Source organism: Lygodium microphyllum, chromosome 4, assembly GCF_053477565.2.
Source record: "Lygodium microphyllum isolate KBCC chromosome 4, Lygodium_microphyllum_v1.1.10, whole genome shotgun sequence".
Lineage (NCBI taxonomy): Eukaryota > Viridiplantae > Streptophyta > Polypodiopsida > Schizaeales > Lygodiaceae > Lygodium > Lygodium microphyllum.
Genome location: NC_141138.1, coordinates 110,498,532 through 110,570,620, shown reverse-complemented (window position 1 = coordinate 110,570,620; position 72,089 = coordinate 110,498,532). Strand labels below are relative to the sequence as shown.

The 72,089-nt window shown below is 40.0% G+C and overlaps 1 protein-coding gene across 1 annotated transcript; it reads right to left on the bottom strand.

Annotated features, from left to right (window-relative positions):
* Positions 1–53,032: 53,032 nt before the first annotated feature.
* On the bottom strand, positions 53,033–55,587 carry LOC148037472 (wall-associated receptor kinase-like 20). The gene is made up of 3 exons (XM_087676432.1): positions 54,660–55,587; positions 54,478–54,537; positions 53,033–54,386 (listed from the first exon to the last, which is right to left on the bottom strand). The coding sequence occupies exons 1-3, from the start codon at positions 55,477–55,479 to the stop codon at positions 53,305–53,307; spliced, it is 1,962 nt and encodes a 653-aa protein (XP_087532558.1). The 5' UTR covers positions 55,480–55,587; the 3' UTR covers positions 53,033–53,304.
* Positions 55,588–72,089: the final 16,502 nt, after the last annotated feature.

Here is a 72,089-nt window from a genome sequence, read left to right as displayed (position 1 = left end):
TTGACTATGCCCTTCTTGGATGATGTTCCAATCAAAGGGTGTGCAGTGGATGAAAAGAATGAAGAGATGGATGCTCATGGATGTAGACAATTTGTTGCAGATCATATTGTGGATTGTGAGAGGATTTTGACACGTCTAGAAGAGGTGCATTTAACTCTTTCTGGACAAAAGTCTATCTTTGGAGTTGAGGAGGTTTTGATTGTTGGGCATATGTGTGGGCCTTATGGGCGAAGGCCCTCACTAGTAAAAATAGATGGAATTGATAGAATGTGAAATGTATGCACGAATGTATCATAGGTGCATAGATTCTTGGGTGCATGTGTATTCTATTTGATATGGATTCCTCAATTTGCACATGTAGCCGATGTTCTTTATCAGCTTCTACGGAAAGGTCAAAATTTTCATCGGGAAGGAAGCATCAGAAAGCAATGAAGAAATTGAAGCAACTCTTAAAATCTGCTCCTACGTTGAGAAAGGCTGACTATTCACATGGAAAGCCTATCATTATTACTGTTGATACAAGCCCAATCGGGATTGGATGGGAAATTGGGCAAGATGATGAGGAAGGGGAAAGGTATGCAATACGCTTTGGTGCAAAAGTATTGACTAAACGACAAAGAAGATATCCACAAGTAAAAAGAGAATTATGGGGAGTTGTGACAGTCCTTAAATGTGATAAGGAGTATTTTATGGGTGCTCAAATGTGATAAGGAGTATTTTATGGGTGCTCATGTAGTCATTGAGACTGATTGTTTGCCAGTATTGGGTATGATTACTAGTTGTGCTACCTTGGATATTGCTATGCTTTGGTGGATTGCATACATCAAATCTTTGAACCCTGAATTTCAGCATATTGCATGAAGAGATAACCCAGTGGCAGACATGTTATCTCGAGCACGCTATGATAATGAAGATGGGATGATGGATGAGGAGGAAGAAGATGAATTTCTTATGGCTAAAAATGAGGTTGCAAGAGTGAATTTAGTAATGCAAAGTGTTGCTACAACATTAACAGAAGCTTGGACAACAAAGAGAAAACACTTTAGATGTTTTGCATCTTGTGCAGAAGTGTTTCTGGAAGACAAATATGCAGGGGAATGGCTGAGAATTGGTCAATATCTCAGTACATTAACAAAGAGAGATGAATGGTCAGATGAGGAGTTTAAGAAGATCAAGAGGAAAGCCTATGGATTTTTCTTAAAAGATGGATACTTATGGAAACATGCTAAAAAGAAACAGGGTATGCCATTGCGAGTTTTGGGTGATAGAGCTTCACAAGTAAAAGTAATGCAAGAATTTCATGAAATTTTGTGAGCTGGTCATAGAGATGTTTAGGGTACTTTTACAAAGATCAAAGAAAGATATTGGTGGCAAGGTATGTATAAGGATGTTGCTCACTTTGTGGAAACATGTACGACATGTCAAATGTATTCAACTGTGAGACATTGGGATGGATTGCAATCCACATATCCATTGTCTCTTCATTTTAAGTGGGTGGTGGATTTGGTCACAATGCCTACAAGTCTTTGGCAAATGAGGTATCTTGTCCTTGCTCATGAAGACTTGACTAATCAAGTGGAAGGGAGAGCTCTACGTACTAAGACGAAAAATGCCGTATGTACTTTTCTCTTAGAAGAGATCTTTTGTCGATATGGCTGTGTGGGAAAAATTACAGCAAATAGGGGCGAGTTGGATATAGATGAAGCTCATGATTTCTTTGCACGGTTGGGGATAAAGCTTGCTTTAACTTCAGCCTATAATCCTGAAGGAAATGGCAAAAGTGAAAGAGGTCATCCACCTATTGTGAAGGCATTGGCAAAAGCATGTGGAGAGAAGATAAAAGAGTGGCCACGCTTGCTCCCTTATGCTTTGTGGGCTGACAAAACAACTCATAGTGCTGTTACAGGATATATGCCTGCAAAATTGATGTATGGTCAAAAACCTATCATGCTGATAGAAGAGATGACTGTCACATGGAGTGTGTTACCTTGGGAGGAGGAGTTGTTGGCCTTACGCATTAGATAGTTGGAAAGAAAGTCAGAAGACATAGAGGCATCAACTACAAAGAGGAGTTGTTGGCCTTATGCATTAGATAGTTGGAAAGAAAGTCAGAAGACATAGAGGCAGCAACTAAAAAGTAAGGGCAGCAAGGATACAGAACAAGAAACGATTTGACAAAAGACATAGACTGAGACCAAGAACCATACAAGATGGGGATTGGGTATTGGTTTATGATAGCAGTTTAGATAACCAGTATAGTGCCATGCGTAAAGTTTCCAAGAGATGGTTTGGACCCTATGTGGTAAGACAGGTGTTTGATAATGCTACTTATGCATTAAATGAGCTAGATAGGACAGCCATAAAAATTCGGGTAGCAGGGAAAATAATCAAATTATTCAAAAGGCGGGAATCTACTGCTTATGAGTTGCCAGAATTGGTAGAAAATAGTAACCATGATACAGGGGCTAGCCAGGAAGATATGGAAGATGAAGAAGTAAAGGATATGGTTGTAGAGGATGAGGAGGACTCAGAATCCAGTGACAACTAGAATTTTGGCACATACCGGAGGATGTGAAAGTTCAGAGGGGGTGGATGTTATGATGTTATGAGGACATAGTGTGAAAATGTATGGAATGCATCATCATCCGACTTCTCTATTGATCTAGAGAGTCAATGTGATTTGAGCCATTAGTACTAGTGCAAGCTGCATGAATTATCCGAAAATACTAAATTTTTGGATAATATTAGTCTATTTTTTATATTATTTATTGTAAAAATTAAAAAAAGTTAGAAAAAGCTTCTAGATTAGGATGGCATGCAAAAAGCTAATTGCTTTTTCAACCAGTTAGGGGATTTTCACAAGAAGGACAGATTGACGAAATCGCGCGCATCGCGATCGTTGTAAATAAGTTGAAAATTGCAGATTGAACTGAAAGAAGGAGTGATCTGGGAGATCCGTGACCAGGTGTCCTATGTCTTGGGGTTTTACCCCCCTTTCGGAGCCAACAGAGCCATCAGATTTGGGTTCCGGGCAGCAGAGAAAGAGCTGATTTTTTAAATCCACGTTTTTGGTGTACGAAGGAACTCTAGGAGAACTAATGCCTGGAGATTTCTTCTGAGTAGAGCAAAGATTCCGGGTTCTTTCAATACATATTGTTTCAATTCATTGTGATTTGTTTTTGTTGTGTTTACCACTTGGGTATTCTCTATCTTCTCTTTCATCCCCTATCTCTACTTCCTTCTACTTCTGATCCCCGGTGGATTCGACCTTTTGACAAAAACCCCTCCGACAACGGAATGCAAAACTTCGGATGTTGCAGTGGTTGCAAAATTTTAGTGCTTTTTTAGACAGTCGGATTGAAGAGATAGAGCTTCCAACCGTTTAGGATGTCGAGTCAATCAAGTAAGAATTTTCGGATATGGAAACCAGTGTCAGACGAACAAGCCAGACATTGCAAGGTTAAAATGGCCAAAGTTTAGGAAGTTTTGGGCATGGCCCTTTGGGCAGCCAATGTTCCCCCTAACTTTGAAAAATCATGATTGGGGGGGGGACACGTTTTGAAACAGCGCAGCTACAACTGCCATCCCCTTTGCGTTGAATTTTGGAGAGGAGGCCATGGCAAGCTACAAGCAAGCCACCAATCAAAGCACAACAAAACAATGATCTTCCTGTTTTTTTTGCTTCTTATCACGAGCTTCAAATCGCACAATGGCTACCTAATATGGAAGATGAAAATATAGTCTTTCTCTCTCCTCCCTCCTCTCTCCTCTTGAGGGTTGTTCATATGCATGAATTTATGGAAGAAAGGGAAGGAGTTGGATGCGAGATGCTAACGTAATAATTGTATCGGAGTGAATTAGATCATAGATAAAAGTTGTAGAGAGTGTCAGTGGCCATAAATGAGGATCAACAGCCTCCCAACCATTAATTACATGCCTCCAAAATCGTGTTTCTATGCGTAAGCACTCATTTTATTCATTTTATGAAATATGTTTGAAAAATTTATTTGTAAATGGATATTAAAGATGTTTGATGAAATTATTTGTAAATGGATTCCTTTGATTGATAATGCTCAACTTTATCAAAAAATTTGAAAAAAAAACCAAAAAATTTAGATGTTTAATAATTTACATCAAAACACGTAGAACTCGCAATTATGTAGTTTTCATAAAAATGATAAATTTTGGGGGTTTTATTATGATTTTGGAGTTCATATGGAATATAAATGAATATAAAATCAATATTCAATAATTGTGATCAGTCCCAACTCATCAATAAAAAATATCCTAATTTTTATATAAATAAATAAAGAAAAACTATGGAAAAATGGAGAACATTAGTTATTCTGCGCTAAAAAATTAAGAAAAAATATGCTTTATGTTTGTGAATGTATGGCATGGCTAGAGCCTGAGGGATAAGCCTTAGTTCAGATGTGTCTTCATGTTAAAGTCTATTTTTACTACTTTTTACAAGAAAAATACATGAAAAAACCCACTCTTTACACCTATCAACAAAGCACAACCTAAACAGTAGGGGAAAAGAGGGGTTTTGATGCTGATTAGTTGCTATTAACATTTGAAATTTTGATCTATTTGTTTGTACATACCATATAGGACATTTATAAATTAAGTTTAAAAGGGTTAAGTAGCACAAGGATGCTCGAGGCCTGACTCTTAGCAACAAAGCATGACGTGTCAGCTGAAATTATTAAAACAAATGTTTGTCACACTTCACAATGCTGATTTATAAATCATAAATTGTTTGAGCACGATGGGATTCATAGTTGCATTGTGCATATCACTTGGGAACTCCTGGATGCATTGCAATTGGTTTCATACACTTATGACCTATGTTGAGTTGTGAGATATCTAAGCTATAGGTTAAGGCGTTTGGGTTCCTTGGAAAATTCTCAAGTGAGGAAATATATTATCTCCTAGATATTTTATATATGAGTGGAGTTTGTGCCACATGTGTTATTTGTGTTAGTAGTGCATCGAGGGGCCAATCCTCGGGGTGTAGGAGAGTTGTAGTGGGGCCATGGCATTCAATCGAAGGGGTGCCTCCTTTTGTTTGTGATTACGAGGTGTTTGACACCAATCTATGTGTAGGGACTCCCTCTGAGGAGTGTGGAGTTTAATCATTGCACTACAACTCAAAACAAATGCAAGATTCATGATAGCAGTTAGGGCAATGTCTCCCTTATATGTTCCTAGCCGTTGCAAGGCCAAGGGGTTGTGGATTTTGAGTATAGAGAGGCCTAGCTAGTGCTTATAGCCAATTTCAGGCCCGTTTTAGGTCTGGATAGGTGGTGCATTTTTGGAGAGCCGTTAATAAGTGGTGGTTTTTGAATCTCGATCAATTAGGACTAATTCATTAATGTATGCCAAAAATGAGTGAGATAGACTCACGAGACTGTCAAGCCAAGCTTCAAAAGCAAGAAAGAGCTAAATGAGCTAGACGGCATGCCAAAATAAATAGAATATATTCTTCACAAAGGAGTGGTCCAATATCTTTAGAAGGGCGAGGTCTTAGTAACCCTAGCTCGATACATAGTCTGTTAGGGGGAGGATGTCACTAAATTGATTGATTATTACACATTCTCTATTTAGTAAATTTATGCCAATAAATTAATGACCCACTTTTCTTTAAATTTTGATGATGATCTAGCATGACCATGAGACCATTTAGAGACCAGTATTCCTAGTGCATCACTTAATGGGGTGATCAGAGCATTGTGATAGGGATATCTGGTACAAGAAGTACAAGTTATGAAGGGGGAAGGAAGTGTCTGCCAAGTGTAAGAGTGTACACAAGAACCAAGAGTTACACATAAATTAAGATGGATTGAGTTCTAAGAAGAGGAAGTGCATTAGCATTGTGTATATGTATTTATGTGTGCATCCGAGGACGCCTGAGAACGTTTACTTTTGTGTAATAAGCATTGTATTCATTTGGGATCATCCTCTCCCTTACAAGTCAATGTTTAAGGTCTTTTCTCTCTTAATGAATTAAGAAGAGAAATAATTCTTTTACTAAGAAAAACAAGAGAGGTAATTCTCTCACTAAGAAAGACAAGAGACATGATCCTTTGGAAGTGAGGAGAGAAGTGATTTTCTCTTTCTAAGGTCTAAGATGGCACAAGATTTTGTGGAAAGTCAATCTTAAGGTTGAGGCCCATGGCAATCTAATGAACTCTCCTTATCTATGGCTCAAGGTGGTTGCATGGATCATGAGTTAAGAGTAAAGTTTAAAAAGCTACTTTTCTTAAAATAGACATGGTGAATCCATTTTTAAAATATCTCTCGACAAAAATTAGATCTCTAGAAACGGCCACTTAGCGTTATCAGAAATGGCAAAATCTACAACTTTCATGTTGGACATTTTTCCATTCGAGCAACGCACAGAGAGATATTCCAAAATTGGTGCTATAGAGTAGGTCCTAGAACAGCCACCTCTTGCATGAAGATCAACCTTTCCAATCTTGAAACTCAAGTCTCTCTCCAAGAATAAAAGCTCTTGGAGCCTATAAAAAGGGAGGCTCTCCTTGGGTGTGGAGGGGAGGTAAAGGAAGCATCACTTTGCATGCATCCAAGAGGAGAAGAGAAGGAGCAAGTGTTGTGGAAGATCTGTTGAAATCAAGCTCCAAGAGGAGAAGAGAAGATGGAAGTGCTACGCAAGCTCTGCTGAAATCAAGCTCCAAGAGGAGATCCCTACACATATTGTGTAGGAGAGAAGGAGAGACTTAAGAAGGATCAAAAGGTGCTAACTTCCAAGTTATGCAAGTGTTAGCCAGTTGTATACCATGCAAGGAACCATGATCTTATTCCCAAGATCTACAAGTTAAGAATTAGTTTATGTGTAACAAAGGAGCTTGCTCCTTGTTAATAATATAACTCCACAAGAGGGGGACTGGCCTATCTTCCATTCCCTAGTGTGTTGTCAATCTCTCTCTCTCTCTCTCTCTCTCTCTCTCTCTCTCTCTCTCTCTCTCTCTCTCTCTCTCTCTCTCTCTCTCTCTCTCTCTCTCTCTCTCTCTCTCTACATATTTCTTTTCTCTCATCTGTTCTCTCTCTGTGCCAGCATAATATTCACCATATATCTTTTAAGTATATAAGAAGTTCAAGCGTGTATCTCAGATCTTATAACAGTGGTATTAGAGCAAGTCTCTTTGCTTTTCTCAAAGTAAAGGCAATCCTTGCAAGAAGAAGGTAAAGATGGAAATTGATGAAGTTCCTACAAGTGAGCAATTACACGCTCAATTGACAGAGTATCATAGCTTGTTGGAGATTCTCAAAGTACGTCAATTGATTGATAGCTTAAGGCAAGGAAAGAAGCTACTTATGAAGGAGTGAATGCTCCAAAAGATGGTGATACTGGAGGAAACACCATTGCACCAATTGATGGTGAAGGTGCAAAGCGTCCAATTGCTGAGAAGCTTCCTAGAAGGAAGAAGGACTTTCGGGTCAAGAAGAGTAAAAAGACCTCACCTTATGTGAGGCGGATAAGGGGGAAGTCATCTCCCTTAGCAACAACCAACTACCCCCCTGATTACTCAAGTTCCTCCTCCTCCTCCTCATCTTTTAGTTCCTACTCTCTTGGTTCTAAGTCTTGTGCAATCCGCAAGCGTACAAAGAGGGACCATAAGAGGAGCAAGCTTAAGAAGACTAAGAATTTCAAGTCTGGGGATAAGGACATAAAGTTTGACTCTTATTATGGTAAGAGAGATCTTGATAAGGCATTATCCTTTGTCAGGCAATTTGAAGTTGTTTTTTTTTATTTGGTAATTTCTCAAAAAAGTCCAAGCTCAGGCATGTAGGCATGCACTTGAAAGACACCGCTAGCAATTGGTGGTTGACTCTCATTTTGGAGGGAAGGAAACCTACGACTTGGGAAAACTTCAAAAAGAAGTTTTATGCTCAATTATTGCCTCTTGATTTTGAGAATGATGTCAAGAAGGAGAGGGATTGGCTACGCCAGAACAAGCATGAGAAGGTCACTAGTTATGTGGATATGTTTTGGTCTACTCTTCTCAAGGTTACTCCTTTCATGGTGATCAATGATGAAGAGAAGAAAAGAAAGTTTGAAGCTGGCCTACTCCCTCATTTACACATAACCATGAAGGTGTATCCACATGAAACCTTATCTCGCATGATGGCGTCTGCCATCATAGCTGAAAGTTTGCATACACCTAGTACATCTCAAAAGTTGGAGATGAGTTCTTATAGAGCTAGACAAGAGTAGCTCTATGAACAACCAAGAGTCAGGACTAATTGAAGAAGACCTACCTCTACCCATGACCAATATTCAAAGCCAGATGGTAACAAGAAGAAGTGTAAGTATCTCTCACCCTCCGAGATACAAAAGTACAAAGAGAAGAAATGTGCTTTCTTTGTGGTGAGTTAGGGCATATGAAGCCTGATGTCCTCACAAAAGGCAGGAAGTAAATGTGATTAAAGGTCCTCCTCTTCCATCATGAAATTCTATTCCAGATGTGCAAGCTAACACTCATTCAAATGAGAAGAAGAGACAACTCTTAAAGGTTTGGGGGACACTCAACAATCAACAAGTTTTGATACTCTTTGATCCAGGGTCCATAGATAATTTTGTGTTAGTAGATACTGCTGAAAGGCTACAAATTCCACCGGATCAATTGGGAACACCAATTGGATCACGTTTTGCATTTGAAGGACTTACAACCAATTCTACTCCTATCTAGGGGAAGTTGAATCTTAGAATTGGGGATTTTACCATGACCAAGAATCTTTTCTACTTGCACCCATTGGTAAGTGTGATGTCATCTTAGGTATGCCTTGGCATTACAAGATTGGACCTCTTTTTGATTTTGTTAAGAAGACCCTTGCATTTCAATTCAAGGGTCAGAACATAGTATGCATTGCTGATGTTGGAGATTGGTCTGTGCCAATGGTTAGTCATGTTAGCACTTCTAAAGAAATGAAGAAAGCTATTTTTGCATACATGATTTTTGTGAGAGAGTCAAAAGAAGCTAATGATTCAAGGGCACTTGATGCCTCTAATGAACACACAATACCAACTAATGCTTCTAAGTCTCAAACTTTAAAAGAACCCCTCTCTTTATTTGATCAAGCTAGACATGATTTGGTTAAATAATATGAAGATTGTTTTGGTGATTCACTCCCAGGAGAGTTACCTCCTAAGTGCCCGAAAGATCACACAATTGATCTTATCGCAGGCAGTTCACCAACTAACCAACCGCCTTACCGAGTAAGTGCAAGTCAGCAAGAGGAGATCCTAAAACAAGTAAATGAACTGTTGGAAAAAGGGTTAGTTCAACCTAGCTCTTCTCCATACTGCTCTCCGGTCTTACTTGTTCAAAAGAAAGAAGGTTCTTTCCATATGTGCATAGACTACAGATCTTTGAACAAGATTACAATCAAGAATCATTTTCCTTTCCCAAGAATAGATTATATCTTGGATAAGTTGCAAGGGGCTAGTATCTTTAGTTGCATTGATATGAAGAGCAACTATCACCAGATATGTATAGCACCTGAAGATGTTCATAAGACAACTTTTCATACAATGTTTGGACTATACGAGTTCTTAGTTATGCCATTTGGTTTGACTAATGCACCCATCACATTCAATCAAATGTTGGAGAGAATTTTCAGACCTCACTCAAAGTTCACAGGTGTCTTCTTTGATGACATTCTAATATTTTCACAGGTGTCTTCTTTTATAACATTCTAATATTTTCAGTCTGCTGAGGAGCATCGAAAACATCAAGAATTTTCAGACCTCACTCAAAGCTCACAGTTGTCTTCTTTGATGACATTCTAATATTTTCACTGTTTGCTAAAGAGCATCGAAAACATCTAGCTATTGTTTTTCAAGAGGTTTACAAGCATAGACTATAGGTCAATGCTAAAAAGAGTGAAATTTTCCTTTCGAAAATTCATTACTTGGGCCATATTGTTTCTCACAATCTGGTGAGAATGGATCTTGAGAAGATTCGAGCCATTGTTGAATAGCCTACACCTACTTTTGTACATGAAGTTAGAAGTTTCTTTGGCCTATATTCATACTACAAGAGGTTCATACGAGGTTTTGTGTATGTTGCATCTCCTCTACATGATCTTATTAAGAAGCAAATGCCTTTTTGATGGGGATCAAGGCAACTACAAGCCTTTGAAAGAATTAAGTTTCTTGCGACTCAAGAACCAGTTCTCATAGTTCTGGATCTTCAAAAACCTTTTGAAGTTCACTACGATGCTTTTGGGGATTGCATTGGAGCTGTGCTTAACCAAGAGCATCATGTAGTAGCATTTGAGAGCCGACACCTCAAGGATCATGAGCTACATGCTCTAGTATATGAGAAAGAGCTTATGGAGATGGTACATGCTCTTCAAGTATGGAAACACTATTTACTTGGTGCAAATTTTGTTATTAAAATAGATCGCCAAAGTCTAAGATACTTCCTCACTTAGAAGAAGCTCTCAAAGAAACAAATGCGTTATACAAATTTCTTATCTATGTTTCATTTTCAAATCCTTCACACATTTGGAACTAAGAATGTGATAGCAAATGCTCTATCATGGCAACCTTGAGTGAATGCAATCACAACTATTTACCATAACGAGTTCATGGATTTACCCAAAATATATGCAATTGATTCGGACTTCTCAACCATATGGGATCAGCTTAACTCAGGTTAGTCGATTACACCTTACTCGATTCGAGATGGTATTTGTATCATCATCAAGTAATTTTTGTAGCATTACCATTGTGACACAAGGTAATGGATGAAGCACATGCATCTCCATATATTGGACATAGGGGTATTTTACCCACTACTCAAGCATTGGAAAGATATTTCTTTTGCCCCACTCTTAGAGCTAACATTGAAAGATATGTCCATGAGTGTGCAAGATATGCCAAAAAGTAAAGTATGACAAGCATAAACCACCTGGTCTACTAAATCCATTACCTATTCCCAATGAGCCTTGGGAAAGTATAGCCATGGACTTTATCATGGAACTTCCTCGCACACAAGCAGGCAATGATGCAATCTAGACAATTATTGATAGGTTCAGTAAACAAGCACACTTTATATTTGTGAGAAAGACAATCAAAGCCGGTCATATGGCTAAGATATTCATTGCTCATATTTTTAAGCATCATGGCATGCCTAAGTCCATTATAAGTGATCAAGATCCTCGCATGACCAGCCTCTTTTGGCAAGCTCTCTTTGAGAACCTCAAGACTTGGTTAAAGTTTTCATCCTCTTATCATCCTCAAATAGATGGGCAAAGTGAAAGTGCTAATTCTACTATTCTCGACCTTTTGAAATCCTATGTCTTTGAAAATCAAAGAGAATGGGAAAAGTAGTTGCCTTTAGTAGAGTTTGCATATAATAACACAGTGCACTCTAGTAATGGTAAGGCACAGATCACAGATAAGATAAACTATGTGACTTTTTGTTTGGATCTACCAAGTCATTAGAACATTCATAATGCCTTCCATATAATTTTGCTACATCCCTATATTGGAGAACCTCCAATGGAACCAATCAAAGAAGATTTACATGACATAGAAGAAACAGAAGAGTTCCTTGTGATGACTGAAAGAATTTTACACCATCAGGACAATACTCTAAGGTCAGGTAAGGTATTATGAAAGTATCTGGTTAAGTTTAAGAATTATCCCCCATTGGACACTCAGTTTATGACTGAGAGAGAACTACAAGACTTTCTAGATCTTCTTAAGGACTATGTATCCCCTCTACGGTTGAGGTCAATTGTTTGGAAGCCAGAGGGATGTCACTAAATTGATTGGTTATTACACATTCTCTATTTAGTAAATTTATGTCAATAAATTAATGACACACTTTTCTTTAAATGTTGATGATGATCTAGCATAGCCATGAAACCATTTAGAGACCAGTATTCCTAGTGCATCACTTAATGGGGTGATTAGAGCAATGCAACGGGGATATTTGTACAGGCAGTACAAGTTATGAAGGGGAAAGGAAGTGTCTGCCAAGTGTAAGAGTGTACACATAAATGAAGATGGATTGAGTTCTAAGAAGAGAAAGTGCATTAGCATTGTGTATATGTATTTACATGTGCATCCTGGGATGCATCGAGGGGCCAATCCTTGAGGTGTAGGAGAGCTACAGTGGGGCCACGGCATTTAGCCGAAGGGGTGCCTCCTTATGTTTGTGATTATGAGGTGTTTGACACGGATCTATATGTAGGGACTCCCTTTGAGGAGTGTGGGGTTTAATTGTTAGACTACAACTCAAAACAAATGCAAGATTCATGATAGCAATTAGGGTAGTGTCTCCCTTATACGCTCTTGACCGCAAGGCCGAGGGCTCGTGATTTTTGAGTATAGAGAGGTACGAATAGTGCTTATAGACAGTGTCGGTCCCATTTTAGGTCGCGACAGGTGGTGCATTTGTCGAGAGCTACTAATACGTAGCAGTTTCCAAATCTTAGCCAATTGGGACCAATTCATTAGTGCATGCAAAAAATGAACAAGATAGACTCACAAGACCATCAAGCCAAGCTTCAAAAGCAAGAAAGAGCTGAACGAGCTAGATGGTGGGCTAAAATAATTAGAAGATATTCTCTACGAAGGAGTGGTCCAATATCTTTACAAGGGTGGAGTCTTAGTTACCCTAGCTCGATGCATATTCCATTAGGGGGAGGAAGCTCTAGTACTTCCCCCCTTTCAATCAGTTTGTCTACTTTGAGTGGAGTGATAGTTATGATTGTGCAAACTCCTTTAGTGAATCCAGTTGTTACCATGGCGGTGCAATCCATTGCGATTCCTACTGGAACGGTGGATTTTATAGCCCTAGGGTTTCCTCTACCCATTTTTAATGGGTTAGTAGAGGAAGACGTGGAACTTCACATCAATAATGGTTAATTGTCAAATTCAAGATGAGGGACACTTGATGATGTTATTCAACATGACTTTGAAAGGATGAGCTGCAATGTGCTATCATAGCCTAGAGGCTGGAACCATAACCATGATCGACTTATTCTTTGCGGACTTTTGAAGAGAGTTTGCCCCTAAAAGAGGAGGCCAGTATTGGCTACATGTCCTTAATCTTACACATCAAGAACCTCAGGAGAATATCCGTGGGTATGCCAAGAAATTGAAGGAGATATTCCACAAGTTGCAAACCTATATTCCTATTCCAGGTATTGCTAAGGTGCAATACTTTTTTATTGGGCTAGACTTTAACATTCAAGTGTGCAGTTGAGTAGTGTCACTTTTGCCAACATTGATACAGCTATTATATGAGCAGAAGAGATAAAATCGTGATTACAAGCGGCTTATGCCTCTAGATCAAACTAGAATTCGAGTTTAGGGTTTGGAAATACTTTACACTGACGAATGGAGGTCAAGGGATGCCCATGAGTCCTCCTAATGGGAGAGGAAGCATTAATTCAAAATGTGCCCATGTTGCCAGCTCCTCCTACTGACCATGCCTATAGTTAGTCAAATGGCTCCATCGACTGTTGAAAGCCCAACGATAAAGCCTACCATTGTTCCAAGGAATCAATAGCCAATCCCTAATCAAGTGGTTAGGACAATAGAACGACATGTAGATGATTGTGGCTATGAGTCAAGTGCCTCAAATGTCCTTGGCAAAGTCAAGGATATAATGAAGCACTATACTGACATGCTTAGCAAACAATATAGACAAATAGTTGTTGATGTTAATTTCCTTAAGCAACAACAGAATTTGATAGGGAGTTGATGCCTTGAAGAGGGTGGCCCCTCAAGATTCAGCTGTAAGTGGTGTGGCGGTCAACATTTCCCTAGGAATTGTCCAAATGTTAAATGTGACATATGTGGAAAGTCTGACCATTTAGCTAGTACCTATTGGAGTAAGATTAGCTCTCTCCAGCAAGGAAGTAAATAGCTAGGTCCAGTTAATTATCGAGCACAAGAGAATAATCTCCAACAAGATGAAGGATCGAAACAAATATTACAAAGAGGGAAAGCTATGGTAGAGGAGCTACCTAGTGGCAGTGGAGTTAGCCTTATAGTTGTTTGCATTAATAGCATTAAAGCTTCTAATATATGGATTATTACAAGAGGTCAAAAGGTTAAAGAAGCCAACAAAGCCAAGGCAAAACCTGTCAAAAATATGATAAGGGGATGCAAGTCCCAAATCCCAATAAGGAAGGCAGACCTCTCAAGGACATAGATGGTAAAGCTGATCCCAAGAAGGATATGGAGTGACCAAAGAAGAAGGAAAAAGCCAAGAAAAAACACTAAGACCAGTTCAAAGACCAAAGGAGAGAATGGTCTGGTGAGAAAAGCAAGCTCTTGCTAGTTCATACGATTCCTTTGAAGCAAGGTAGCTGGCATGTGCGACATAAAGTAAGGCATATGCCTTTCGAATTAAGAGATAGGCTATTCGAAGAATTGACAAAGCTACAAAAGGCTGACATGATATTTCTAATTCAACACACGGAACAATGTTCACCAATTGTTATTAGGAAGAAGAAAAACAATAAGATTCGGCTTTGCATAGATTTCAAAGAGCCTAATAAGTAGACGGTTCAGGATTACTACCCATTACCTTTCATTGATCACATTTTGGATCAGTTATTGGGTAGGGAAATCTATTCGTTTATAGATTGCTTTGCTAGATATAACTAGATGGATATTGCAAAGGAAGACAAATTGAAAACGACATCTATTACTGTCTTCGATACCTTTGTGTATCATGTGATGTCCTTTGGTCTATGCAATGTGCCTAGGTCTTGGCATTATCATATTTGCATTATTAGCTAAACTAGAAATTGAAATTGAGAGGATTGGGGCCTTATCATATTTGCATTATTAGCTAAACTAGAAATGTAGATCTCAAAACTCTTGATGGGGAAGGGATCCACCACTATAATGAGAGCCGCATAAGAAAATACTACCCCTAAACATCCTTAACATGAGAAACATACAATGCCCAACTAATTAACAAAGACTCCAAACAAAACAAGATAACCCTTACAACAAAAATGCAACATGAACCCACAACAAAATCTTCAAGTTCAAGTCATCATGATTATAATTTGGATATTGGATATACCACTAATATATTTATCCCTTGAATACACTACATCAAGAGAAGTAGTCAATGTTTTCATCACAAAGGCCAAACTATAACATCTTGCCTTGTAGGTTCTTGCATCAATTCAAGCAACCCTCATCAATACCACCTTATGCAAAACTAAATCCATATTGAGGATCATCCTACTCTGTATGAGGCAAGTGTAAGTTCATATTAACCACCGAAATAGAGAGCATTCCAATGCTTTTCTATGTTCTCCCCAATTGAGAAGATGTGGGACGAGAAATCTCGTTGGGATGCTTATTCAAGTAAAAAACAAAATGCCAAGTTGATTTTGTTGATCAAAGTATCCACCTAAATTTTTGGTGCTAGAATAATCTCGACCTTCAAAAGGGGGAATTGCTTGATAAACAACCATATTCAACCAAACCCATGTAGTCAAAATCTACTAAAAGAGCTTTCACTAGCCCAAGATAAATTGCTCATTCTAAGTTCAAAAATTACACAACATATACAAGAACTTACTCTGAGCATTGGATGAATCATCGATAGATTAAATGTGAGCCTCACATCAATCTCACATGGGAACCCAAGACCCTATTGACTATGTAGGGCTATTATGAGGGTGATCACTACATATGGATTTTGAAATGGAATCATCATGCTTGCCAAAGCCAATCGGTAAAACCCCATAAAATTCAACCTAAGAAGATTCCTAGGGGCCGCATGCCACCAAAACTATGTTTCCATGAACTATTTGGGTATACAAGCCCAAGAATATCCAAGGCATAGCTATGAACATCCCTTTATTACCTTTATTACCCCAAAGGAATGCACTTCAAATGCAAAGCTCTCAAGGAAGATTCATCTACAAACCCTACACAAGATGTGGCAAATGAAAGAATCATGAAACATACACACAACATGAAAACAACAAAACTACAACCAAAAGTGAACCAATCATTACCATTGTAGACCCCTAACAATAAGTCCATTAAACTACAAACACCTACCAAATTGAAACCCTCCTCAACTCATCAATCAATTTATGAAATTGCCATAGAATTAGCTAGCAAGATCAATCTTTTGCTTCCACATTGTTTTGCCCATCTCAATAGCATGTTCAAAATGCTCTCTATCGATCAAGACATCACTAATGATCAAACGATAGAACTTGCCTCGCATTGGAAATTTACATGGGAGGATAGTAAACACATTTTAGCAAAAGTGGATCAATTCAAAAGAACATTCTAGCAATGCTTTCCAAAAAAATGTGACAAAGATCCTACTAAAGTGGCCAAGGTTCAATAAGTGAAAAACCCATTCCTCACAAGTTGGTATAATCATCGTCACGACATTGCCCATAATAGCATTTGATTCATCACCTCGACATTGCACATAATGGCAGTTGATTAATGATCAAAATGGAATAGTGACGTGTTTATAAAGACCCCATAGCATCACCCAACCCATTACAATGGAGTTTCACATTGAGCAATTCTCATTGCTCACAATTCGACTTAGCCCTCTAAATTGGAGCAACACCCCTTATTTGATACATTCCTTCTATAAGAGGAACTTCATATGGCAAATCAAATTGACTACCAAACTTGTTACAAACATAGTGACATATCTTTTAAACTCCCATGCCACCCATTTGACTTAGACACATTTGCCGATCTCCCCAACATTTTTGAACGGTGGCTACTACAAACCATAATCTCAACAACCGCTCCTTAATGGGTTACACCTTGTGCAAACAAATAATGTCCATCATTCAAAAATAATTTGGCATGAACAAAACAAACAAATACACACAACAAACCTAGCTAGGAATCATCATTAAGAAGAAGGAAGAACCATTGAACTATATGCTACATTGCATTCCATTGAATTGTGTACTAAGTTTCATTTAAATTTTTTTAAAAACATGTTGATCATATATTCAAAGATTTTAAATCTAAAAGCATTACTTGTGTTCTCATAACTTTTGTTGTTGAAATAATAAGGGTTTGTCTATGGTCCCAACAACAGAGCTTGTGAGCACAAAACTTTTAAACTATTAAGGGACTATTCAAACATAATATTAACTTATGTTTTAAACTAACATCTTTATAAATTTGATATGTGTGTATAAGTGTGCCAATGCACCTCTCTCTCTCTCTCTCTCTCTCTCTCTCTCTCTCTCTCTCTCTCTCTCTCTCTCTCTCTCTCTCTCTCTCTCTCTCTCTCTCTCTCTCTCTCTCTCTCTCTCTCTCTCTCTCTCTCTCTCTCTCTCTCTCTCTTTGACACATGGGTGTGCATGTGCATGTGTTGTATTTTTAAAAAAAAGCATGTATGCGCGTACAAAAAATTCACTAGAAAGTGTAAGAGTAGCCAAGTAGTCTATTGACTAATTTTGGAGGGGAGGTGCCTTTCTCTCTCCCTCTCCCCCTTGGTGAACATTTGGGCATATATATCTTATCAAGATTTGAAAATACATGTATAAACATTTAAAAAATTCAAAATTTATGGAGGTGCTACCTCTTCTTAGTGGATGTTTGGATGCATACATCTTTTTCCAAAAATTAAAATGTGTGCATACATATTCAAATAATTCCAAATAAAGTGTATGGACATATGATAAATGTAAAATAATGAAAAATCATAATATTGTAGGTCTATGATAGTGCAAAGTACTTATATTCTATTAGTCAAAATTTCAAAAACTATACAATTTCTAAGATGTATGCAACCATGCACTTTCTATTGGTGATTATCCTCTTAGCTCAGCTTCAAATCTCCCTACCACCTAATTTGAAATAGCAGTTAGTAAAAGGAATCTCCATTAACATTATGATTTATTGATGTATCATGCTCAAAGACTAATCATCGTCCATCTACAATGATTGGGGATTGCGGTCTACACAAAAATGACAATAACCTCCATAGTTGCAAATGTGTCTTTGTCCAAGCACAACTATTCACCCTTGAGCATCCTCTATCTATGATACTTGAATATCAAATATACATTTTGTCATGTAACAAAGTACCTATATTTGGAAAGGAAACTTAGCTAAGCATGGAAAAAATGAGAATGTATTTGAATTATCCATTTGAATGACCCATGCATGATATCTCCTCCTAAAAGATGTGGATCTATGCACCATATAATAATCTCAACCTCTCTTCAATCACACCATCAAAACAAAGAAAGATAATTGATATCAGTGGTCCACAACTCATACAAGATATAGACAGGAATCTCATATCTCCTAGCTAATTATTGCACCACAACTCACTTGGCTAACTTGTTGTACCATTCTTTCATGATAATCAAGTGGTTGAGAAGTTGAAACTCTAAGAATTGCCATGCTTTGTGGTATTTTAAACATGAGCAATGTTACAACAACTCCCTCCTCTAATGTAGTTTTATATTGACGAGGCATATAAGGTATAAAGAGACTTGATTAGCCATCAGTTTATGAATAATCAAGTGTCTTCACCATCCTTTCTAGCTTTCATGGCTTCCTCTCCTTCTTTCTCTCTCTTCTTATCTTTCTCTAGTATTTCTCTCTCCTCTTCTCTCTATTTCTCTCTCCTCTCTGTAGTCTTGTCTCTCTTCTCTTCTCCCTTTCCAATACTCTTCATTACACAATTAACCAATTTCAATGTGGTAGCACTTGAGAGCACCTTAAATCTCTCATTAATTTGCCATTTGCAGCAATCTAAAGGGTATACTTATATACACATTAGAAAATTAGTCATGAGAGATATCATCAAATTCCTCATCCTCAACGCATATGCATTCCAAAGAAAAGTGATTTATGTTGCACATTTTAAAAAAAACTAGCTCTAATTATGAAAATGACTCTCATTATGAAGATAATTATTATTAATAATGGGGTATTATATGCTAGTTCATGGAAGAAAGACTTGGGAGACCCTCCCAAGACTAGGTTATTAAAACTATGTTTATAGTATAGAACAACAAAAAGAACTAGCCTACTGGATAGTCACTTGGCAGTTAAGTGCACTTGGGTGACGACATTGTTGAGATGGGTGACCTCTCAGGAAGGTTTACCTACAATATAGTGGGAGCTTCTCGCCCGCAATCGACGGTGCCAACGAATTCTTCGTAGCCCATTGCCAAGTATGCCAAGGCCAAGATGCCAATGTCTATGCCTTCGTCATAAGCCTTAGAGTGACGGCCACTCGATGACGCGCCATGCGGTGCTCACCCATAGATTCGTAAATTTTTATCTTGGTGCTACAAAAATGGAGCTCCCTATCTGATGTCATCAATGATGTCATTAGAAGCGCTAAAAGAGAGTGTTCTCTCTTTGTCATCGATGATGTCATCGAAAAATGCTAAAAAGCAAGGGTCCTCTCTTTTAACCCCCTACAAAACTATAAATTGAGGGCTTGGGGATGACCAAGAAGAGTGACAAGAGTAATCTTGACGAGGACGAGACATTGATCGAGAAGGAGGAGACTCTATTCCTCGAGATAAAGAGACATCATTCCATTCAACCCAAGGAAGGGGATACGTTGAAGGTCTCTCATCCTCTTCTACTCTAATCTGAGAAGAGAAGACATTGAAGAACTTTATCCTATTCTATCAATCTGGTTAGAAGGTATACCTCTAATCTCGTCTCTATTCCATCTACTAGAGAGAGAGAAGTATTGCTCTCCATGAGGCAAGAAGAACCATCCATGAGGCCTACATCATTGAATCCTACAATAACCATCTTCATCATTGAGAGTCTTACACCCTTGCCAACCGGTATTACTATCATGTTCTTCTTCTTCTACGAATCACATTTCCGTCATGGCCCCAAAGAAAAAGAATTCAAAAGCAAAAATTGTGAATGACCCTACTAACGTGGAAGCAACAATTGGAGTTGCGAGCATGGGAGTCACTAACGGAGTCACAGGTGCGGATAACAACCCTTTACCAATTTCGATACCACATGTTCTTTTTTCTAAAAATTTATATCCGAATTCAGTAGAAATAAGATACTGCAATCTTAGAGTATTCACTTAGTAAACTATTAGAATATCTTATATGCTAGAAACTGTTAGGGAAACTACGAAATTCTAGAACTCAAGATAAATCATGAGGAATTTTTCAAGATAGATTTATTAAGAATGAACCTCGAAGAAATTAGTCAAGGATATAGTTTAATCTAGAAGATTTGATAGAAGAAATTAGTCAAGGAAAATCTAGAAACTCCGATGGCGAGCGGTCTCCCAGCAGGGATCGCATTAAGTAGGAGGTGGTTAGATGCTAGGGGGGCTCTGGCTAGTAAATCCTTTACTCACCTAGGAACTACTTTGTCCCCTGTATGGCCCAAGTTCTACTTGGGACACCTAAAAACACTAGCTATAGGTGGATTTGATCTTGGTGATGTGTAGATGCACCGAATGAGGCAGCATGTGAAATTGTAAATTTTCTCCTATATGGGTGGGAAAACACACATTATGGAACATAATCGATGAATTTGTTTTATTCTGATTGTATGTCTATGAGTAAATTATGCAAACGAACAACTGTGCATAAAAGGATTCTTTTTAATTATTAATGAAGTTGTTTTTATATGTATCACGTAATGTGGTAGGTAATTAGATAACTAAGAACTTCCATGGAGGGAAGCGGGTGGATGCATTCCCGATGAATTCAATCCTATGGTAGGAAAGCAGACCCGTGAGTAAAGCAGCGTACGGCAACGACTCTAATGAGGCGTAAAAAATGTCGTTTAATTGGAGCACCTTTTCCAATTGGACCCGATGGAATGTGGGCGTGGATAGAAAAAATAAATTTTCACTGGTAAATAAAAATAACTAGCACCCATTTGAAACCGTGGTCTCAGTTAGCCGAGAGGTTTCCCCAAAAACAAAATGGTCTCAGTTAGCCGAGAGGTTTCCCCAAAAATAAACGCTAGGAAGAAACTCTACGAAGGGTCGATTTGCTAACTTACCTAGGGTTGGGTCTTATAATGAAACAATAAAATTATATTAGGGGAAAGGTAAAATGATTGTGCCAGAGCACTGTGACGAATTTCATAAATCCTTAGTCTGCTACTAGAAAAAAGTGTTGTACTCCATGAACCAAGGGTAATGGCAGTCGCTCCTTCCGAACAAGAAGCCTCTCAAAGGACACCTCTAGATGTGAGCTGGTTGTTGCTAGATGACTGCTAGGTCAATTAGGAACCTTCAAGTCGGTCCTCCGTGGATAATTATAGGACGCTTCCCCTGCAGGGTAGACCTAGGATTAACTAGCCATACAAAATCTGATAATTCTGGTTAGAGTACAGATGGTGACGGTTGGAAGGTAAACTATGGGCAACTACTAAAACGTTACTCGTTACATAATCAAGGTGGGTATGTTACAATATTGTAAAGACTTATTATTTGCACAGTTTCATCGTACACTTACTGTGGGTGTGACATGTATTTGTTTAAGAGTGAATATTTATTGCACCAATATCTTTATCAAATAAGGTGAAGAATCAACATTCCTCTATCTTAGAGCTAAAGTTCTATCCTTCTAGTGTTTTGAAGCATCTCCAATTGCAAATAATTTCACCTTGAAAACCCCCTTTATACTAGGATGTATGTATATCCAAGATGAAGAATGTTATGTATCAATGATCCATTTCCTTTGGTTATCTTTCCTATTATGCAGTTACATTGAGAGAATGCTAATTGTTCTCTCTAACATTATGACCTAGGAAATGTATGGAAATGATATGCATTTTATATTGATGGTAATCACAAATATGCCATAGAAATTTACTATGGTATCAAGAGGCATTAGCCCTTTTGTAATTAGACCCAAATATCATAATCAACACACACACACACATATATACATTTATGCAAATGCAGATTGAATTTGAAACTGCCACATTGATCATCATGTTAACACAAAATAGAATGGAATGAATAGGATATAAATATAAAAAGGATAACTTCATAAAATGAGAATGTATTATATTGAATAGAGTCTTTTTTTACTCAATATATTGTGTGAATACATGGGTAATACATAGTAGTATTTATAGGACATAGCCAAATGGCATGCGAATCTAAATGGACACTTTTTGATCTCAAGGACTTTACTATATCTAGGCTCTCTATATCACATGTATTCAAGGCCTACTTATAAATACCCTTATCTGTGAATTTTTTCTAAGTAAAACACACCCTTTTCTATTCAATTTGTAAATAACTTCTTTATATGATGTTACTCTAAAGTGTAAATAACTTCTTTATATGTACTTGTGTTGAACCCAGGTGACACATATATATGTCTATGGTGCACTCTCAAAGCTTTTGATTGACACCTAAGATATTCAATGAATCTATATATTATGTGACATATTGAAAAAATGACATAGGAGTTACATAAATGGCAACCCAATAGCATGCAAATACAAATAGGCACAATATATTGACACTTTAGAGTATTTTTAAACATCAACTTCTAATACACCCAGTCCATTTGGCATAAAGGAAGAACTCACCACATCAAAATGGATGGAGAGATACATGGTTTACCTAAGCCTTATATTGCACCTACATTTTAATAAAACATAGAAATTCAATAAAATACCAAAAAAACTAATCAATCATATGAATTATGGCAATGCAAATGAGGGAAATATGCATATAAGGTGATTCACAGGAGACAAGATGGAATCGCTGCCTGACCTACTTGAAATTTGTATACTTTTTGTTTTTTGTTTCACACATGTATTCACACATTCACATATATGCAAACACATTCACACATGTATTCACACATTCACATATATGCAAACACATTCACACATGTATGCACATATACACACGTGTCTGAGAGAAAAACTAGATACAGAAAGAGAGGGGATGAAGATTGGAAAAATCAATGTGTGTGTGTGTGTGTGTGTGTGTGTGTGTGTGTGTGTGTGTGTGTGTGTGTGTGTGTGTGTGTGTGTGTGTGTGTGTGTGTGTGTGTGTGTGTGTGTGTGTGTGTGTGTGTGTGTGTGTGTGTGTGTGTGTGTGTGTGTGTGTGTGTGTGTGTGTGTGTGTGTGTGTGTGTGTGTGTGTGTGTGTGTGTGTGTGTGTGTGTGTGTAAGAGAGAAGAGATTAAATTAAAAAAGACAAGAGAATGGATATAAACTTATAATACATATATTTACATACATGCAAACACATACATCCACACACAAACACATACATATACACATATACACATGCACACATAAGCATGTAACATGTACATATATGATGTGAAAAAAGATGAAAGACAGGAAACTCAGAAGGAAAAAAGAACGGACATGAGAGAAAAATGATGAGAGAGAGAGAGAGAGAGAGAGAGAGAGAGATGCAGAGACAAAGAACACATGCTTATGAGACTACAAAAATGAAAATACACATATTAAGCACACGCCTACATATGTACAAGCACATGCGCATATATAGAAACATGTAGAAAGAGGAAGAGAAAAAGAGAGAACATAAAAAAACAAAAGGTAAAAACAAAAAGAAATATGCACACATATACAAAGAAGACGAAGAGAGAGGAGGGCCATGGGAGCAAAAAAGAAAGGAGTGGAGAGAGAGAGAGAGAGAGAGAGAGAGAGAGAGAGAGAGAGAGAGAGAGAGAGAGAGAGAGAGAGAGAGAGAGAGAGAGAGAGAGAGAGAGAGAGAGAGAGAGAGAGAGAGAGAGAGAGAGATCATATGAGACCACATAAATGGATACACATATACAGAGTGCGCACACACACACATATACACATGGATACACATATTGATATAAACATATACACATTCACACAAATTTAACTATATTAAATTACAATGTAGAGTAGATAGCAGAATAACATTCAAAATGAATGAATTAAATTTTTTTCATAACATTTAACTAATAGTAAAATGTATGTGAAATGACATTTCAATATAATATCAGTAACATTCATTAATATTATAGTATATAATATATTCTCATAAAAATAAAACTCATTAATATATTAGATTTAAATTGATTTTGATAAATTATATTTTAATTTAAAGTAAATAATAGAATATAATTTAAAATAAAAGATTCAAAAATTACGAAGTTAATAGTTTTTATTTTATGATTAAAAAATTCCAAGGTGTCACTTTATTATAATATTCATTATGATATGTATTTTTAAATTTAAAAGTAGTGTTTACTAAAAATCTAGTACTCAAAGTTGATTATTAAGTCTAATCTATTTATTGGATAAGAATAATAAAGTGTTAATATTAATATTTTATTTTAGAATTTTTCTTATTGCTTTAAACATCATTTAAGAATAAAAGAATTATAATGTATATGATAGAAAGTAGTAATCAAAATATCTTTATACTATATATTATTGCAAAAAAATATACAATAAATTATACTATATATAATAAATTACATATTATATATATACTTTAATGTAGTATTGATTATCACATTAACGATGCATAATGTACAATATGTATTATTATCACTACAAGGAATTAGGCTCACAAACAGCGTCATTAATGCATTGTTTACATTGCAAAAAAAAAAAGGTGCATCTAACCAACTGCTTAAGAGCATGTCAAAAGGCCCATGTCCAAATACACATGTATAATATTAATAAGAAGTGTGATAATTTACGCATTTGTAATCATATTTCAATTTTCACAATAATTTTTACATGTAACTAAACATGGTTTGTCTCTAATTTTCATATGATTTTGATGTGGAAATAAATGTGTTTAACGAATTTTGGAAAAATAACAAGAAGCTTCTTCTCTAAAGAGGTGATCCCATGTATCTTGCCTATTATGCCATTGATGATATGTTATCTTTGACTTTGTCGAAAGTTGACCCACAATTTTTGTCTACAAAACAACAAAGACATATATTAGAATAGCCAAAGACATTGTGTCTCTAGCTATTCCTTGACAAATGGGAAAACTCTACGATGTAGGTAACTTTCATGCTTCTATGTTGCTTGCATGCAAGTCTTTAGAGGAGATGCTCTAATATAACACATGTCCTTTCATGTGTATGTGTGTGTGTGTTATGTTGCACAAGCAAACACAATCACAATTTTAAAAATAAGAATACACAAGTAAAAGACTTTACATAGGAGCCTATGATCAATATTAGTTATTGTTAACACTTTTTACCTACAAGACTGTCTTGTTTAGCATTGTGATGCTACGTCAGTTTCACCAATAGGCTAGCATTTCTACTCTCCTACACGTGTCTAATTTCATGTTTCTACTCTCCTACACATGTCTAATTTCGCATTTATGTGAGCACTCTTTTTATTCTAACATTTATCTCAATGTAGACAAAGCCGAGAGAACAACCATTTAATAGAGTGCTTACCTGTGTGCAAGAGTTGTATGCAACCCATGTATACAATCCATTTTCTCAATCATGTGAGTTATGGCAGTAACCCCAAACCTCCTGCCCAATCAAGATCACAAACCATGATATCTTATACTACATATCTCACATATGACTACTATTTCCTTTCTCAAAAAACAGTGAAGAAATAGGCAATAAATGGAAGAGGAAAAGGAACAAGGCAACCATTGCATAACAAAGGTCCATGAATCATTGTTGAAGAGAATAAGGCCAATAGAGAGCTTTCCTTGTCTATCTATCAAGCAAGAGGAGAGGTAGAGAAGAAGAGCAAGGGCTCCTCAAAAGTGCACTTTGAGAAATGTAAGGCTTCTCTCCCACATGGAATATTAGTCCTTATTTCTCCTTTCATTTTTCTCTACCAAACAATGTATCAAAAATGAGTTTGGATGCTGCTAAAGATGTAAGGGTTTTAAAAAATTGTCGTGTCTACCTTTGCACTTTTAGAAATAATAAATGTGATTTTCAACAAGAATTTTGATGTGCCCCACAATGACATTTCATGCAACTTTAGATGCTTTTCTAACACATAACGAAGGTAGAGCCATCAATATGTATGTTTTGAAAGACATAGGTTGAAGTAGGAAGATGTCCACATCCTTGGGTAGTAGTCCCCCTCCACATCCTCAAGCCTCATCATCTAGTGATACGATGACGAAACCTTGTGTTTGCATCATTACTCTTGGTAAGGTTGGAGTATAAGATAAAATGTATGTGTGACCATTGTGTCAAGGGAATACATGCATCAAGCATGTAGAATCACAATGTATCATATTTGCATGTATGGAGAATGGGATCCTCAAAAATTACTTGTATTAGTGAAGGGTTAAATGATCTCGTGCTTTAATTGAAGAGATATGTTGATAGTGACTTGAATGTTCTACTTGTTGAATGTAGGATGCTCGCCTCCATCCACACATGCTACCATGTGCAAGACGTAAAAAGGCAAAGCATCAATGAGTAGAAATGGAGGCATCACAATCCACAGAGATTGATGACTTTGAGGATGATGAGCCTCCAACCTTGCCTCACAAGATGGTAGAGGAGGATGTGTTTGATGTTTTGGTCCAAAACTTCTTCTCTCGTGAGAGAAACGAGAGAGATGATGGCATGGAGCTAATCATACATATACTTTGGTATGAACTCCATTATATGAAGGGTGCATGTACCCAATTTTGTGAGTATCGCTTGAATTGCTGGACCTTCTAAAAATTTATTGGATGGAGAAATTTAAGTTTGAATGCACTACTCAAGTAAGTGATTTTCTTCATGTATTCAAAATTAAATGTTTTTTGAGGATAATGTGTTAACACTTATTTTTTAGATATTGGTTGTATATGTTTGGATCTCATGTGTAGGCTTCTCTCAAAGATTTTTCCATCACATAGTAAATTGCCAACATCACAAGATCAAGCAAGGAGATATGTGACTTATCTTGGAGGTTTGAACTACACTTGGATTCAGGTGTGCATCACTTATTGCATTCTCTTTCGTGGTTTTCACCAAGATGCTCAAGAGTGTCCAATTTTCGAAAAGCAAGGTATAAAACATATGTAAAATGCACATATGTGCCTCACAAGATTTTGCACCATTTTCCTATCATTCTTTATATACAACACATGTTTAAGTGTAAATCTATTACATAGCTTATAGCATGGCACTCATCTCATCAATATATTGATGGTGGTTAGTGGAGAATTCATGCTAAAACACTAGCACGGAAATATATAGAGGACATGTGGCCAATCTTCAAGGAAGAACCTAGAAACTTAATACTCGGGTTGGGAATTGATGGTGAAGACCCATTTGGGAAGAATAAAGCACATTTTTAGTGTATGGCTGATAATATTGGTGAACAATAATCTTCCACCCCCAATGGCAATAAAAGAAGGGTGTGTTATGTTTCCTCTACTAATTCTAGGGAAGCATAAAGTCAAGAATATGGATGTATATAAACCAGTTTCTGGATCCTATGAATACATTCAAGAATGCAAGGTCTACCATACGGGAGCACTTGATTGGGATGCAAGGTTGTGAGCATGTAAGAGAGGATCTACATAGTATTGGAAGGCAAAGGGGTGCTTGGCCACCACAAGACACATCAAATGGAAATACCATTCTACCACAAGAGGCAGCATACTACTACATAGTATTGGAAGGCAAAAGGGTGCTTGGCTACAAGAGGTGGAAAATGGAAAGAACTATTCTACCACATGATCCATGAATATGAAAAAGAAGGAGAAAAAAATCTAACACTTATTTTTTAGAGATTTGATGCATAGGTTTGGATCTCATGTGTAGGTTTCTCTCAAAGATTTTTCCATCACATAGTAAATTGCCAGCATCACAAGATTAAGCAAGGAGATGTGTGACTTCTCTTGGTGGTTTGGACTACACTTGGATTCATCTATGCATCAACTATTGCATTCTCTTTCATGGTTTTCACCAAGGTGCTCAAGAGTGTCCAACTTGTGAGAGAAGCCATGTATAAAACATTTGTAAAATGCACATATATGCCTCACAAGATTTTGCACCATTTTCTATCATCCCTTATATACAACACATGTTTAAGTGTAAGTCTATTACATAGCTTATAGCATGGCACTCATCTCATTAATCCATTGATGGTAAGTGGAGAATTCATGATAAAACACCAGCATGGAAATATATAGAGGACATGTGGTCAGTCTTAAAGGAAGAACCTAGGAACTTAAGACTTGGGTTGGGAATGGATGGTGAAGACCCATTTCGGAATGAAGTACATTTTTAGTGTATGGCCGATAATATTGGTGAACTATAATCTTCCACCCCCAATGGAAATAAAAGAAGGGAAAGTTATGTTGTCTCTACTAATTCTAGGGAAGCATAAAGTCAAGAATATGGATGTATATCTAAGATCAACTACCTTCTAGATCCTTTCCATACATTCAATAATGCAAGGTCTACCATACAAGAGCACTTGATTGCGATGCAAGATTGTTAGCATGTAAGAGAGGATCTACATAGTATTGGAAGGCAAAGGGGTGCTTGGCCACCACAAGACACATCAAATAAAAATACCATTCTACTATAAGAGGCAGCATACTGCTACATAGTATTGGAAGGCAAAGGGGTGCTTGGCTACAAGAGGCAGCAAATGGAAAGACCATTCTACTACATGATCCATGGATATGAAAAAGATGATGAAAAAGATTTAACACTTCGTTTTTAGAGATTGGATGCATATGTTTAGATCTCATGTGTAGGCTTCTCTCAAAGATTTTTCCATCACATAGTAAATTGCCAACATCCCAAGATCAAGCAAGGAGGTGTGACTTCTCTTGGCGGTTTGGACTACACTTGGATTCATGTGTGCATCAATTATTGCATTCTCTTTCATGGTTTTCACCAAGATGCTCAAGAGTGCCCAACTTGCGAGAGAAGCAATGTATAAAAAATTTGTAAAATGCACATATATGCCTCACAAGATTTTTCACCATTTTCCTATCATTCCTTATATACAACACATGTTTCAGTGTAAGTCCATTGCATAGCTTGTAGCATGGCACTCATCTCATCAATCGATTGATGGTAAGTGAAGAATTCATGCTAAAACACCAACATGAAAATATATAGAGGACATGTGGTCAATCTTCAAGGAAGAACTTAAAAACTTAAGACTCGGGTTGGGAATGCATGGTGAAGACCCATTTGGGAAGAATAAAGCACATTTTTAGTGTATGGCTGATAATATTGGTGAACTATAATCTTCCACCCCCAATGGCAATAAAACAAGGGCATTTTGTGTTATCTCTACTAATTCTAGGGAAGCATAAAGTCAAGAATATAGATGTATATCTAAGATCAACCACCTTCTAGATCCTATGCATACACTCAAGAATGCAAGGCCTAAGATCAACCACATTCTAGATCTTATGCATACATTCAAAAATGTAGGGCCTACCATATGGGAGCACTTGATTGGGATGTAAGATTGTGATCATGTAAGAGAGGATGTACATAGTATTGGAAGGAAAAGGGGTGCTCGGCCACAAGAGGCAACAAATGGAAAGGCCATTCTACCACAAGAGGTAGCATACTACTACATAGTATTGGAAGGAAAAGGGGTGCTTGGCTACGAGAGACAACAAATGGAAAGACCATTCTACCACATGATCCATGGATATGACAAAGAAGGAGAAAAATATTATGAAACAAGCCATTAAAAAGTTTCATACACCATTGGGTTGCATGCGGTTCTTGAAGGGGGCCTTAACAAGGACCAATAGAATGTTGAGATATCGAGCTCCACTCGTGATACACTAGGGTGACCGTTGTGTATTTATGTCACTGACTTGTCAGTTGCAGATGCGGTTGGTACACCGCCCATGAATAATAGCTACATGATAGCTATCCTTATCTACTCTAGTTCGTGGCTCAGTTAGTATGCCACCTTAGTTAGTTGAGTTTGGTTTGAGACCCATACATAGGGTTCTTCTATTTCTTTGTACTTGAGTTCTTTTGCCTTACACAACTAAGAAGAGGAAAACTGTTTTCAGCCTCCATCCTTGTGTGTATTCCCCCATTGTGCAAGCAAGAAAGCTACAAGTAAGACTCCTTCCTTCTCTCCCACAATCTTGACATGGTATCAGAGCCTTGTTCGTGGTAAGGAGCTCAAGAAAGCAAGCCAAGCTGGCGGTGTTCTGGTAAGAGGAGCAGTGTTGCTTTCATTTTCTATTTTGGGGGCAGATCTCTGCAGGTAGCACAACCGGAAAGTGCAGGAGTGCATTGTCTCAGGTTGAGACGCCCTTCGCAGTGAAGCAAGAGGCGACCTTGTTTTTTTTATTTGAGGCCATTTCGAGGCCTATTTTGGAGGCTGAAGTTTTCTGCACGCACTCAGGAAAAGGCCCAGTTTTATGCTATGCAGCCACTGTTCTACAGATCGGTGAAAAGTTACTGTAGAAATTGCATCGTATGCTTGTGCGCAGAGACATTGGGAGTTACAAAATCATCCCTGTTGCCTGTTGATGGAAAATCGTCACTAGGAAGTGACTGTGTGGTCAAATACCACTTTCGTCAGTTTTGCAGATTTGCCTTTGTGAAGCTGAAGCTGTGTTCTTTGCAGTGACAGAATTTTTTGCAGTGTTCTGTTATGGCATCTGATTCTTTCTCACAGATTGTCACTGAAAAGCTTGACAAGAACAACTTCCAAGCATGGAAGTTTAGAATGACGAATTTCCTTATGGGAAAAGGATATTGGGAATTTGTTGCAGGAAATGAAGAAGAACCAGTTCTTCCTGATGTTCCCAATCAACAGCAAATGCAGGCATTTAAAGCATGGCATGAGAGAGCCAGAAAAGTTATGTACTGGTTGTCTATCAACATTTCAGACTCTATGATTGTGCATATTCAAGATGCAAGTACGCCAAAGAAGGCATGGGATACTTTGTCAAAAATGTATAGCACAAATACACAAGCCAGGAAAATGCAGCTCAAGCAAGAGTTGCATAATGTGCAAAGAGAAAATATGAGCATCAATGACTACCACATGAAGGTGAAGAAGATTACAGATGCACTTGCTTCCATTGGGTCGCCAGTGGAAGATGATGATTTAGTTTCTGTGACCTTGAATGGTCTAGGAAAGGATTATGCACAGTTCCGAACATCCATTTCCATCCGTGAAAGATTTCCTGATTTTGAGGAGTTGATTGCTCTTCTAATTTCTGAGGAGCAGAGAAATGGTGGTGCATCTTCTTCAGGAGGAACTTCAAAAGAAGCTGTCTTCTACTCAAATGCTGGAAGAGGTAGAGGCAGAGATAGAGGAGGCCGATATGGAGGTCGTGGTAGAAATCAGAATATGCAGCAAACTCAAGAAAACCAGTCCTATGGAGGAGGACGTGGTAACTCTAGAGGCAGGGGGAGCCAAAGAGGTCGTGGTGGATGGCAAAGAGGCCAAAATGCAAATAGTAATGTTGAATGCTACTACTGTAGTAAAATGGGTCATATGGCTAAAGACTGCTATAAAAAGCAGAATAACATCATGAATGGAAAACTGCAACAAGGAAATTATGCATCTTCTAGTAGACAGGGTGATGACAGAAATGAGCACTTGTTTATGGTGCAACACATGAAAAATTCTGTGACAAGTGCAGAAGAAAGCAATGATGTATGGTATGTTGACTCAGGTGCATCAAACCACATGACAGGTCATGCAGAATGGATGGAGGATGCAAGAAAATTGGAAAAACCAGGATTTGTGGAGACTGGTGATGATACTGCACATCCTATTGTGCAGATTGGAAAAATTACTTTGTCTATGCAAGATGGGAAAAAGAAATACCTGTCCAATGTATTTCATGTCCCGAATATCACCAAGAATCTGGTTTCTATGGTCAAATGGTTGAGCAGGGCTTGTAGGTCAGATTTAATCCGCATGGATGCTTTGTTGAGGATATGAAAAATAAAGGTCGCTTGATAGCAAAAGGAAAGAAGAAGGGCAGAATGTTTACATTGGATGCAGACATGTCTGAATTGAGTGCAGCAATGTTTGCACATGGGACCGGTGTAGCCCAAAATATTGTTGTAGGTTTGCCTAAATTCAAGGTTGCAGAAATGCATAAGGTATGTGAAGCCTGTCTGTTTGGAAAACAGGCAAGGAAACCATTTCCTAGACATGTTCAAGAGAGTGAGAAGCCATTGGAATTAATCCACTCTGATGTGTGGACTACTAAAGCTGCATCTCTTGGAGGCTGTCATTATTTTGTCACTTTTATTGATGACTATAGCAGAAAAGTTTGGGTGTATTTTATCAAAAAGAAAAGTGAAGTTTTTGGGCATTTCAAAACCCTTAAAGCTATGGTTGAAAAAGAAACATGCCTGCAAATAAAATGCCTAAGGTCAGATGGAGGGGGAGAGTACCTCTCAAATGAGTTTGCAAGGTTCCTGCAGGAGCATAGCATAAAGCAGCAATATTCATGCAGTCATACCCCACAACAAAATGGAATTGCAGAAAGGAAAAACAAGCATATTGGAGAGGTATCTCGTGCCATGCTCAATGAAAAAGACTTGCCATATTTTTATTGGGCTAAAGCAGTTGCTACAGCAGTCTACATAATGAATAGGACTCCCACTGCAGCAATACATGGAATGACTCCAGAGGAGAGGTATACTGGTAGGAAACCAGATATTTCTCATTTGAAAATTTTTGGTTGCATTGCCTATGTACATGTGCCAGATGAGTTGAGATCCAAGTTGGATCCAAAAGCTGAGAAGTGCATCTTTATTGGTTACTCTCTGCAGCAAAAAGGAGATGCTATAACCCTTCTACTCGTAAGTTTACAGTGAGCAGAGATGTTGTTTTTTATGAGATGAGTAGTTGGTATAAACCAATAAATGTGATTGATGATGTAGATGCACAAAATGGTAATGCTGCACAGAATTCACAGCAGTAGTCACAAAATATTAGTGGACCTGGAGCGTCCTCTAGCATTGGTTCACATTCTTCGCCATGGACAGGCAAATTGAGATCAGGAGAATCTTCTCAAAGTAATGCAGATAGTGGTATGCAGGTATCACGAAAAGGAAAAGAGAAGGTTGATCAGCCCATGTTTGATGTGAATGCAGGTCACTCTTATGTGGATGGTGAATCCAGTGGCTCAGAACAGAGCATTGATGATGAGTTGGGTATTCCCTCTATTGTTACACCTGGAGTAAGGAAGACCAGGGATGTTTTGAGAGCACCTGGGAGTGAACCTATTTTGCACAGGTCTACGAGAGCTAGGTATCCTGTGGATAGGCTGAAATATGATGGATTTACAGCCATTCACTATGCATATATGGTCAAAGTGATACAGGAACCAGAACCCACTTCTTTTGAGCAAGCCATGGGAAAAGAAAAATGGGAGAAAGCCATGGATGAAGAAATGGATGCCTTGGAAGCAAATGCTACATGGGAGTTAGTACCTTTGCCTAAAGGTAAGAATGCAATTGGCTGTAAGTGGGTTTATAAGGTGAAGCACAATGCAGATGGTTCTATGAACAGATACAAGGCAAGATTAGTAGTCAAGGGGTATGCACAAACATATGGCATTGACTATGAAGAAACATTCAGTCCGGTTGCAAGGATGGCAACCGTAAGAGCAGTCATTGCTATGGCTGCATCAAAGGGATGGTCTTTACATCAGATGGATGTAAAGAATGCATTCTTGCATGGTGATTTGCAAGAAGAGGTCTATATGGAGCAGCCACCAGGTTATGTGCATGCTGTTCATCCTGAGTTTGTTTGCAGGTTGAAGAAAGCCTTGTATGGCTTGAAGCAAGCACCTAGAGCATGGTCTGACAAGATAGGACAGTATCTTGTCACTATTGGCTTTCAGATTTCCAAGGCAGATTTCTCACTTTATGTGAGAAAAACAGAGAAAGGTATTATGCTACTTGTCATTTATGTTGATGATTTGATTATGACAAGTGACAGTGATGAAGATATCCTTCATGTGAAAATGCTATTGAAGCAGAAGTTTGAGATGAAGGATTTGGGAGAGCTGTGTTATTTCTTGGGCATTGAGGTGATTAGATCACCAAGTGGGATATAGCTCTTGCAGAGGCAGTATGGATTGGACATGCTGTCCAAATATGGGATGACAGGCTGTAAGCCTATTTCAGTTCCTTTGGAGCAGAATGTGAAGCTGAGCACAGATACAGGTGAGCTTCTAGAAGACCCTACTATGTACAAATGCATAGTAGGAAGTTTGATTTATATGACTATTACCAGGCCAGATTTGAGCTATGCTGTTGGATTGGTAAGTCAGTTTATGTAGGCTCCAAGGAAACCACATTTGGATGCGGCTAGACGCATACTCAGGTATGTGAAGTCCACATTGCAGTATGGACTATTTTATGAGACTGGGGTTCAAATACAGTTGCATGGATACACTGATGCTAATTGGGCTGGTAGTATTTCTGATAGACGATCTACCAGTGGATATGTGTTCTCTTTTGGGAGTGCTGCAGTCACTTGGAGTAGCAAGAAACAGCCTACAGTTGCCTTGTCGAGCACAGAGGCTGAGTACAGGGGTGCAGCAATGGCTGCATGTGAGGTAGCTTGGTTGCATAAGCTACTTTATGATATGCATCAGTCTACAGATGGGCCAGTTGTCATTTATTGTAACAACATGAGTAGTATACACTTGGCAAATAACCCAGTCTATCATGCTAGAACAAAGCACATTGAGGTGCATTATCACTATATGCGAGAGAGGGTTTTACTAGGTCTTATTGATCTAGTTTATGTCAGCACAGAGGATCAGGTAGCTGACATACTCACGAAGGCATTGGGCGCAGAGAAGCTGCGCAAGTTCAGAGACCTGCTTGGTGTGCAGGAATTGGGATTGAGCTCGAGGGGGAGTGTTGAGATATCGAGCTCCACTCGTGATACGCCAGGGTGACCGTTGTGTATTTATGTCACCAACTTGTCAGTTGCAGATGTGATTGGTACACCGCCCATGAATAATAGCTACATGATAGCTATCCTTATCTACTCTAATTCGTGGCTCAGTTAGTATGCCACCTTAGTTAGTTGAGTTTGGTTTGAGACCCATACATAGGGTTCTTCTATTTCTTTGTACTTGAGTTCTTTTGCTTTACACAACTAAGAAAAGGAAAACTGTTTTCAGCCTCCACCCTTGTGTGTATTCCCCCATTGTGCAAGCAAGAAAGCTACAAGTGAGACTCCTTCCTTCTCTCCCGCAATCTTGACATAGAAGAGGTATGGAGTAGGTAGTTGGTTTGAAAGTATCACTACTAGCACAAGATGCTACAAGTGAAATCTTGCAATCAAACACATATGTTAGAACTATTGTTTCTTATAGAAAAGTGATCACATGCATATGATGTTAAAAGCTTATACTTCCTCTACCACCATCTCACATCACTTCAAAGAGAGGATGAGAGACTATTTAGAAGATGGGGGGGCTTGTGAGGTAAAACAACTACATAAACTAGTATGAAATTTTTACACCTACAAACTAAGAACAATTATTCACTTGCTTATACCAATAAATTATTTATGTGTCTTCATTTGTAGGTACATTAGCTCAAAGGAAATCGATCCCACACCATTTTCAAATGCTCGAGTGATGGCAATTGAGGTAGTGTGTTTAATGGAGCAGACTTTTGCATGAACCATACTTAGCTAGCTACATCTCGTTGGTGGATGAGACGGCTATATGTGCCATAGTTCATGCTCATTGGATATTCTTTCTTGAGCACTGTATGGAGACCTTGAAGAATTTTGTGGGGCAAAATGCAAGACCTGAAGCTAGCATGGTTGAAAGTTGGTTGGTGTAGGAATCACTTGTATACATATCTGAATTTCTTGTCCAAGTGGATTCCTCTCTCCCACGATTATGGAGCAATGAAGAAGACTAAAGGATGACATGCAATATGCCTCAAGGAAGAGGTATACTCAGATCTTGGACAAAGACTTGCATTAAAAAATGAATAAAATTTGTGTGCTCACTAGGGATACCATGAGTCAATGGGTGGCAATGTATGAGGATGCAAAGGTAAAAAGAGACAAGGAGAGGAGGATCTTTCACACACACAATGGGTATGTTCTACCATATCCTTCGGGTTTAAAAGCATTGCCAAAGGTCATGGTTGTGGACTGGTTACACATAGGGATGGAGAAAGAAAAGAGAGATAATGGTGTGGTCATCACAACAATCGAGTCGGAGTCCACTAGAGAATGCTTGCCAAATGTAAGTATACTATTTATGTCCAAGATGTTAGCCAAAGCTAAGTATATGTAATGTCTCATTTTGGTAGTAATTACTAATCCAACAACATCATAGTACTTATCTAATTTATTACTCTTGTTCAATCAAGCGTGTAGTATTCGATGCTATCTAGTGTAAGTGAAAGCATTTTTGGACTCAAAGGATTGACAATAAGTGTTAATCCCAAGTCGAGATGGTGGAAAAAGGAAGGAAAAAGCTTTTAAAAAACATGGAAAAAGAGCAAAGACACGCAGGTGACCTCCAAAGCTAAGCCAGGGCAAAAAACGCAATTTTAAATGAAAGGCACCTCAAAAAACTTGGAAAACTCTTGTAAAAGAGCGCCAGGCTCCCTCCTATGCCAATTGTAAAATATTAGACGGGTGTAGGCTAGAGGCATAAGGCTAGAAGAGGGAAATAGAAAAAGGGACCTTGCCACAATGGCCGGTCATGTAAAAAGGGATGGGCACCCATGGGGTTTTTAGGGTTTGTATATATAAAGTTCAAAAAGTGAATGGAAGCTCGTTCTTTGGTGTGTGGCTAACAAGAGCTCTCTTCTTCTTCTCTTCTCCTCATCTTCTTGCTTGTGTGTGCTCTTGAGAGAGGGAGTGTGAGAGTGTGAGGGAGTGAGTGTGTGAGAGTGAGGGATCAAGAGGGTGAAGCTCTTCACCATCTCCTCTTCTCTTCTTCTCTTCTCTTCTCCTTTCTCGCGTGCGCGGCTATGGAGGATGGAGCTTGGAGATGGAGGAGGCTTGAGGATGCTTGAGCTCGCATCTAGGATTGTGGAGCTACCGAGGTGTGCGAGAGAGGAGGCGACTCGTATCAGCATCAAGGTAAGCTCACTACACTAACTAGCCCATAAGGCTATGCAAAGCATAGTCGAATACAATAGGGACCAATAGGCTAGGAGCCAAAGGCAAAGCAAGGAGTTGCATGAGATACAACGAGTGTTGAACTTAGCAGGTAGAAACCGAACAGATCATGAGAAAGCCCTAGAAGGACACTTGACGTTGAGCGAGCTTCTCATGAAGTGACTGCTAGATAACACAGCAGCAAAGCAAAGTGTCGCGGCACGAGCGACTTCACTGCTCGGAGGATTAGGAGCGAACCAAGGCTCAAAGAGCCAGTCTAAAATCCCTATTGTTGCCAAGCAACTCGACAAATACCAACCCCACAACAATCCATATAGCTTTGTAGAGCAGTTCGAGCAAGTCTACGAAGCCAACGGCCTCAACGACCTGACTCAACGCTCTCAAGCGTTCGGGCTTTGCTTAGGTGACAAGGGATGGACTTGGTATACAAGCCTAGATGCTGCAGAACGAGCCAACTTGAGTGGCCTCAAGGATCTCTTCATTAAGATATTTGCCGAGCCCAAATACTCTGATAATCTGCTAGTGCACTTGATGAACATCAAGCAAAAAGAGAAGGAGGGCATTCGCGACTACGTAACCCACGTGAGGAGTCTCTTCAAGAGAATCCCTATGGGCGAGCGACCGACTGAAAGAGCAGTTTCGATTGTATTCATCAATGGAATTCGAGACAAGGAGTTATATAAGGCTTTGGCAGGCAATTCGAGCTTGTAGTGAGACACGCTAGCTAGAGTGTTTGAGGAAGCCATCAGAGTCGATGATCAGCTGAAAGAGTGGAGCTCCAGGAGCTCGAACCTAGAAGAGACCAACTTGTGAAGCTCAGAGAGAGCGTCAGCCTCTAGTGAGCGATCAGTCCCATCATCCCAAGATAAGGGGAAGGCCACCAAGACTAACCAAGACTTGGCTGATGTAAAGATGTAGTTAGCCAAGTTGCAAGACATGTTGAGACGACCAACCCGCCCACACGTCCAATGCGTGTACTGTGGCAGAAACCACTTGTCAGCCGAGTGTCAAGACCTTAGGTCAAGACCTTGTGCTAATTGTGGTAGGTTCGATCATGACGTCACGCATTGTAGATTACCAAGAAGACTTCTGTACTCGCAACCCTACGGCCAGCCTTACCTAGCGAACAGGCCGCAGCCATTCTTTGGAAGGGGAGCCCCATTGGCCCTTCCTGCGCCTAACGACATTAAGCCAGTTGTCCCTAGGATGGGCATAAACCCTACTGGCATATCCAGACCACCTGGTCCTTACGTGACCCATCCACCAAGCAATGCTCCAGTTCACTACGTGGAAGAACCCAATGAAGAAGAAACTTACATATGCCCTTATGTCTCGCATGACGGTGAGGGCAACGTTGTCCTCATGGATTATTGCCCCGTGCCGGTGATGGCATTAGGAAGAGGACGAGGTAGAGGCCTAGGAGGGCAGACATAGGATCCAATCACCTGTTGAACTTGTGGTCACCCAGGTCATGTCTCATCACACTGCCCTGAAAGGGAGCAGCAAAACAAAGAAAAGGCTGACCAAAGGTGTATTGAGTGTGGAATCACTCATCTCTTTGTCGATTGCCCAAAGCGAAAGCCGTCTTCTAGCTCAGCCAACATACCATTTGTCCCATTGGGGTTGTTTGGTATCGAGAACCTCGATGGGGAGGCTACACCTATCCCATTACGGGTCATGAACCGTACCCAAACAAAGTAGACCGGTATCACTGCCAGGACATAGCAACCTTGACGTAGCTTCGATAGGGAAGAAAAGTTGCATGTGGAAGAAGAAGAGGTCGGAAGATAAAATCGCACTAAAAACGGAGAGCGCTACAACTCTGCCTGCTAAAAAGAAGGTCTCTGACGCAGAGGCAGAGACTTCAGCCCCTAAGATGGCCGAAAAGAGAAGGGCTAAGGTAGGGGAATACCCTCATCCGAAGCAACTGTTAGAGGCCGTAGCAAAAGTGAAGGAATGGGTGAAGGAGGCTCAAGAGTATGTAAAAGATGCTGAGCCCATCATAGAGGACGAGATCGATGATCTCTCCAGCATAAGCACGCCAATCTCATCTCCTCAACCAAAGTCGGGAGAAGCAACTGCACCACAAGCAGTGCCGCTAAGGCCAAGCCTTGATGCTGCAGGGACGTGGATGAGTCACGGCCATTGGCCAGGACAATCCAGGTTAGCAAAAATACGAGCACCCAACGATCTCCTGACCACGTTGGTGACTACCCCTGTAACACTTAGCCTGGGAGATCTGCTTAGGCAGCATTCCACCCTATGGCAAGATCTTAAGCAGTGGGTTAAAGGGTCATGAGAGCAGGTCACGGTAGACCTTCATGACCATGATGCAAAGACACAAATACCGAGTTTAGAATTGGCCAGTGAAGATCGCAGGTGTCCAATTCTCTGGGGACTTTATAGTCATGAAGGAAGTGGACTACGATATCCTATTAGGTTGACACTGGATGTGCAACGCTAGAGTCATCAAAGATTGGGGTAATGGCTTGATCTTCCTTGGCAATAGAACGGATGCCATGAGAATAGAGATGGACACTTGGAAGACCTCACCAATCGACTTAGATTCCATCTCTACTATGCTCAAGGGTAACACCCAGGGCAAGAAGTCATATGGGCCCTTGACCAAGTATATCCCATGCCTAGAGGACGAGCGGGATTGGATGCACGTCCTTGCTACAATCGACCTGCCGTTCTCAGATCATGAGGCATATGAGTAAGCCATCAAAACAATCGGCAAGTCTAATGACACACCCTCCGTACCAATCTGCATGATGGCAAGAACCCTTCGTAGGAAACCTAAGCCTGTCAACTTCCAAGTTCCAACCAACAAAAGGGAACTCCAGGAGATACTGGAATACTTAACGGACAAGCTAGCTGGCAATCCAGCTGCAAACTTCAAACCACTCCAGGATCTCTTAGATGAATCCAAGTGGCAATGGACCAGAGTGCATGACTTAAACCTCATGTATAACTCGGCCCTAGTTCCTGACCAACGACAAGAGATATACCAAGCCCTAGAAGACAACGACCAGTCTGACGAAGAGGATTCTAACGATGAATATGAAGACTGCCAATCCTTCAGTGACGAAAGTGAGGGTGAGGTAGATACTGTGGAATACGACACTGAAGAACAAGAAATAGAGCAAATACAAGCAGACTCCAAGCCGTAGAAAAAGAGTATCTTCAAGATAGAGCGAGGAGTCATGCACATGGAATGTGATTGTGCCTGGTTGGAACATGTAGGAGCCATAGACCTTGAGCAAGCAGGCCTAGCCTAGCCAGGAATGACATCAGTGCTTAGGACAGAGTCGCCGTCTGAACTGCGCCCACCAGGGGAGACCACCTCTTCTAGCGAGGACGGGGAGTTTGACTCTGAGTCGAAGGTTAGCTCAGATAGTGATCCAGAAATCCCTAGGCCGCGCGCGGCTAGATGCACCAAGGGGGACCTACCCGTCCACCTGAGGCGCAGACGATTAAGGCAGAAAAAGGCAAAACAACCCAGGGATACACGAACGGAAGAACAGCGAAAACCGCAAGACCTCCCTAAACGATTTACAAAATTCAAAAAAGGGGATAGGGTAGTAGTTTTGTTAGGTGCCAAGCGTCAAGGGAAAACGAGTGAACTGATCGAGGGACCAGCCAAGGTCAAGGAGGTGAACCTAGCCCAGGAAGGGAAAACACCCCGACCAGTCTTCATTGCCAATGACTTGACTAAGGAAGAAGAAACGAGTCTTGTCGCTCTCTTGCGAGAGTACATAGACGTGCTCGCCTGGTCCTTAGAAGAGCTTAAGGGGGTAGATCCAAGTGTCGTGACTCACAACATACCCATGACGCCAGATGCAACGCCGGTCAAGCAGCGACCGTACCCTATGAGTCCAAAACACGCTCATACTGTCAAAGAGGAGATTGCTAAGCTGATGAGAGCGGGATTCGTTTATGAAATTGAACACATAGACTGGGTATCGCCCATAGTCATCGTGATGATGAAGAATGGAAAAATCCGAGTGTGCGTCAATTACAAGAAGGTGAACCCTGCTACTAAGAGGGACAACTATCCATTGACGTACACCGAGCACATGCTTGAGAGAGTGGCAGGCAAGGAAGCCTACAGTTTTCTGGACGGGTTCTCAGGGTACAACCAGGTGCAAGTGCATCCTGCGGATAGGCACAAGACTGCCTTCACCACTAAGTGGGGCGTCTTTGCTTACATAGTCATGCCCTTTGGGTTGACTAATGCCCCTGCCACCTTCCAACGCCTCATGTGCACCATCATTAAAGACATGCTTCTCAAGGAGTTGGAAGTCTTTGTCAACAGCCTCTGTGTCCACTCGACCTGGATCGAACACTTAGACAAACTTCGTGCAGTCTTTGAGCGGTGTCGCTTATATCATCTCTCCTTGAACCCCTTAAAGTGCCAATTTTGGGTAAAGCATGGATGCATCTTAGGGCACGTGGTGTCAAAGAACGGCATTTCCACTAACTTCTCGAAAGTCAAGGTTATTGTTGACCTTCCACCCCCAATCAACTACAAGGGAGTTCAATGCTTCCTAGGCCATACGGGGTACTATCAGTGGTTTGTATTGAACTATGCATTGATTGCCAGACTTTTGTACAAGTTGCTGATCATCTTCGAATGGACCGAGGCATGCCAACGAGCATATGAAGAGTTGAAAAAGGATCTAACCACAGCACCAATTCTACGAGCCCCAGATTGGACCATTACTTTCCACGTGCATATCGATGCTTCTAAGTTTGCCATGGGGGCAGTGTTGTGCCAACCTGGCGAACACAACTTAGACTATCCAGTGAGCTTTGCTAGCAGAAAACTCACTGAGACAGAAATTAACTACTCGATGACAGAAAGAGAAGGATTAGCCATGGTGTTTGCTGTGAAGAAATTTCAGCACTATCTATTGGCCACACCTTTTACCTTTTTTGTGGACCATCAAGCCCTGCTCTATCTAGTAAATAAACCTTGCGTTACAAGACGCATAGCTCAGTGGCTCCTTCTGCTCTTGAAATTCGACTTCTCCGTGGTTGTACGAAAAAAAAAAGCACTACATGACTGACCATATGTCACGCATTTCCACGAGAGAAGCAGCTGGGAATTCCCACGAGAGAAGCCGTTGGGAGAAGGCATTGTTGACGAATTACCCGATGCCCATCTATTTAACTTGTCCAGCGAGAGAGATTTATTCAAGGCTGATATAACGCCATATTGGGCGGATGACATGGTCCAAGTGCTTGAACACGGACTGCCTGATCGACTGATAGAAAAAGCCCGACTTAGGTGATTAATCCTTAAGATCCAGCCCTATCAGTTGATCGCAGCCATCTCTATAGGCTGGGGCAAGATGGATTGCTGCACACATGCATATGCGAACATAAGATGCACGATGTGCTCTCAGAGGCACACAGCGGCATTGCTGGAGGGCACTTTAGTGGAGATATGACAGCACGAAAGGTGTTGCAATCTCAACTGTGGTGGCCCACGCTTTTCGGCGATGCAGCACGATTTGTCAAGCATTGTGACGAGTGCCAACGGACAAAAGTCCCGATTCGCAAGGATCGGATGGATTTGACTCCAATTATTGCACGACAACCCTTCGAAAAATGGAAAATTGACTTCATAGGACCCATCAGCCCTGCGGCACAGTATTCACAGGCCAAGTACATCATTGTGGCCACGGACTACCTCACGAAATGGGCAAAGGCAAGAGTGACATGAAAAAACGATGCTAGGATGACTGCCAAGTTCTTATGGGAGCAAGTGATCTCACGATTTGACTGCCCATCGAACTGGTCAGTGACCAAGGCACGCACTTCATCAACAAAGTGATAGCACATCTCATGTCCACCTTTCTCATCATCCATTGCAAATCCTCACCATACTACCCTCAGGCAAACGGTTAGGTAGAATCCACGAATAAGATTCTTATCAATGTCCTGACCAAGGTGGTCTCAGCCTCACACAACGACTAGGACAACAAGCTGATGGCAACTTTGTGAGCTTACCGCACAGCTTATAAAACGGATGTTAGTCAAACCCCCTTCAGGATGACCTATGGAACTGAAGCGATTCTACCATTAGAATTCTTCGTTCCTAGCCTGAGAATAGCACTTCAAGAACGAAGGGAAGGGAAGGAGGCATGGACGCAACGCCAGGTCGAACTCAAACGCCTCTCATAGACTCACCTTCTAGCCACCCATGCGCTTATATATGAGAAGGCCCGACGCAAGAGTTGGTTTGACAAGCATGTCAAGCAGCGCGACTTTGAACAGGGCGACTTAGTGCTCCTCTACTTAGTTAAGGGGCATAAGCAGAAAATGAAATTTAGAGGTCTTGGACCTTTCAAAGTTCGTGCGATCAGCTGCATAGACAATGTCGAGCTCGAGACCTTAGACGATGAGGGCATAGGCTTCTTCAATGGTAGTCATGTCAAGAAGTACTGCCCTCCCACCCATCCTTTGCACGAGCCCCCGATGTTAGAACTGCCTGTCAAGATATGAGTGGCCACAATCACTGAGATTGATGATGAGGATGAGGAAGCCGTAGAGCCCACATACCTCCATATCGTGGTCACTGCAAAACAAACATGCGCTTTCAACGCTTTAATCGACGAGGGAGCAGACTTCAATGTCTTAACTCACGATCATTGGGCTCAACTTGGCAGACCACCACTTCAACCCACTAATGCAAAATTAAGCCCATATGGGGCTCATTCCTACGCACTTCTTGGCAAGTGTAGAGCTGCCGTTTCTATCAAGTCTGAGACTGTCCCAATGATTTTTTACGTATTGCCAAATGCTAAAAACGCAGGCACGGAGTCGCTGCTGGGGCAAAATTTCAAAAAGCAGGCTCATTGCAATGTTGATTATGAGTCGCAGTGCATCCACCTCGCAATAGGCAATGTTCACATCGTCATAGCTTTCAGTAAGGGCTGCGCGACCTCATCACTGTCCACAACGCCACCAGTAGAAATACCCGTAACTAAGTCCAAGGAGGGGGATAGTGCGCGGCCGCCACCTCCCAAATTTCATGAATCACAGCCCACAACAGCAAAACCTAAAGCCCAACAACCTAGATTTCAATGGCAGTCTAAGCAGCCGCAACCGCCGCCTAGGAGTCGACGCTCCTATCCTCATAAAACCAAAAACACTAAACCTAAGAGGCCAAGATGTAATCATAGAAAGCGCCACATGATCAAGCAAAGATGGGTCCCTAAAGCCCTCTTGCATGTGCAAGGCTACTACGTGGGCAACACCTAGCTGTGGATCCCTAAGGCCTACACGGCCAAAGGCACTACTCATACGCCGCCCTCAAGCTTGATTAACCCAAGTCCCATAAACCCTCCAAACCGTAAGTCGCAATGCTCTCCAAAAACCACAGCCATCCGACTCATCCACGCCTAAACCCAAGAGAGTCACACAAGCCTATCGTCCCAAACAACAGACTCCGTCACAAGAGTCATCACCCGACCAAGTCAATCCAACTCCCCAAATCCAACCTGAATGCAGTAGTCCGTCTGTCATGGCTACTCCTAATCCACCCATAATCCAAGCTAAATGCAGTAGTCCTTCCATCATGGCTGCTCCTAATCCACCCATAATCCAAGCTAAATGCAGTAGTCCATCCGTTGTGGCTGCTCCTAATCCACCCATGATCCAAGCAGCCCAACCGCAAACTCAAGAACACTTCCAACCGCAACTCTTCATTGTCGCAGGCTCTAGTTCTAGCAAACCTCGACCACCCGTCGGCCTTACACCCTCCTATGAACGCAAATCCTTTTTAGCGCTGGCCGTCTACCTCACTGAGGACACTGGGGATGACGTGGTGGAATGCATTAAATGATTAGACACCACCTTCATGTCGCTAGCACTAAGCTACGATCGCTTGGACTTAGGACTATTGGAGGAACCCTTTGCAACTGAAGTTAAAACGATGCCATACTCCTGGGAGACCTTTGAATTCGCATTCGCAAAAGCTTCTCACTCTGCTATGCTGACTTGCTCAACAGTGAGATCTCCAAGGAGCAAGCCATCAAACAGTGCCTCATCACGTCATACGATCAGCGAATCACTTCTGCTATCACTGATCAAGAAATCACAGTGTTATCAAAGCTCATTGATACTGACTCCTCGTTCTTGAGGCATTGGTACACTCTTAGGCTGCAATGGAAAGTTGAAGGGTGCCGTATAATGACCAACGCTGAGCAATGCCGCCCTATCAAAACAGCGGAATACAACTCCACATATGTCACGCCAACCTCGTATAGAGTGTTAACCACTCTTCGGGGCCAACCCATGGAAGAACACATCAAAGGACACCCCTACCTCGATCGTTTGTTGACTGAGGAAGAGTTACACATTGCTAGCCGTGTCAACTCTGGTGACTTCCTAACAGATGTTCTCACATACATCACGCAAGTGGGGATTCGACCCTTTGATCTGGACCGTGAAGCTCACTTAGAATACAACCCCCAGTTCTATGATTGGCTCCTTCACAAGTAACTCCTCCATCACCATGCCGAATGCCCTTGCCCTTCTGACCCTAAATCCTAGGAAGGATTCTTCTCAAGCTGGAAGGGGAGGGGGTAAGGTGAATCAAATCAGGCCAATCAAATCAAAATTAGTGAAACACATAAACATATATTATGAAAAACGAATGGGGTAGGAAAAAGGGCATGGAAACTTTGAAGTAAAGGGCAAAAAGTCAAAGTCTGAAAAGGAAAATCTACATTGGTTCTTAATGAATTCATTCAAAAAGCATAAAGTTTTTCTTTTTCAGCAATCAGCAAATTACTATGTGGAAAGCACTAATGAAAATTACGGTTTATGATAGAAACATAAAATGTCGCAACAAGACCGTGCCCACCAACTCCTGTTCACGGAGGAGGAAAGAGCGCAGTATGGCATATCCCTAGGAAACCACGCCTACAATCAACTAAAGTTTCAGACCATGCGAAACATCGTAGAAGTAGTGTCTAAGGAGGAAGCAGCCAAGAGAGTCGTCGAGCAGTGCAACCTCACCAAGTATCTGGAGAAATTTGCGCAAGAGCCTGACCACACGAAGTGTGTGGAGTTTCTCAGGACATACGACCTGGACCAGGAGTGCGGCACCGTGACAGTGGGAAGGGGAGAAAATGCTAAACAGGTACATGTGCACTTGAACCCAACCTTGGTGGAGAAGGCATTGGGATTGGAACCGAAGATAGAGAAAAAACAAAAAAAGGATGTCTACACCATGTTGAAAATGAAAAGAGAGGAGGTGCTAACCAATGACGGTATCAGCATCCACGACATCCTTGATGCTGAAGCTAGGCTACAGGAGCTAGTGCATGTGCTCTTCTCTAGCCAGCGCTACAACACCTTAATGTTTCGAATCAGTGTGCATGTGCTGGAGAATGTAGCAGCCCACACCTTAGATGAAGTCGACTGGAATGGGTATGTCTGCAAAACCATCGACTAGGGGGCTAAAGCAGTGGCTTTGGGAAGTACACCAACAGGTGGAGAGTCTCCAACTTCCAAGGCCACAGAAAGGAAGAAGGCCTCGTCCAAGGCCTCATTTATCGGCTACGAAAGCATTTTGATTGCGCTCATTCAGGAGGCAGTAAAAGAGACACAGAATGCAGAAGAAGGAGAAGGAGAAACGCCGGATAGGTCACCCCCTCACCAGGACAAAGAAGGGTCCACCGACAGAACCGAGACCGAGAAAGAAGGGGAAGAACAAAAAAGCAAGAAGACGACCAAGAAACCCAAGAAGAAAACAGCCCAAAGGAAGAAAAAGGATGACAAAGGCCGCAAGAAGGAGAAAGAGGACTTGGAAAGGGCCAAAAAAGAATCCCTTAAGGAGGCCAAGGAGAGGGAGAAGAAGAAGAAACAAGAAGAAGAAAAGGAAAAGGAGGAATTACAGAAGGCAAAGAAGGCGTCGAAACAGGAGGCTAAGGAGAGAAAAAAGAAGGAAAATGAATAAAAAGACAAAAAGGAGGGAGAACGCCGAAAAATAGAAGCGGAAAGGTAAAGAAAAGCCGTTGAGGAAGAAGAGGAACTAAGAAGAAAGGAGGAAGATGACCTGGCTAAGGCTACACGCCGGTCTATCGAACAACAAAGTAGGGCAGAGGAATTGGCGAATCTGAGCCCACAAAGAGAAGAAAAGCCTGGTTCTAGCACACTGGCACCAAAAATCGTGTCGCCCGCTGTCATTTAGGGCAAGGGCAAAGCCCCAATTCACTCGATTCCTCCCCTCATGGTGCCTCCCACCGAACCAACCACCATTACCCCCAACATCCTGACTAGTGCCTATGTTTCGAATTTCGTGGTATGGATGCAATACTTCATCAACAAAGAAATGGCCCAGGGACAAAGCACCAAAACTACAGCCACAGGGCAAAAGAGGCCAGCCATTGATGCAGAATCAAGGCAAGACCCTAAACGGCAGAAGGTGGAAGCCTCAATATCACCAATCCACACAACAGTGACGCCATCAACTAACTACGATGAGTACGTCGCCGAGCTACTCTCCCAATTGGAGAAAGCTAAGGAGGAACGAAAGATAGCTATGGCTGAGTTGGCGGCTGAAAAGGAGTCAGTAACTGCCTTCCAACTCGACAAAACTAGAATGATAGCCATGCAGCAAAGGGAGATCTCGGATCTCAAGCAAGAAGTGAAGGCTAAGGACGATAGGGAAGAGCACTGGAGGCAGCTACTAGACAATGAAACATAGGAACTTGTGAAAATGTAGAGATAACACAAGCTCCTGATCATGCTGTATGAGAAGCTCATTGTAAAAACCGCCAAAGTCGAAGCGCTTATGGCTGAGCTCAATGCCAGGGACGAGGAAAGAAAACAGAACATGGAGTAGCAGCATAACGAGATCGAGTCCCTAACCGATCAATTGAACTCCAGAAAAGAAGAATAGGAGAAACTGGTTAGAGAACGGGAAGACCAAGAACAAAGGCTCACGACCCTAGCTCTAAGGCAAGGAGAGAGCCTAGAAGAGATGAACAAGAGAGCAGAGGAGTAGGCCACGCAGAATGAAAGAAGGGTGAAGACACTGGCACGGTGCCTTGCTCTAGTGGAAAAAGAGAAGATCATCGCAAAGAACAAGGCAGAAGCCCCCCAGGTGGCCTTCGATGCCCAACAAAAGGCCTTCCTCAACACAATCATGGACTGCTGTAAATTTCTGCACGTCCAGCTTGACATCCCGCATTGACTGGAAACTCCTAACAACCCACACGGCAGTCTAAAAAATTATCAAAAATCAACAAGTGTCGCTCAGACGCCTTTTAAGAGTCGTATTTCACTTGGTGCTTAAAATCGTCCTAGCTGGAGCTGCCGCCTTCGATGTTGAATATTTTTCCCCTGAATTCTAGATTTTTTGGCAAATTTTAGGCACATCTCAAGCTCAAAACTCCGCTCTCACTACACTCATAGGATCAACGTCTCGTCGGCTAGGTGAGAGATAGCCATTAGAGCTTGCTTGAAACACTTGAAGCAATAAGCGGTCCGTGGGTCTTGGCGGTTGAGCGTGAGCTCCCACTACAATAAGTAAAATAAGCATTTTCAAACTCAAAGGATTGATGATAAGTGAAACACCCAAGATTATGGAGCCATTGCTAGCATTTTTGGACTCAAAGGATTGATAATAAGCAAAATAAGCATTTTCAAACTCAAAGGATTGATGATAAGTGAAACACCTAAGATTGTGAAGTCATTGCTAGCTTTGAGAGAGTTGATGGAAATATGGATGATTGGTTTGGCATAATCCAAGATATCTATAGCCTTGATTACTGAACAATATATATCTACTTTAACTTCAACAGGTTGTCTATCAACCAATGATGGAGAATACCAATGGTGACATGTGATTCCAATCTTCCCATGTTGTAGAGGGATATATAATTCTTTTATATCTATTGAGTATATGGATGATGCTCCTTATACTACAAATGATGTTGATCATAAACCAAGAGAGGTAGAGAATGATCATGGTGTGGGAGACATAGATTTTGATCATGCCAACGTACATGAGGATGATCATGCATCCATTATTGATGATAATGATGATTAGTATAGTGACAATAATAGTAGTGGGCTTCATTTGTTTGTAGGTTTAGATATTGAGATGGACCTTGAAGTAGATAGTTTAGCAAGCATTGATTGAAGATTCGTCTTCATAAACATTATACCTTTGTATATATTTTTTAATTCCATAAATTTTATATATCTTATGTCTCTCATATCAAAGTTCTTAGTGAGCATATAAAAGTGTTAAGTAATCTCATTAGTAAACATGATGTTAATTTGTGACTATACATAACAATGTGTTTTGCAAGTTTAAATGTTTGAAGTTTGTCTTATCGTTCATTTTTCTTAAATTCAGAAATCTAACAAGAGAAAAAAAATTTGATGAACTATTTATTCTTTTGTGCATCAAATTAATAATAAAAGTACATGTTAATATATAGTGTAAAATCACATTAATTTTGAACACAACTCGCCAATAATTATACACAATTTTTTACATATGAAATTAACTACTAAATGTCTTCCCAGCTAAATGCACATTTGATCGAGATGCATTGGCAAAGAAAGCATGCACATATAAACTATATTTTTAATGGAAATTTTGATGTGGCCATGAATTTGTGTCAAGTCTCTGCATCTTTGGCCCAATTTTGTTGTAGTGTATGTGCATATTATAAAGTGATGATTATTATATAAATAATATGTACTATTAATATTTTATTATATATTACATGTATTGTATCATTATATCCATATCGTATAGATCATATATGTATCATACACAATGCATATTACACTATTATTATTATTATATCTCTTATTGTAGGATTTACCAAGGCTCACACCTATGGTCATTGGATGATTACAACTTGTCAAATTATATAAATATATATAAGACATGCACACACACATACATATAGAATGCAAGTAAGTTGTCACCTCTCTTGTCTACCTTCAATGCTCAATAAAGTCCAAGGGTCTATTCCACTTTCCTTTTCTACCCCCAACATATGCACACACCAAAGTCTCTCCCTCTCTAGGCTATCACTTCTATTTTCTACTTCCTCTCCCACATGTGTCATTCAATGCCATAAACATGCATTTGCATGAACAAAGAGGTTGAAGCCTTGAAAAAAGGAGAAAATGAGAATAAAGAGATGATTTGGAGGAAAGAAGGTGTGAATAGGAGAAGGAGAGAACTCACAAGGTGAGTAAACACAACCCAAAAACCTTCTTGAGCCTATTGTTGAAGTCATGTACAATCACTTTTCTACAATCTCCACCAAGCAATGCTACTACCTCTCCTAGCAGCTTGAAGCAAGCCTAATATAGATGCTTAGTTCGAAACATCTAATTGGATATCTTATAGTTCAATATTGAATTAGGAAAATCTTGAAGAATAGCATTAAGATCTACATAGAAGAGAACAAGGTGTGCATCAAACCTAAAATACATGAAATGGATCTTTAGAAATCAAAGGCAATGGCAATTGGGTTGTTGACTTGTAATTCAATGAAGCATGGCAAGTCGGTCACACTACCTCCTAATTCCATCAAGCATGAGGAAGAGATTGTCCAAGAAGCTAAGATTGGCACATAAAAAACAATGGCAATCTAGACATGGCACTTCTATTTGTACCCTTGGAGCCACAACAAGATTGGCACTAAAGGGGGGTGCAAAATAAGGGGTGGGTAGCAAAAGTTTTCCCTCGCCTCCTCCTCTAGCCACACTGTCAGCAATCCAACACTAGTGATGTCTTTTCCCTTCATATCATGGTAGATCCCATGGCCCTAGACATGCATCTGTGTGTGTATGTGTGCGCGTCATAGGCTCCATATAGCATTGCCTCTATCAATAAGGTCACATATCTGTGATGTAGGTCTTGGTAGCACTATTGCTCCATGTGCACCTATCGCATAGCAACCCATCCTACACTTCCCCTCGTAAGGGTGATGCATCTCTTCCCATAAAATCATGGCTGCAACATGTAATTATAGTCCTCTCTCTCTCTCTCTCTCTCTCTCTCTCTCTCTCTCTCTCTCTCTCTCTCTCTCTCTCTCTCATGTAAACAATATGATGGTGAAGGTGCAAATAAGGTCAATCATTACATGCAAGGCTACATATTGGCATATGCAGGCCATCACATAAGTTGTTGATGTCAACCCTTGCTTGCCCCTCTACCTTTTGTTTCTTAGGCTTTTTCTTCTCTCTATCCTCTCACAAGTTGAATGATGTATCTTCTTCCTACATGTCTAATGCTGGGTAAGATTAGTGAAAAGGCCCATCTCTATTGTTATTATGGAATTCTCAATTATTTTCATTTGCTCATTTGTACATGAGTTTAAGGTAGCTCACTAACAAGCATATTTAAGGTTGACTTATCTTGACTTTGTATTAGTTTTTTGTCAGTTAAAATGATATTTCCTTTATGAGTTAGAAATATGCACTACAGAGCAAAGATAAATAGATGGTGCCCAATGCTATTCCAAGCATAGGCTAGAACTATGACGTGCAACATGTTTATAGAGTGTAATAGGTGTGTAGAACATAGTAGGTGTGACAATGTGGATGTATCACCCACTATCTTACTTCTTATGTATAATGTTATGAGCTTTGGAGTTTCTGTATATTAAATGGAAACAATCTAAAGACACAATTTGCACTTACAAGCATTAGTTAGGTGAAAGTTGAATATATATGGGTGTTTCTCTTCGGTGTAAATATATCCTTTGGTATCTAAACAATGAGTGAGGTAACTTGTTTGTATGCTTGAGATGAGTAGAGTTAGCATATCACATGGAAACATGGATATAGCAAGGTCACGATGGAGTTTGACAAATTCTCAAGTGGAAATATATCAGATACTATGGCTCACATTTGGTGGAATTGATTATGTTCTCATTTGAGATCACCCAAACCATTAAGAACAACTCTAGCTAGGAGTCTTCTCATACATGGATAACTGGCCATGCGAGTTTGAAAAACAATGTGCTTGCTAAGATGGGTCAATATGAAAGGGGATGAACCTTAAAAGGGCAATCCAACAATCTTCTCGCAAAGTAATTCTACTATTATACTATTGTTATAATGTAGCTCCCTTATGCTAAAGCTCTCCATGAAAAGAAAATAGCATCGTTAGCATTTCTCTTTGCATGCCTCTGCAAGAATTAACACTTAGCTCATTCTTCATATAATTTTAATTTCTGATGCATATTTATGAAGTACTCTTGCATATTGTATACTTTAAATATAGTATGGTTTCCAAAAATAGATATATATTAGGAGTCATGAATTTGCTAGAAAATTTGTTAGCCAAGTTTGTGCCATATAGCTCGTATTGATATGGAGAGTTAGGGTCATGAATCATTTATATCTAACAATATCAATAATTGGCAGTGTATTTAATTTGAATGAAATTTCACAAATCTAGCTATCAATGAAATCTAAAATACAAATATTTGGCTTTATCTCCTTGCTAAATATGACTATAAGCTAAGTCTTTGGAGGCATTATATTACCAAAAGTCACCTAGATTGCAAGGTAAGGAGGGATAATATAGGGAGATGATTCGTAGCACTAATGTACTACATAATAAGCATTATCGTATCATTAAAATATTATTATATATATTCTATATCATTTTAAATGTATTGCCCCGCAAGTCATTGTAGGCTACAAAAGAGAGAGAGAGAGAGAGAGAGAGAGAGAGAGAGTGTGTGTGTGTGTGTGTGTGCGCGTGCTGCATGAAACATACGTTAGGATATAAAGTGCCCTGATTGTTACTAGAACTTGTGCAAAGCACCGATCATTCTCCCAGATCTTTGAAAGTAAAAGGAAAAGTGAGAAAATAACAATATACAATTGGAGATAAGAGATGGAGGAAAGAATAAATGAGAGATTAAGATATAACGAAATTATTGCAGAATCATAACATTACATAACACGCATGGTTTCATTTACATTTTTTGTGTAATTTTTGTGAGGCCTAAAACCTATTTAGTACGTGAGCCACAATACCAAAATACAATGCTTGAGAGAGAACTCTCTTGCTATGTAAAGTGTGACTCATGTTGGTACGAAGCATCAAGAGCATAAAGATGGTATTTTACCTTACCCATTGGCACCAAAAGTCCCTCTCTCTAAGCAGATACTCAAGAGCATAAAGATGGTCTTTTACCTTACCCATTGGCACCAAAAGTCCCACTCTCTAAGCTCGTATCTGCAGCTTCAAGAGTGGATATGATACTCTTAAGCTTCTCACTCACTTCCTTCATGGAGGGTCTATCTAGCCTGTTCTCTTGCAAACAAGCAAGAGCCAAATTGATAACATTCCTCATGGACTCAATCACATCTGCAGAAGCCCTATCCACAAGCTCCAGATCCATCACATCATCTACCATGTTTTGCTCCATCCTAGACTGAACCATAACTACCAAGTTTACATCACTTGGGCTTCTCTCAAAATCAACTGCCCTCTTCGAAGTCACAAGCTCCAACAGGACCACGCCAAAGCTGTACACATCACTCTTATCTGTTAAATGATAGTTCCTATAATATTCAGGGTCTAGGTAGCCCAGTGTGCCCTGAGCACATGTGGATACATGCGTAAGGTTGGGCTCAATAAGGCGTGAGAGCCCAAAGTCTGCAACCCGTGCATTCATAGACTTATCCAAAAGGATATTGCTTGACTTCACATCTCTATGATAAATGGGCGGGTATGCTGCAGAGTGCAGATAAGTGAGCCCCTCTGCAGATTGAAGACCAATCAGCAGTCTAGTTCTCCAATCAAGAAAACTCTTTTCAAGGCCATGGAGGTGATCATACAAGTTCCCATTGGGCACATACTCATAGACCATCAAAGGTAGCTCACTGTCAACACAGCACCCTAATAGCCTCACTAAGTTTCTATGATTGACTTGAGAGAGGACCCGAACTTCATTGAGAACTTGCTCTGTGCCTTTGACGTTGCCTATCTTAGCTGATTTGATAGCCACCACCGAACCATCATGTAGGAGTCCCTTGTACACTTCCCCAAATCCTCCACATCCCAAGACTCTGTCTCGTGCAAAATTGTTGGTTGCTCGTTTCATCTCCCTGCTGCTGAACAGCCTTGCAGACTTTCCCCCACCGGATGCAGCCAAAATCATAGACCTGTCCTTCACAAGCTTGGCATGAGCAATCCTTGCACTCCTTCTCTTCTTGTATGCATAGGCAGTTAATGAGGTCAAAACTATGAGTCCAACAGACACAAGAGTGAGTCCTGTAAACAAACCATACATGAAAGGTAAGACAGAGCAGATAAAACATAGATTTGTGGCTTCCAGAACTGATGCTGGAAAGAGATGCATCACCAATGGCGTATTCCCTCTTGTGACACTCGATGCTGATGCTGTTCCTGACACAGTAAGGAACTGCAGACGTACAAAACCAGAGAAGAATGTGGATTCACTGGTAAAATTTGTGTTCATTGGTAACACAATTATCATGAAACTGCACTGTCACAAAGTTTCCAAAGGACAAGCAGGCACACTACCTCTGGGGCATGTGCCTGTGTTGGAATCCCAGAAGTAGCCCTTGTTGCACGAGCAGACCTTGGTGCGGTTGGTTGCAGGGGTGGACAGGCACACAGAGTTCGCACTGCAGCGGCTGTCAGAAGAACAGGGGGGCTCATGGGGCTCATCCCACTGGAGCTGGAGGCCAAAGTGCCAAGAGCTGGGCTGGGAGCCATTGACCCAATTGACCACGCTGGCAAGCCCAGTCGCCAGGCCCATGAAATTGAATTTATGCCGGAAAACAGCAGCACCAGAGATGGGCAAGAAACAGCAGAGGAGGTGGCGACAGCTCTTCTGGGGGAAGACACTGAGCGCCTGGACGCAGGGGCTCTTCTTCCCGCAGGGGATGGAGGAGAATAGCAGGTCGGAGGAGGCATTCAAGACGAGGACTGTGTTGTTGGGGCTAATGGAGAAGGGCCCAGAGGGGTCGAGGGAGAATTGGCCATGGTAGACGTCTCTGGTGATGCAGGAGTCCCCTATGAACTCCCCCGTGCCAATGGCAATGACCATGGTGCGCGCGCGCGCATCGGTGCTCTGCACCGGGTAACTGTACCCCGTCAGGGCCCTGATCTGCAACAACCCCTTGGGGGTGCATGTGAGAGGGTAGAGAGGATGCCCACAGGAGCTCCCTGTGCTGAGTGGATATGGGACCTCCAGCTTGCCACAGGGAGGGCATATGGTAGCTCCATGTGCAGCCTGACGCATAAGCAGGAGCGCCAAGAGGGGAGCGAGCCGCAGCACTGCCGCCATCAATGCTCTTCGGTGCTGGAGAGCTGCAACAATATTAGTGTTGCAGCTCATATGAGCGTATTAGTATTTCACAGGAGCCTCGCCACCATGAAATGTCAAGTCCTTTTCGAGACAAAGCATAACATGCAAGGACCCGTGGTCCAAAAGATATTTGATGAGAAAATATTCAACATAAAAAGTTAGCCTCTTCGCTTTGGTTTGTAGCCCACTAGACTAACGGCAAACTACCGCCATTGTAGGCAGCTCAATATTATAAACTAGGTCTTTCTGGGTTTTTTGGCTTCTTAGCCAACTTCAAATTGCTTCCCTTCTATAAATGTGTATAATACTAACAGTTAGTTTGCAGGGTCATTCTATCAATCTATTATATCTTCCTTTTCAAAAAAACTCGGACAACACCATGTTTTGTATCTTTATATACCCGATAAAGAAACTATTACCTGCCATTATCTCAAAGCATCGCAATAGCTGGTGTTTCGAAGAGTGGAATCAATGAAAGCTCCCCTCTGTATCTATTAACTAAGTAGGTGACCAAAACATGAGTAATGACATACACCATGGTTTCAAATTTCAATATAGTATTCTATATATCTATATGTTTGCCTACCTCTATTAACTACTACAGGGCTTTGGAAAGTAGATATATCAATCGCGATCACTACTTTTTGGAAAATTAAAAAGAGCTTTGTCGAAAAGTGGTTACCGAGCAATGGCTTGCCAAGACAAGAAGTAGTTGCTACAAAATACATTAAATGATATCGCTACATCACGTGCATAGTATACGATCTAGGGGTTCAAAGTTTCATTCATGCTCATGAGATCACCCTTTAAACTTTTCTCTTTGTTATTTCCTTACGATTTTGATTTCTCATGAGAATTTTTGTTGACAAGAAACAAGCTACTATATAAAAAGCTTTTTAGTTTTTTGAAAACTTCTACAAATTTTTCTAAAGACAAGCTACTGTATTCACATTCTTGAGCTTTTTGGAAGAGGTCTAGGCTCTTATAAACAAATATTAAAAGATTCAAGGTTTTGTTAATAAGAAAGACAAAACATTTTGTAAGCTCATAAGGGATGTTTAAGATCAAAAGTATAAACTTGCCAAAGGGATTTTGAAAGTTGTGTATGTGCACATGTGTTTTGGGGGGGAAGGGTCAAGACAAAAAGGTAAAGTCGTAAAAGGCAAGATTTAAAGATTAAAAATTCCAAGGAGAAAGAAAAGAACAAATAGAATTCTCTATAGTTCTCTCTCTCTATAATTCTCTCTCTCTCTCTCTCTCTCTCTCTCTCTCTCTCTCTCTCTCTCTCATTGATTGCTGCCAATCTTCATCGCTCTACTTGTCACCCTACTTGTTGCTACTTATGCCTAGCACTCTACCTGACGATGTTGCTACCACCTATGTCTATACCTATCACTCTTCAACCACTATGTCCATTACTTTTGGCACGTGCCTCTATGCCCATCCATGTTGTTATTGCTTCTTCAATTGTAGTTTGATAGACATACAAGAGAGAGAGTTTTCCCACAATGTAGGTTCTATACAGCTACTATAGGGATGTCGAGAAGGGTGATCCAAATTGAGAGAGATAGGGAGAGAGAGAGAGAGAGAGAGCTACCATTGTCGCCTCGTTTCCCATGCTGAAACCAAACCTAGGGGGAAGAGAGAGAGAGAGAGAGAATGTCACCACATATAACTCCATTGTAGTAGCTCACTGTTGAACCACAAAGAGAGAGAGAGAGAGAGAGAGAGAGAGAGAGAAGGTCACCACCTGTTTGCAGTAGCTCACTGCACAACCATAGAGACACAGAGAGAGAGAGAGAGACAGAGATAGAGAGAGAGAGTGTGTGTGTGTGTGTGAAGTGAGCTCTTTTACATTTTTTTGTTGCTATTAGAATGAACATCATATATAGGAAGTTTACAAGATTGGAGCTAGGAAATTGCTAGAAACATTACAACACAAGTATAGCAATAGCTTGAAAGAGAGAGGGAGTGTCTGATACTTGCAAATAAAATAGATAGAGAGTTAGTAAGGACTATGCACTCTAACTTACATTATAGGTATCCACAATAGTCCCTAGTTACCCTTGTCACTTAGATAAGCAAATGCTACCTTATTTTGCTCCACAGAGAAAGCAACAGATGTTAGGCCACTATTAAAGCAAAAAACTTTTCCAACAACAGGATCAATGCTAGTCCTTACACAAGACACTATGCAATAGAGGTATGGAAGGAGAGTAGAGGTAAAGTACTTAGGATGAGAAAGTATGGTTGCATGCCCTTAAGTAGAGGGTTAGATAGTTGTTGGAATGTAACAAGGGTAGCATGTTACCTTATATTAGACCATAAAAAGAGATACCCATAGATTTTTTTGTTAGAAGTTATGAAAGATTGTGTAGAGATTGCATTAAGATATCACCAAGGGGGAGCATTAGGTAGATTTCCTAACACTAAGGTCGATGAGCCAGGCAAGGTATAGGACAACAAAGGGATAAGGGCATACCCCAAGAAGAGCTACTAAAGTATACTCATAAAATGATTTAGTGTTAAAGTTACATGTATTTACAACGTGAGAACGACCCCCAGAATGCAGTGGCAATAATAAGTACACACAAAGATGGTTACTACAACAACAATCAAGGAATCATGATAGCAACAACGATATGTGCCATGTGATGAAATATTTTTTATTCAATGCAAAAAAATAGCAATATCCTAGAATGTTTGGGGAAGATATATATCCAAGAGATTACAATGATTGCCTTTGCATGTTTATCTAACTGGCCAAAGACCAAGCCACTTTTAGCCAGGTTTCCAAGACAACTCCTAAGAGTTGTTGCACTAGATAGGTGGCATCTATCACTAAATTCTATGACTATGAATTAGCCTTCCAAGTGTTTATGACACTCTTTTGTTGTAGTAGTCCAACTGATATCGCACAATGTCTGAGAACTACGTAAGCCTACCCAATCCCTTTCACTTCCCTTTTTATAATGACTTTCAGCTAGGTCTCTAGATTAGGCACTAGGATTCTAATCCTAAGCTAGCGATGGCTTCCCTCGCATCTTTTAGGGGCGACTCCTCATAAATTTGCTCCTTTCCATACTCATAAAGTTTATTTGCTTGACTTTAAGGAAGTTGTTTCAAAGTATAGATCAATTTGATCTATAACTTTACCATTTAAATTCCTTTTTAAATTTCTTTCTCCACCTTTATAACTTATTTCCTTTTATTTATTTGAAAGTAAATCATTCGAAAAAATCAACCTAATGTTCCAAAAAACCATAAGTCTTAATCCCTTTTAAAATGTTGCCCCTCTTTGCAAAATGAAATTCGTCATTGCACTTTAATGTTTAAATAATTAATTTGTTTTCATTTTTTATGGAAATTATACTCTTTCCTTTCTTTAAACTAAACAACAACCAAGATAAAAACAATTTCCTTTCTCACTCACTCTCGTACACATACAAGATTCATTTTTAACACCTAGGACTTTCCCCCTAATTAATAAATAGTATTATTGGGCATCCTCTGTTCACTTACTCAATCAACCAAATTGGTGTTTATATAAATAAAATATGAAATTTTAGCATTGATGCTAAGGCTTACCCTTATGCCATCAAATTGATTAAGTGTAAACTTAGATTTTGGTATAAACTATTACCTTTAATATTACAACTGAAATCCATCCCATATCATTTATTCTCCTAGATAATGAACAAACTATTAATTCTAACACTATTAAGAGGTAGTCATACACTCTCCCTATTCCCATGTGTCATGATTCAACATAGTGCATATATGTTCATTTTGTATATAATTGGAAACTTAATGTTCACATGTGAATGTTCCTTTAGAAAGTGCATTTAAATTAGTACCTCTTTCTCTAAAACATCAAAAAATTACTAAAATTTAAAAATGAAATTCCCAACTTCTTTGCAAATTATCACAATTTTTTGTTAAGTATACATAATTTTCCACCAATTAAAATCCTTATTTTCTCTCTAAATGATCACTTTTGAAATGTTAAAATATAGTAAACCTTATCTAAAAATTCTCAAAAAAATTCAACAAAGTTCTTCTCATAGCGTAAAATTATTCAAAAATTTTCATTTTATACTAGTGTGATTTGTGACCAACTTGATGAGTTTTTATCATTTTTTAAATTTATCAAGCAGGGTTTAGAATTCATATGGAATACAGAATGTACACAATTAAGTTTAAATTCATAGATTAAAAATATTAAGCATGACAATTTAATTTTTTTCCATGTTGTTATCTGATAAAGCGATGACACACTTACTTGAAATTTTTCTATGGTTTGTGGTCGCACCTTTGGATTCCGGTCCTTTACAGTCCCCAACCACGGGTATGTCGGTCTACTAATCCCGCATAGCAACTATTTCAGTTTTTTGGCCCAAATCTTGGCCTCCTGTGCTCTACTAGAATGGGTTTCCTTTACTGTGCGTGTATGAACTAAACCTTTTGGAGAGGGTTCTTCTAATTAAGCTTTCAAATGAGGTTTAAGAGAAATAGCTGATGTCAATGGAAATCACAATGATGATAAGCATCTAGTCGAATGCTCTCTCTCGCTTGATGCTAGTGTAGACCATGTCTCTCTCTCTCTAACGGGCTAGCGATTGATGGCAATGATATTTAGATCCCTCCCCTTCTCATTGGCTTTGATTTTCCTCGTCTCCCCCTCTCTCCAACAGCCACCATGACAATAATGTGTCCCCTCTCATCATGCAACTTCCTACGTTTGCAACAATCTCTTTTTCTTTAAATCTCCCTTACTTCTTTTTACTAAGGCTTTTTTAAAAAACTTACAATTGATTAATCTCTATCCAAAAGAATACCCCCTCCCCCCTAAATTGGCTAATAGGATTCTAAGCAATATTGAGTTCCTTGAGCCTCATGCATTCTTCCAGCCCATCAATATGATTGCTAGAATTCGTGGACGTAAGGTGAGATATATTCATGATATGATGTATTCTATTGCTATGCAAATAAAACTCCCCAAACCTTGTGTGATTCTCTAGACCTTCAATTCTTTGCAAAGAATGTTCAAGCTTTCCAATGACTTGATATTCAACACCTCCCCAAAGGGATCTCAATAATAATCATATGATCACGATCATGATGGTGTATGTTGTTAATAATTAAATTTCCCTTGCCCGAAGTAGCATAACTTTTAAAGTTTACCACCCCTTAGATTTAAATTAAGGTATTCTAGCACCTTCCTACCTCAAAATCCTGCCAAACCTCATAGACCACTCCAAAAAGCTATAAGACATAAAGAAATTGATTTTAACCAAGTCTTCCCTTCTTCAGCTGATAAAACATACTATGGGAAAAGATTTTAAATGGCCATGGCTAAGAAAATCTATCAGATTTCGTTTATAATTCCACCTTCCTCTCCTAGAAGAACTCTCCTGCACCAACATTCCTTCAAGACTATGAAGATCGTCCTCCAAAGACCACAACTATGAACACCACTTCTGTATAAAACTAATTTTTAAAAAATTGGTAATAATGTGTCAATTGTATACAATTTTGCTAAAAATGTGTTACAATATAGGGCATATTTTAGGGGTCATCATTCCTCCCCCACTTAATTGTGAAGTGTCCTCACGAACATAGCTATATCACGAACATCACAAACACTACTTCCACGAGGGCCGCTATGCATCTTCATAAAGAAAATCTACTCTTCCCCTCTTAATTGTGAAGTGTCCTCGCGAGCATAACTACAAGATCTGCAAAACAACACATAGAAAAAACTAGTAGACATTAAAAATGTATAAAAATACTTACTTGTGTCTTATTATAAATTAAGCAAGACAAATCTTTCGGTTAAGTTCTTAAAAAAACTTGTGCAAGCTAAAATTTCCCTTACTCACTCTCTCTACTAGAGTGTATAACATAGCTGCATCCAATGCATGGAGCATACCAACTAGGAAGTGTTCTAGAGCCACTAAGTGACAATAATCTCTCAATGCAACAAAATGCCACACCACTTTCCTACTACAAATATTGCTTCTAAAATAGTGTCATTGATAAGTACAATGCCAATCAAAGAACCCATACAAGGAAAGCTAATACTACAATACCAAATAAGACTCCTATGGTTTAATTGTTAACCCTCCATGTTCTACTAGAGCAACCAGTCAATGGTCCCTAACTCCAAGGTTTCCTTATTAAGAAAAAAAAACTTACCATTGTCGCACAGGATTCGCGTGGGGCTTCGTGAACTCGCTTGCCATAGGGACACTTTGTGAGATGGGAATAAATGGCTTTCAATCTTCACAATACAACATAACATGAGTTCTAAATCACAAAATAGATGAATTGATACACTCAAAGGATTGCTTCCTCTCACAAGATATTTAAAGTTTGGAAAAAAAAGTATGAATAAGCTTGGAAGAGAAGCGATTGAAGTGTATTTGACAAAGTAGCATCTGCAACTTTTAGCTCATGATTCAGGTTTGTATTGATTTGGGAAAAAATATTTTGTTCTTCACCATGACAAGGTCACCTGCAGAGATTTTTATTTGTCTTGCAAGTCCAGTAATCCCATAGAAAGAAAGGGAACGAGGAGCTTTAGAAATATGAGTTATATATGATCTCATTCCAGGATCTCTTCCCAAGCTATGGCATGGCCCATTACTCCACTTGGAAGGGTGAAATCAATCAGTTCATCTCCACTCTGATCTCGATAGTCACTTATTTGGATTCTAGAAATCATGACTGAATCTCTGGCCACAGCCTGCACATGGAAACCTTTAAACACCTTACCTTCAGCATGCCCCTTGAATTCAAAGGAAAGGAAGGCAAGATAGTTGTCCATCTCCAAAATTGTCCTGGTGACAATCTATCGAGAATGCTTAAAAAATGCGTGGTGGTCATACAAAAGCGGTAATTCAGGGTGGCCACCAAGATAACATAGTCAAAGGAGGTTTTTTTTTTTCTTTGTGGACATATATTCACCAGATGTGGTGCAAATGTACTGGAGCATGATTACGTGACAATCAACCAGCAATCATAGCGTCTTTAGGATTAGCTGCTTATCGTTTAAGGTGGTTTCCTCCCTAGGCCATCATTATCTAGTAGAATAAATCATCTACTATGATCTCCAACCTGTTGTTGATGGGATTGATCTCTTCTCCTCGAGCATCTCTGGCATAGCTTGCGATCATAGGGAACAATTGTTTTTTATAAAAGCTGAAAGTTTAATAGTTACACATTATCTTCTTGGTGGTATGTCAACATCAGTTTGGTTGTTGTCCTTTCTAGCTCTCTCTAGCTATCAATGCATCTGTGTGAACACAGACATGGTCTCCTTCATGGAGAATGGAGAGGTTGTTGGATGGACGAGTTGGCATAGGAGCGGTTGTCACTATCCTTGTCACTATCCCGTCTTATTTGTCGTCTTCTCGTTCTGTTGTGCCTCCAAGACACGACATAAGCGTGAATACTTCTGATGATTTGAGAGATGATTCAAAACATTGCCTCCTCGTTGCTTTTATAATCATCTGCCACCTCGAAAAGCTTCAGAAAAAGCATAATTCATTGTCGTCACTGATAACGTCAATGCTAACATTAAAAATAACATTGATGTTAACATCAATGATAACGTTATTTGATCATGTTAATGAATATCATCCTGATGTGATTGCACTACAACTTTTTCTTCTTTTTCTTTATTTGAGAAAAGTCTGTCTGCTATGAGAGGAAATGGTGAAGGCATCCTTGCCTCAAAAAGACAATGAGACATGCCTTTAATATTAACACTTCATGTGCTACCATTGTGTTTAAGAAGACTATATTTAGGACTCCCTACCTACCTTGTTTATGTGATGAGGATAAATTTTCACTACTTATGTAACCAGTATGATGTTGTTAGCGCCTCCTCTCTTGGTGGAGATGGAGAAGTGGTTTCAACCAATTAAAGTGAGAAAAAGCAAAGTGTGTGTATTATTTATGATGTTTGTCCGAGGTTCATCCATGAGTATAAAACACTCTCCCATAACACGAAGTGCAATAGCAAGTTTGTAGTGGTAATGCACATCTCAATAAATGTCAAGAAAGGCCTTTGTCCAAGGTATATGTAATCTCGATAAGCTTTGTCAATACCGAATATATCTTTTTACAATGTGGTAAGTTGTTTTACCATGCAAGCAAGATACATGATATCGATGCTCAGATTGAACACACACAACATACTTCTTGTAGAGCTTGTTTTATCCTGGCTGGTATTGCAGAAAGAACATTGACACTTTAGCAAAAACTGGTCTCCTTTCAGGAAATCTTGTATCCATAAGCAGGATGTGTAATAGGTAAAGGGACAGTAGTCACATCATAGCAAGTCTCCACCATCTTCACAAAGAATGCAAGTGTCGGATGTAGCAATACTCCACTTAAATGTCCATGATATGAGCATATAACTTTTAGCTTTTGTAGGTTGCTAATTGTTGAACCAATTTCACATATGAAGAGACATATTATCTACACTGGCAACATCTGAATAGCAAGTCACATCGGGAAAGTCCAAAGCCAAGCTGATCTTTTCCTTGGATCCTTGAGTCTTCAAATCAGATACCTTCATATAAACCTATTTTTCCATGCAATGTGCCCTATCGAGAATATGCTTTGGAAGAGAATTTTGTGCCCAATCAGTCATGCAGTTTACAAATTAAAATCCATGCATTGCAATCAATCAAACGATGCTTCCACACATAAAATTATGAATGCATTGAAAACAATATGCCTAGCCTAACTATATGTGCTCATGCGTCATGCAAAATGCAAAAAAAAGACACACACAATGGAAAATAAATTCCTAATGATGCTATCTAATGTGTTCAAACTTTTGGTGAAGAACTCCGCCCTCAGGTTTGCAATGGTGGACGTGCAGTGTCATGACATCCGTCCCCTCCAATCCTGCACATCCTCCGGATGGGCCACAACTACCCATCCTCATCACCGCCAAGCTTGATGGTCAATGACCAATCAATGCGATCTCCTCATCTTCAGTAAAAGCATATGCAATATCCATAACTTCATATTCATCATCTCCTAGTTCAAGTCCATTAGTCTCATGATTCAACTCCTCAACTGCATAGGCTGCATCATCTCTTCTTTTGAATAATTTGATTCTTTTCCCTACAATTGGAACCCGTAAGGTTGTACCATCAAGCTCTGCTAAGGAATATGTAGCATTGTCATGGACATGCTGTACCAAATAAGGCCCAAACCATCGTCTTGAAACCTTGTGGATAGCACTATATTGATTGTCTAGACTACTGTCATAGACCAACACCCAATCTGCCTCCTCAATCTGTGTGTCTACTATCAAAGTAGTCTTTGTTGTGAATTATAGCCTCTTTGAGCTTTTTAACTACTCTCTCAATATCTTCAAATCTTCTTTGCAATTTACAAATACGAAGAGCTAAAAGATCTTCTCTAGTCATCTCTTCTTGTTGCCATGGTAAAGCACTCCAAGTAAGTGTGCAAGTCTCTGTAGGCATATACCCTATAGTCACACTGTGAGTACTGCGATCAGCCCATAAGGCATAAGGCAACAACCTAGGCCACTCTCTAACCCGTCCACAACATGCTTTGGCCAAGGCTTTCATAATCAGTGGATGACCTCTTTCACTCTTTCTATTGCCTTCTAGATTATATGCCGAAGTCAAAGCAAGTTTAATGCCAAGGTGAGAGAAAAACTCCCTAGCCTCATCAGCATCCAGCTCACCTCTATCTGCAGTGATTTTCCCAATGCATCCATACCTGCAAATAACATCCTCCAATAGAAACTTACAAACCATAGAAGTAGATTTTGTCTATAATTCTCTTCCTCCCACTTGATTTGTGAGATCTTCTCGTGCTAAAACAATGTAGCACATCTGCCATAAACCAACATGCATAATAATCAAATCAAGAACCCACTTGTAATGAATACATAGTGGGTAGGTAGGATGAAGCTCATCTCTATATGCCTCACTGAAGAGAACAACTTGAAGGGGATGCAATGGCAGTGGAGAAGGAGAAGAGGAAGATGCGGGAGAGAAGAGCACACACAATGTAGGTGCTATCAAGAGTGATATGGCAGTCTTATTGCACTATCTCATATATATATGAATAAAGAATATGAGCGGTCACTATACACATGCAAGCCCAAGGGGATGCAATGGCAGTGGAGAAGGAGAAGAGGAAGATGTGGGAGAGAAGAGCACATACAATGTAGGTGACGTCAAGAGTGATATGGCAACCTTATTGCACTATCTCATATATATATGAATAAAGAATATGGGTAGTCACTATACACAAACAGGCCAAGGGAATTTTACCCCAATAACCTCCCACTAAAAGGCCAATGGGCTAGGGAGTGAAAAAACAAAGAAAAAAGAAAAGTAACAAGGTGAGGAATCATGACATCTCACCCAACACCCAATCGGAATGCGAGTTGTGCAATAAGTATCAGGAACCTCTATAGAAGAGTGAAGCATCCCCAAGTCCATGACATCTAGAAGACAAGTGATCCCATAGCTCCATACAGTGGAGTAGTCCAAGAATGCTTCTCATGAAGTAAGCACAACTCATGAGTGCAAGGCTGTAATGGATAAGCATCAGAGTAGTGCATAGCATCAGCGTGGCACATAGGAGATAGTCAAGAGCACATAGACTCTCCAAAGTCAATCATAGAATAAGGGCTAGCATCCTAGACGCATGTCAGACGGGGTCTCAAGATAGTGTGCGGCTCAGCAAAGTGGAAGACTGACATACGGCTATAGCATCAACCATAAAGCGCACTGAGCACGCATCAAGAGGCTTGAGAGATGTATGTGTCTCATAAAAGACAGCATAACAGCTGTGTATAACCTGCTAGGCATCCAAATCCCATAACCTGTAAGCCTGAAAGTCACCATCTCCATAACCAAGGAGAATACATTTGCATGACATAGGCATATGTGGCATACATACAAATGCCTCGCACCCAAACATCCTCAAGTAATCATACGAGGGTCTTATACCACTCCATGCCTCATGTGGTATAATACTATCCAAAGCTAGACACGGCATCCTATTAAGCAAGTAGAATACTGTCATAAGGGCCTCAGCCCAAAAGCCATAAGATAACCCAGCTGTGGTAAGCATAGAAGCAACCTTTGCCTATAGAGTTAGGCACATGCCATGAGCAATCTCGTAATACCGTGGGCATAGGAAATCAATGCCAGATTATTAACAATAGGACTGAAAGTTGGGAGAGATAGCATGACTCTCATAATCGATCTGCAAGCACCTTGGCCTAAAACCAACAGAATCCATAAACCTGTTAGGTATAGCTGCGGCATCCTCAATCTGTACCAAGGGAAAAGCCCAAACACAGTGGGTAGCATGATCCACAAAGGTCATAAAGTACAACACTCCACCAAGTGACTGGGAAGGCATAGGTCCATATATTGCACAATGGACAAGATTTAGAGGATCATGCCTCTCACGATCGCCATGAGCCAAAGGGGCTATGCAAGGACCATAAGTACAATTAGGGAAAGCATCAAGATCTACATGTGACAAAGGAGGTAGCAAAGAGCCCATACAAGACAATGGCTCCATCTCTCTGTGGTGCATATGGCCTAGGCAATAATGCCATAACAATACATGTGGTATCCCTGTAACTACAACCATAAGATCTCCAACATGAGAGACATGCACTGGGTAATGAGAACCATTTCTAGAACCTATGGCCAAAACCAAGCAACCATGATAGATCTTCCATGACCTATCCTGAAGAGAAACAATATATCCTGCATCATGCAATCGACTGACAGAAATCAAGCTCTTACTGAGCATGGGAACATGTAAAGCATCCTTGAGCATAAGAGAAGTCCCATTAAGAAAAGCTAGGTGTATATCCCCTGTACCAACAATAGCATAAGACTGCTCAAGGCACAAATCAATACATTCATCAACCTCCTGGTAAGAATTGAACCATGCTCTATAAGGAGTAACATGACAAGATGCCATAGAGTCCAAAGCCAATCAAAGGTATAGGCCTGATCACTGAACAAGTAAGCTGTAGGGAAAAAAATATGACAAGAGTACATGCTCTACTGCATCACCATGGGTAACCACATGTACCTCACCACTAGTAATAGTGGTAACACGTGCTGCATTTGTTGTATCTCTAACTCTCTGCTCATGTCGAGTTCGCGTCTTTATCTCTGATGCTCTCTAATCTATCTAAAGAATTTTCTTTTAACATGCCCAAGCTTTCCACAATGGAAGCATATGACATATTTAACTGAAGAACTTGAAGAAGATGACAAGTAATCCAAGTCATCATGAATAGGGCTATCCATAGCATCCATGGAGCTTAAGGAGTCGAAGACTATCCCAACAAAGGGAACTTGCTCATGAAGACAATCATATGCAAGTACATTAGTGGTAAAAGCATGCTGCAAAGGTTCATAAAATCTCAATGGAGGGGAAGCCATAAAGGCATCAGCTAAGGATGCAAAAGCTCCCACATGAAGAAGAGTCGTAGCCAACTGCATGACATAACCAACCACAATATGGTAAATCATAAGACATCTATCATAAGAGCATATGGTATTCAGCCATGAAATTAGCCCATAACCATAATGGAAAACATGACTCTGCAGTATATCAAACCATGTAGTAGCATCCAAGTCAATGCAAGATTGGTAAGTGGCATAAGATCTTGCAATGGTCAAGCTCTAGGAGAAGCCCAAATACCTATACAATATCACCCATACAAGTGGCTCTGTAAGATATACAATAATAGACCATGTGCATAGACGGCTAAGCATACATAGCATCTGCTTTTTAACATGAATGGGCAATAGTAGCCTAACTAGCATAGAAGCTAGACAACAAAGGAGCAAGAAAGCCATAATTGCAGCCCAAGCACTATAACGTCCACTAATCAACCATGTATCCCACAACAAACCCAAACACCAATGAGCAATCAAAACTCAATATCCAATTGCCAAAGAAGAATGGAGCAATTGTTGCTCAACATGTATTTGCATCCACCAAACATCCAAGATCCAAGAAAATCATCGGAGCATCCAAAGGCCAAATAGCATCCAAGCTGCATAAGGGATAAACCACCCAAATGTCAAACTTCTCAAAGGAATACTGCAATGAAAGTCAAGATGAAGCCCAAACATTTTCCATCAGCTAAGACCAAAAGCATCCACCTCAGACATCAATCCCAAAGAGAATCACACAAGAATCACCCAATTGATATGTAACATGAACGATCTCACAGGTAGCATGCCAGTTGCAAATAAAAAATGACAATGAAACCATAAATTGAGCTCTAATCTTGGTTCAAAATGATTATGGGAGCATAAACATCAATGTGGCATCATCCAAATACATCAAGAGGTCAAGCCAAGTAGCCGAGAGCACCCCGTATGCAGTAGGCATAACCAAACTGGAAGCAAAATAGCTTCAGCCTTGTAATGTCTAGTAGCAAATAATTGTCCAAAAACTAAGCTAAATAGTGCTCAATCCAAGCTCAAATCAAATATCCAAGGCATAGGCAACATGTGGCATACTCCACATACATGGGTACATCATGAAGCTCCCAAACCATAGCTGTAGGCATTAGGCATAAACTCCCTTGTAAATGCTTGTTGTCCAGAACTGTATGCAGCCATAAACTCCCTTGTAAATGCTTGTTATCCAGAACTATATACAGCCATAAACCTTGTGAAAAATGAGCTATCAAGGTTCAAACCATCCCAAAAATTCTCCAAAGCATCCACATAAGGTCCATGCACAATAATAGCATCCTCGTAGCATAATACAAGCCATAGGCATAACAAAACATGCTGTCCTGGAAGTATAATAGCAATCTGCCCTGTTCTCACAATAAAGGGATGAAGCTCAACATGTCAAAATGGAGCTCAAGTCCAAAGGATGAATGTCGAGGTGGTTAGAAATCATTGTCAAGGTGCCAAAGACCATTGCCAAGCTATAGAGAAGCCTGGGAGTGAGGAGATCTGGCAGGGGGAAGCAGGAACCACCAAATAGGCACAATCACGCTTGCTGCTATTGGATTTGTTGATGCCTATGCTGAGGGTTATGGGGCATATGAGGGGCACCAATGGTGCTCAAAGAAGCCCACAAAAGTGGCAAACCAAGCCTATTCAAGGCTAGTGCAAGCGAAGAAGTAATGGAAGCATATGAACATACCTAAGTGGAAGAAGCCATGGCTGCCCTACTCCAAGTTCTTGCTGAGCTAAATGTGATTGAGGAACATGGTCTCAAACCTTGAGTGGAAGGCTGAATCGCACTCCAGACGATCAAGCTCTGATACCAGTTGAAGGGGATGCAATGGTAGTGGAGAAGGAGAAGAGGAAGATGCGGGAGAGAATAGCACACACAATGTAGGTAATGTCAAGAGGTGATATGACAGCCTTATTGCACTATCTCATATATATCTGAATAAAGAATATGGGTAGTCATTATACACAAGCAAGCCCAAGGGCCTTTTACCCCAGCACAATTGAAAATCAAGGCATGTCTCAACAAACTATGAGATATCTCTATACATGCCTCTCCCCAATAACGCTCTTTAATCTTCTCATAGGTTTCCCAAATAGCTCGATGTCCAACCCAAAGACTTTCATGAAATTCTTTCATGATCCACATCTGTGAAGCTCTATCATAGACAACTCTCAATGGCTGTCCTCCTCGCTTTCATGGATGCTTCCAAAGTAGCCCACGTTGCAAGAAGAAACCATAAGCTTTTCTCCTGATCTTCTTGAAGTTTGCATTAGTCCATCCATCCTGTCTAGACACGGTACTCAAATGATGACCAATCTGTAAATACTCTCCTATATACAAAGACTCATCAAAGCTTTCCAAAGTAGACACATGACAAATATGATCAGCATGCATGGCTGAAATATCAACCCCATCATCAACATCATCAATGCAAGAAAAATCCACGTCATCATACCTTGCTTTGTACCCAATCCACCCAAGCATGGCAATATCTGGAGTAGAGCAACTCGTGATCATACCTAAAAGTGGCAAACGATCAGTCTAGACCACCACAACACCAATGAAGTACTCTTTGTCATTCTTGAGAGCTGTGACAACTCCCAAGAGCTCCCTCTTAATCTGAAGATACCTGTATTGCCGCTCGTTTAGGACTTTAGCCCCAACGAATAGCATACCTATTCCCATCTGCATCATCTTGGCCAATAGCCTATCCAATGCTGATAAGGATTAGTATCAATAGTAAGAACAATAGATCTCCCACACTCATAATCTGCTTTTTGAAGAGTTGGAGCAACTCTCAATAATTTCTTCAGTTTTTGCATAGCTTTAGTATGTCTCATCTTCCAAAAAAAACGTTGCCCTTTTCTCAAGAGGTAGTAGAGATCATATGCAATATGAGCAAAATGAGGAATCAAAATAAGATAAAACACACAAGCTCCAAGAAATCTGTGAACCTCTGAAGTAGAAGAGCAAGTTTCCGCAATCTTCTCTATGGCATCAACCCTCGGGGGGGACGGCTTCCTACCATAATATCCACACATATGTCCAACAATCAAAACTTCTATGGCTCCAAAAATAGACCTCAGCCCTGACAAGGTCAAATTTACTTCCTCTAGTGTGTAAAGAATCCTCTCAATGTCTCTAGTATGTGAAGCCACAAAAAACCTGCATCCATGATCGTCTAAAGAATCATCATTCTCTTTCTCCAAGCAACCCTTGATAGGAAGATCATCAATGAAAGGCATGGTAAGCTCTGGAATAAAATCTTGTAAGACCTTGTTCATCCCATTCATCATATGGGAAACGAATTAGTAGCTCCTTGTGGAAGCATACTCATTCGGACAAGGCCTAAAGGTGTCTTCATCGTAGTCAAATCTCTGCTCTCAAGGGCAAGCTAGAACTGGTCATATTCGGAATAAAGATCACCAAGTGAATAGATAGCACATCTAGCAAAAACTTCTGCAAACTCATCCACAATAGGTCCTGCACCAACATTTCGAATAGTGACACTGTTCACTGACTGTAAGTCCTGTATGAATTCAAGTGTCCCATTCTTCTTAGGAAATGTGAACCATCTATTAGCATATGGAGCTGAAAATGGTTCTAAAATTCTCAGCCTGATCCGCTCATTCAAAAGCTCCAGCAATTTAGGCAAGTGAGTCCTAGGCACAAGAATAGGTCATAGATTCCAAGGAACATGCGAATTGGTAAAACTAGCCATAGGCATCACAATCCTAGGATCAACGCATCCAATCTCATATGGGAAAAAAGAAAAAGCTTTCCCATGTCTACATAACATCTCTTCAAAACATCTCACCTCTTCTGGAAGTAGAAAATCTTCAATCCCAATCTTCATCTCTTTCAATGTCTCAGCTGAAAACTTGTGACCAATATCGGCAGGATCTCGTAAAGGAGGTTGCATAGCAGCTCTCCTAATCATCGCATCGTTGTCTAAAGGTAGCGGTCCTACAATTGGTCTAACCTTCTTGTCAACTCTCTTATATTTTGTCTGAACTCTAGCTTCATTTGCTACAACCTACAAATATCAACCCTTGTTGAAAATACCTTGGTAAACACAAATTTTGCTGTGTATAAACAATAGCACCCAACTCTTT

Bases quoted from the DNA above. Each gene is read 5' to 3' on its own strand.
- LOC148037472 (XM_087676432.1), bottom strand. From the start codon at position 55,479: ATGAGCTGCAACACTAATATTGTTGCAGCTCTCCAGCACCGAAGAGCA. The intron at 54,538-54,659 runs GTAGTGTGCCTG...GTACGTCTGCAG, and splicing joins CACAGGCACATGCCCCAGAG to TTCCTTACTGTGTCAGGAAC. The intron at 54,387-54,477 runs GTGATGCATCTC...GTTTGTTTACAG, and splicing joins CAAGAGGGAATACGCCATTG to GACTCACTCTTGTGTCTGTT.